The following is a 72,089-nucleotide window of genomic DNA, read 5'->3' as shown; positions in this document are numbered from 1 at the left end:
AACAAGGAGCCAACCCTTGCAATTGACTTGTAATCAAAAAATCAAAGGTTTGAACCTTTGAATGGATTTTTGACACAAAAACAGATGATTTGACATCTCAGAGAGACAAAACTTCTCCAAATTTCCACAGGATCGCACAAGAGCTGACAGGTTGGGGTTTTTGGGCCTCCGAAGCACAATGGAACAAATGGCTTCAAAAATCGTGGTCCCAATCACCGGGTCCAACACACGGGTTGAAAAACGTTTATTGTACTTCAAAGTCTGAGGCCGGCAAGCATAATATCACAACCTATGAATGTAATTACACGCCAGTAGAAAGAGGCCACGAAGGACGCTAACATTCCAATCCAACCAAGATGACTTCTTAAAAAGACTGCACAAGTGCCTCTACCTCCGATAAGTAATGCGCAACCAAGCTCATCCACATCAGCTCCCAAGCCTCAAATAAAAGAAGCTCCATACCCAAATGTAGAGGTGGAGAAGGCTCGTTTTCATGCACTTCAACAATGGGTACAAAAGGAAAAAGCTCAATTTGAGGCTGAGAAATAAACTCAAGATCCAATCCATGACTTGGCCCCGTAGAGTATTGATACTATACTCAAGCCTCTATTCCAACAACAGACTCCGCAACATAATGTACCGCCACGTCAACTTGAAGGAGCTACACTCTCTAGCATCCTAAGTTGCCCTATGTCAATTCCCATCAGAATCCTCCTACAGAATTGTCCCAATATCTAGGAGAGTTTCAAAGGCTAGGCTGAACAAATCCCCCTCCACCTATGGACAACATCGAAGATATCCCTGTGCGGATGGGTGAGAGAGATGACATACGCAACATGACAAATGGGACTATGTCAATGGGTCTACACCTAGACCATTGGATGATCCATCCAGTAGTAGCTCCACTCCCACCATTGTCGCAGCACCAATAGTAGGATCTATGCTTGTACCACTAGTGCCTGCACCTATAGTAGATCCTGCCATTGCCCGAGCATAGGCAAATGGGACAAGAAAGACAAATATGCATATCCGGGGCATTGTCGGAGTCTCATTTGAACATTGGAGCTGGGTCGAATGCCGAATCAATGGTCAGATCAGACGTGCAATCTTTTCTTTTGCCTAAAGCAGATGTCTTAGTCGGATCGGAATCGTATTGTGTTGTCAGAGCAAACTCGAAAAGACTCATCGGATCAAAGTCAAAGTCGGGTCAGACGGTAAGCTTCATGCCGCACGTGTCGAGCAGATCGGAGTCAGAGTCATTATCTTCACGCGCACCCATCAGATTGGAGTCGAAGTCGAACACATTGGTCAAACTCGGATCGTAATCGGAGTTCTCAGTCATGGGCGTCATAGGAGTTGGATTGGAGTCGGACCCTTCGTGGTCGGATTGGCATCGGATCACTATTGGGTCCAGGCTTTCCACTGTGGCCGCATCTACTAACTCCCATGTACCTTCACCACTTATGTGATTGGATTTGTATGGTTTAGAGCATGACTAAGTTTTGCTGGAGATGAGACAACTCATTTCTTTTGGGTTTGTCAAACTGGCGTCGAACTTCTGTTGGAGTCTCTTGTACACAAATCCTTCAACCTGAATAGCTGAAACACAAGCATCATCTTGATTTTTTATGTTAGTAGAGAGCTACAAAGAGATTGTATTTATCTTTGCTTGAGTGGGGTCAGGCCCAATATAAGGTTTTAGCCTGAAACCCATTCACTGGTCTGTCAAATGCATTGCCATGAAGGTTAACCAATTGGAAGGTGCCTTGATCAAAATCCTCAAGTACCTTGAATGGGCCATCATATCTCAGCTTAAACTTCCTTGGCATTTTTCCAATCTTTGTGTTGAACACCAACACTAAATCACCCTTCTTGAACAACTTGAACTTTATGTTTCTATTAATCCATGTTGCCCTCCTTTTCTAAATAATATCAGCAGTATGTGAGCTTGTGAGCCTATCCTCATCCAATTGTAGAAGTTGTTCTAATCTAGCATTGATGGAATCTTCTGGGGATAGTCTATTATTGCCACTCTCAAGCTACCTGGCAAGAAATTCCATAGGCACTACTGCCTCACAAGCCATACACCAATATGAAAGGTGTTAATCCAGTTGCAACCTTGTGTGCTATTCTAAGTGCCCATAGCACTAAATTCAACTGCTGATCCCAATCCTTGGGGTGATCAGCTACAACTGTTCTTCTATACACTTTTTTCATCGGTTTGTTGTCCATTGGCTTGTGGGTAATAGGCTGTAAAATTTTTATGCAACATCATCTTCTTAATTGTTTTGTTGATGAAATGGGTCCCTCTATCAGACACTATTTCAATAGGAACACCAAATCTAGTGACAATGTTGTGATAAAGGAAATGTGCCACAATCCTAGCCTTGCATGTTTTGAGTGCTACAACTTCAACCCATTTTGTACAATAGTCAATGGCACCCAAAATATATTGATTACCTAAAAACTTTTCTGGAGGTTTGATATGTCCAATAAAATCTAGTCCCCATTTCTCAAAAAGGTCCCAAGGGGAGAAATGGTTGATGGGGCATCCTATCACAGACAAGTGGCTTATCATCTCTCTGACATGGAAAACATTCTTTGGCCCTATTATGAGAATCTTTTAAAACTGTAGCCACCACAAACTAGCTTGCCAAATATTTTTACCTGTAATATCTCCAGAGAAGTGTCCTTCTACTGGTCCTCCATGGGCTTCAACGAGGACATCCTTTTGCTCATGATCTTGCACACATCCTCTAATCACCTGGTCAATTCCTCTTCTATACAAAACACCAACAATTACTAGGAATATCTGCTCTATAAAACAAGTTTCTTTCTTTGACCCCTAGTTAATGTTTCAGGGATCAAACCATCAGTAAGAAAGACCTCTGCATTCAATGAAGAGAAATACGCTTCCCCCTAAGCCATTCATATCCTCTTCATGGCAATTCGTGTCGAATCCCGAGCTTTAGGGAGTCAGGTGAACTTGACAGTTCAAATTTTCCTTTCTAGAAGATGAAAGTTTGAAGCCATCTTGTGGTGGTTGTTGGGAGATAGCAACAGGAGTTTATGTGATGCCACCACCCACCATGACTGGGGTTTATTGTTGCTTTGTGGATTTATCTAAAGGCTTTTGATACAATGTTGAGGCTTGTCTCATCAAACACCTATAGGATTTGGGATATGTTTAAGAGGTTACCTGGGTAGTCATGGCACTTTATGAGAGGGTCTCATGCAAGATTCAAACGATAGAATGAGAGTGGCACCAGTGCCATTCTAATAGAGAATGGCACCAGTGCCATTCTGATAGAGAGTGCCATCCTGATAGAGATGGCCAATGTCTCAAAAATGTTATGCAAAAATGTTCCATATCTGTTTCCATCTTCCCTATTAGCACATGGCACTGCTACCAATCCACTTGACACTGACATAGACATAGAATGATAGTGGCACAAGTGCCATTCTAATAGAGAGTGCTAATTCTGATAGAGAGTGCCAATGTCTCAAAAATGTTATGCATAAACATTCCCACATATGTTTCCATCTTCCCTGTTAATATGGCACTGCTGCCAATCTACTTGACACCGACATATACATAGAATGAGAGTGGCAAACTAATTGATATTGTAGAGATTAGCACCGCCATTCTCCACAAACTCTCATGGATTAGGATGGCTGCCAGGGTCCAAGGTAAAATAATTCCTATGCATCCCATTACCAAAGCTCAAGGTGTAGTAGTTATGTTATAAATCCTAAAACAAAGGACTAGACCAGTGACAAAATAAGAAGGAGGTACATGAATTGCATGAGATTGGCACAAGTGCCATTCTATACAAACCAACATGGAGAATTCTCTACAATCTAACTTCAGTTGGGCACTGATTTGATTCTCTGTGTGACTGACACAAATGAGATTGGCACCAGTGCCATTGTGATAGAGAGTGCCATTCTAATCCATGAGAGTTTGTGGATAGTGGCACTGTGCCAATTCCTCAAAAATGTTATGCATAAATGTCCCACATCTATTTTCATCTTCGCTAATAGCATGGCACTGCTGCCAATCTAGTTAACACTGACATAGACATAGAATGAGAGTCGCACCAGTGCCATTTTGATAGAGAGTGGCAATCTCTAGTTTAATATATATCATAACCAACTTGTCACATGAGAGGGAAAAGAAAATGAGAGGTGAGGAGTTCTCTCATGCGTTCATGACATGTTTCTTTAAGAATCTATTAGCTATTCTAATATGTATTTAGCTATATATTCTAATTGTTCCATATCCTAACACTAGGGAACAAATTTAAATCAACACACCTTGATAAGAAAAATGCACCATGGTAATGAGTGCTTCTATGTGCAGTCGCATAAGTAGATGAATGCAAATTTCAAAGACATCCCTATAGTTTCATTTATGTAATTATTTTTATATTTTTATATTTTTATATTTTCATATATATATATATACATATGTATATATGTATATATGTATATATATATTATATAGATGTATATATGTATATATATATATATTCTTTTGTCTATAATCATTAAATTTAAACAACATCGATTAAATTTAAAACACACACACACACACATGTATATATTTTTTTTTTCATATATATTTTTTTATTTTTTTACATATATTTTTATATTTTTAAACATACATATATTTCTATTTATTTATTTATTTATACATATATACTTTAAAATTCAGAAATTTAAATTTTTTTTATTTTGAAATTTGAAATTTGAAATTTGAAACAAAGTACAAAAAGAAATTCTAATTTCAAATTTGAAAGCCATTGAGAGAGAGAGAGAGAGAGACACCTGGTTCTCAGGTTTGTGGCACGGGCCGCACGGCGGATGGGGACCTGTGGTTCTCTATAGAGAGGGCACGCCGCATAGTCACGATCACAGGGCATGATAGCAGAGGCACACCGCACGTAGGGAGTCAAGGAGGTAGTGGCACGGCAGCAGAGGCTCAGGGAGTCAGGACTCAAAGCTCCCTCAGCTTCCTTGCACAAGGTTTGTGCAGAGGCACAACAGCAGAGGCACGGAGGCACTGTCCAGCAGAGGCATGGTCCCTCACACGGAGATTCACGCAAGGAGGCATGAGAGCAGAGCACGGTCCTTGCGTAGAGGCACGACAGTAGAGACATAGAGGTCCGACCAGACTCACGGGAGGTCTTTTGTCCCAAAGTTCCACTACTTCCACTATTTCACTGTCCCACAGTTTGCGACTCACGAGGTGGAACTGGATTGCCAGGTGGCACAGTGGACGAAGCAATCAAGGGAATTAGCTGCTAGAAGATTGCGAGGTGGAGCGTGCAAGAAGGACGAGGACTCGTCCAGGAGCATGCTGCGTGAGGGCTTCCAAGAAGAGGGCGTGCAAGAAGAGGGCTTCAGGTAGGATTTCTTTTTGGCTTTTAGTCTATTTGTTCATAGTTTAGGATTAGTCTATTAGTCTATTAGTTCCTAGTTTAGGATTAGTTGATTAGATCCTAGTTTAGGATTAATCTACTAGTTTAGGATTAGTCTACTATTAGACCCAATTAGTCTATTACTTTAGTATTACTCTATTAGATCTAATTAGTCTATTAGTTTAGGATTAGTCTATTATTTTAGGAGTAGTCTATTAGATCCTAGTTTAGGATTAATCTATTAGGATTAGTCTATTAGTTTAGGATTAGTCTATTAGATCCTAGTTTAGGATTAGTCTACTAGTTTAGGATTAGCCTATTAGTTTAGGATTAGTCTATTAGATCCTAGTTTTGGATTAGTCTATCAGTTTAGGATTAGTCTACTAGTTTAAGATTGGTCTGTTAGTTTAGGATTATCCTATTAGGTCATAGTATAGGATTAGTCTACTAGTTTAGGATTAGTCTATTAGATCCTAGTTTAGGATTAGTCTATTAAATTCTAGTTTATGACTACAATAGAACATTAGTCTATTAAGTCCTAGTTTAACATTAGTCTATTAAATCCTAATTTAACATTAGTCTTTATCAATTAAATCCTAGTCTAGGTAGGGTTAGACCTAGCCCAATATTGTCATTGTTACATGGCGCTAGTCATTCAAAATATTTGACTAACGTGTGGGATCTATAGATTAAAAAACACTAGCTAGATCTAGCCCAATATTGTCATTGACACATGGCGGTAGTCATCCAAAATATTTGACTAATGTGTGGGAGCATTCACACATGGCAGTAGTCATCCAAAATATTTGACTAATGTCTAAACCCTAGAACTGGGACTCTGAAATGAGTGCATGTAGGGCTTAGAATGAAAAAATGCCCCCAAGATAGGATTATTTGAATCTAGGCCCTTGGCCAAAGAATTTGAATCTAGTATCTAGATTAAATAAATCTAAAATAGTCCAAAAAAGCATTACTTGGACATTGATCCTTGAACTAAGGATCTCAATCTAGTATTTGGATTAAATGAATCTACAACTCTTAATAATATGATGAAGATTTGTATCGAAAACCCTAGATAAGTAAAGCTTGGAACATGATACATAATGCTTTCATGCTTTCGATCCCCATACAATTGATTGGCATATGAGATCTATAGATCTAGCACCTCGAGCATGACTGTAAAAAGAAGTGCTCTAGAGCCTAAAGTGGATACCACTCAAAACTTGGATTTAAAAAACCCTCATCAAAGGATTAATTGGACTAGAAGCACATATATCTAGGATATGTACTAGTTAGATCAGGGTCTAGCATCTAGAATAGGCCAATTGAAAACCTAGTCAATCATACATCCACAATCTAGAACCCAAAGCAAATAGCTAAAACTACTATAAACATTGATAATTCCAAATAAATACATTCTTTGGTTGTTATTTTTTCAAAATCTCATTTCTTGTAATCATAATGGTAGGGGATGGCTACCAGATGTGGGAACAAGGTCATGATGGTGGTGGGGCATGAAGTGGTTGCAATTGGTGCAGTGTGTGTAATAGATCCAGAGGGCTATTGTAGTGGTGTGAAGATTGGGGAAAAAAATGTATCGGTGATAGTGGAGAAGTCTATCAATAGTGACATGCTCTTGCCATTTCCCACTATGGATGTAGTGCTTATTGGTGAGGCACTTTGGAGCATTGTCAAGTGGCCTAAGACCTCTCTAAAACATGTTGGTGATTCTTTATATGATCCAGTAACTCAAGAAGCCACACCAAGTGAGCCTGAGCAACCTTATGTTGAGGCAATATCAGTTTCTTCATTGGAAACTGACAATTGCATTCGTGAATCTTGGAAAGAGAAAAAGGTTGTCTTGTGGGATGACAGCAAAACAAAGACCATGGGGGAAGGTGTGATCTTGTACGTTTTCCCAAGTGACTCTATAAACTTTGATTTATTGGGTAACGATTGCATTGGTGTGGGTATTGAAAAGAAAGAACAAATTATAGGAAGTGACTTAGGGTCTTCTATGCAAGATATCGAATCTCTCTGCCTAGTTAAGAAGCCCGTCAAGCAAATTACCTTACTTGTTGATGGAAGCCCATTACAACAATATGTGCCCATGAGCCAAGTTGGTGGCATAGATGAGGTGGTCAATGATCTAATGTTGAAAAAGGATGCTCCACTTTCAAAGAAAAGAAGGTACACTTTCATTAGTAGGGCCTAAACAAAGGGAGCCTCCAATGCCAATGTACAAAATGTCACTAGAGTCGGTGTAGCAAGTTTCGTCCATCGATTGTTTTGGCAGTAGGTACTGCTAGCATGCTGAGCGAGACCTCTTAATGTCTGTAAGGAAGAACTTTTGGGGAAGCTCCTTAGAATCTAGTACAAACTTTGTATACGATGTGTTGTCAATGGCTTGGCATCGTGACTGTGCTGGGAGAATACACTACAACTTCAGGGTAAATGGTTGAGATGTGTGTTGTAAAGCATGGTACGAGATGCATGGAATCCCAAGGGCATCATTTTATCGATACTAGGAACAATTTGAGAGTGGTGTGCAACAATATGTGCATGGGAATTCTGGGATTATGAGGAGGAGCAAGGTCCACACAGGTATGGGGAGGGCTCTCATTCAACACTTTGTGGTGGATAATAGCACACAGCATATGCCTCACAAGAGTAGAACCATGCAGGATGGTTCTAGAGAGACACATCAAGTGATAAGTGAAGTGCATAAGAAGATAGACGTCATGCATAAGGTCAACACTTCGCTTTATCAATGTATTTATCAGGGCTTATCCACATCCACATTTGGCAAGATTTGGAAATCAAACTTCAAAAATCTAGCCCTTGCTAAGACAAGTGAATTATCTAAATGTAGCTTGTGTAGTCGGCGGATCAAGGCTCAAGGCTCAATTGGTAGCCACAGAAAGCCAAGATGGGTGCAATTCATTGATGGAGGAGAGAAAGATGCATATGATACAGCAACAGAGTTGCTGGAGCTTGTACTATGCATGGCATAGGTACTCCGAGATGGATCCAAAAAAGTATGTATGCATAATTCATGATAAGATGGAACAAAAAAAGATGGAAATTCCAAGACTTCGGGTGAGGTCCAAGGACACAGATTCCGTATATAGGTTTCACTCATTGGAATGATTACCCATGGGCATGGACAACATCATTATGGACACTTCACCCTCAATGGTTTGTGGCCATTTGATCCCAACCTAACAATTGGATTGCTCTCAATTTGTTTGCACAACCTAGAGAGGATGGATATGCATGACCTCGGAGACCTTGCTACTTATGGGATTCCAAGAAGCCATTCTCACCTTTTGAATGCTCTATGCTCAAGAAACGCTTTGGACTCCCATCACAGTTCTGTAGGTGCACATATTTCCACCAGGGGACTTGTCTTGTCTGAAATTGTAGATGCCACAATCACAAATGCAAATCTAGAGACAGAGTGACTCAAAGTCTTCCATGGATGCCATGATAACTTCCATTGCGAGGGATGCAGACACATGTAGGAATTTGTTGCCGTCAGCTACTCGCAAAAATCCACCCTCTTCAGATGGATGTGTTGCTGTTGAGCCAACATACCAAAAGTTGCCAGATAATTTGCTACTCCAGCTAGATAATTGTGAGTCTGAGAACAAAAATAGATACTTGTTTGCATACCTTTCTCTTCTTGTAGCAAGGGGCATTTTCAAGACAATTCCATTAGGCTTCTTGATGGTAGGGCACACACATGAGGACATTGATGCAATGTTCAGTAGGTTCTCTAACCGTTTGCAAGTAGGAAAAACGTTCACTTTCCCTCATCTAATGGTGGATACATTCAGAAAATATACATCAGCTTCTCCAGCGCCATTTCTTTTTACACGGGTTCCTAACTTCAAGGATTATGTGGATGGCTACCTATGTGATGGGCAAGAAATGTTGGCTGGTCATGCAAAGCCATTACAATTTAAATTTTTCATGCAAGGTGAGAGACCTATGATGCAATACAAGGTGTATCCAAAATCACCGAACTGGATGCCCATTAAAGGGGGAATTGAGCTGTGGAAGAAAGATAGTTAGGGTGGACCATTGTTGCCTACAGGTTGCCTAGATATACTACCAATGGCTGCATTTGTGAGAGATCACTTGCAAGTAATATCAGGGATAAAGGATTACATTAAGTTCTGGGAGAGGTGTGCAAGTGGAAAGAATGCATCGTATGAGTCCTACATTAGGCCAGTGATAGACTACTAGAAAACCATGATCGGTGAGCTTGAACAAGAAACATCTCAGAGATAGGAGTGTATAAAGATTTTTGGCCAAGAACACAATCACCTAATGAGGAGGATATAGATGCTTGCATTAATGAGTTCCAAGGCTATGAGGAATGGAATGATTGCTATTACAGGCCTCTAAAAGGTAAGCCGAGGGAAGAGTTTAGACCAATGGTGGATGTTAAGGAAGGTGACTTCATCTTGGTGAGGCCATCAGACCCGGTATACCCCATATGGCTTGGGGTTGCCATATCAAGAGCTGAGATGGATTCTGCATCTCCTAACTTCAAGAAATTATTAAATCAGTATTGGGCACGATCATTTAAGAGAAAGGGGCTCAGTGATACAAATGCCTATCTTGACTACTGGAACAAGTATTGGACAGAGAATAGGTTGGATCCACAGGTGTGGGAGTATATTGATGCGGTGGTCTGGTTGTGGACATAAAAAGCCATAAATAGACCCAAGAAGATTAAGATTCCACAAAATGTATGTATCGAAGCACAAAAGAGCTTGCTTGGTATCAGAGCATAGAAAAATGGTGATCATTTTCTCCTTCTTTTCCTTGTTATACCCAATGAAACGTTTCGCAACCAATGAAGTTTTTCATAATCATTGGAATTTCCAACCAACAGTATATTTCAATCTTGGCAAAATTCCCACAATCAATGAAACTTTTCCCAAATTTAATGAAACCTTTCCAAAATTTAATGAAATCCACCCAATTTCAAAATTCCCAAAGTGCAACTTTTGTCCCATTTTATCTAATACGGTGTTAAAGAGAAAAGAGAAAAGAGGAAAGAGAAAAGATAAGAACATAAGAAGAGTAGAGAAGAAAAGAGAAAATGGAAATCGCTCATGCAATCCCTTATTTCCATCATGCATGCCCTCTTCCATATGCATATATAAAAGAGTTATGCATATGCATAAAAGAGTATTTCCATCATGCATGTGCTTATCATCATGCAATCATGTTTCTCCATCATGCATGCCCTCTTTCCCTATCAACGCCCTCATGCTTTATCCCAATTTCCCTCTTGCAATCCCGTGATTTCCATCATGCATGCCCTCTTTCCCTATCCCGCATGCAATCTCTTATTTCCATCATGCACGCAATCCCTTATTTCCTCATGAATGCTTAAGGCATTGAAAATTCAACTTAAACATGCACGCAAGAAGAAAGGATCGAGAAAGAGAAGAGAAAGACAAGGAGAAGAAGAAGGAATGAGTATGGAAAAAAGGAAAAGAGAAGGAGAAGGAAAAGAAAAGGGAACGAGAAGGAGAAGAAGAACGAAAATGGGGAAAAGGACAAGGGAAAATGGAATGGGAAGGAGAAGGAGAAGGGAGATTGGAAGGAGAAGGAGAAGGAGAAGGCAGATGGGAAGGGGAAGGAGAAGGGTTCAAGAGGGAGATAACTGTCGTAGCACGTCTATACACATGGCTAACATCATGTCTATAGGCGCGGGTGCACAACTCAAAATATAGTTTCACACACTGTTAGATGTGCTCTGATAGAGAATCTCGACAAAAACTGACAAATGACAGACCGACCAACCCCCCTATAGAACAAAAGTACCCAAAGATATCCTTTTTTGCAAGTGACAAAAGGATGAATCTGAAGAGAAAAACTTTCCACAAGTACAAGAAGCTCATAGATTGAGAGAGTGTAAAATTCTTCTGAGGGAGAATAAATTACCGACCTCAAGAGATATGGCGAGGCAGCATATGTGACATCTCTTAGAGGGTTCAAGCGCATCCATGCATGCGTCAATGATTGCATTCTATTTCGTGGAGCACATAAGGAGGCTCGAGAGCATCCTACTTGTGGCGCGGCAAGATATAGAGAAGATCTCAAAACTTTGGAGGTGCCTCAAAAGGTTCTGCGACATTTTTCCATAATCCCTCGCATCCAACATATGTTCAAGTACAAATTCATTACAGAGCTCATGTCATGGCATTCCTCCCCTGATGGCAAGTGGAGATCTCCCGCAGACACTCCTGCATGGAAGCATATTGAAGACAGATGGCCAAGCATCAAGGAAGAACCTAGGAACTTGAGACTTGGATTGGGTATGGATGGTGTGAACCCATTTGGTCTCAAAAGCACCTCTTATAGTGTATGGCCAGTGATATTGGTGGTGACATCAAGTTGAAAACATGGATGTCTTTTTGGAGCCTTTAATTGATGTGAGCTAGAGATACTTTGGAGAGGTATCAAGGTGCATGACATCTCATCAAGAGACTTCACATGAAAGGCATTGTTGATGTGGACGATGCATGACTTCCCAGGCTATGGCGAGTGTTCAAGTAAGCATTGAACTTTTAATTATGAGTAGGCAATCACTGTGGCATTGGGAACCCACCTTGCTTACACAATTGTGTCTATTGTTTAGGTCTCACTATATCGGGTTAACATGCATGTCCTATTTTTTGTCCTTCTCTAGTTGCGTCATGGCCAAAGGACTTGAATAAGGTCATCTATGAGAATCACCATCGATTTCTCCCACTTGATCATCCTAGATATGTCGCCCCTTGGAATGAAGTCCCCCCACAGTCACTCACTGCAAGAGATTGGAAGCAATTTTGAGACCTTTCCACAACTCCTCCTCCATGTGGTATGAGCCAATAAGGGTTCGTAACTATTGTGTGCTATATTGAATGGAAATAAATATTGCACGCTAACACCATAGTTTGTTTAGATGCTTCATATTTTATCGGCTACCATATTGGTCCATCAACCACCTGTTTGATCCCATGCATATCTTCAAGAATGTGGCATCTACCATTTGAGAACATTTGAATGGGACACGAGATTCCTTGAGCATAAGGGAGGATTTATGCACCACAAGGAGCGTGCGTGAATCTTGGCCACAAGAGAGGCCAAATGGGTGTGTCATTTTACCCCTTGCACCATGGACATTATTTAAAAAGAAGATGGTGGCAGTGAAGTGGCATATCACTACAATTGGTACTCCCATTGGATGTATGAGGTGTTTGAAGGGGGACTTCACAAAGAGCAAGAAAAGAGGTGCAGAGCAATTATATGGCTTGAAATCTCATGATTGGCACAAGATGCTCCAAGTAAGTATGACTTGGCATAATCTCTTTTTCCTTCCAAATTTGTGAGTGTAGAAGCCACTAATCAACCATCACTCATGTGTTCAGTTCATACTACCTACTAGCATTTCTCATAGTGCATCGAAGGACATGAAGGATTGTATTTACAAGATGGGCGAGCTTGTGAGGTACTTCACACTATACAAAATGTGAAGCGTATCAATGCTTGATGCAAGGTTCTCATATTGTTAATAGAGTGCACTTTTTTCTTTCTAGGTATGTGAGCTCAAAGGAAATAGATCCCACCACGCTTGAGGATGCTTGAGTTATGTCAGTGGAGGTGGTTTGTTTAGTGGAGGAGACCTTTCCACATTCTATTCTCACAAGCCAACTACATCTCATAGTGTATTTGGTGGATGAGATTGCTATATGTGGCACACTATACATGCACGATGGTTGTTCTTCCTTGAGTGCTTCATGAAGAGCTTGAAGGGTTTTGTGAGGCAAAATGCAAGGCCCGAAGGTAGCATGGCCGAGGTTTGGTTGGTACAAGAGTCACTTGTATATATTTCCGAGTTTCTTGTTGATGTGGATAGCTCTCTCCCACGACTATGGAGAGATGAAGAAGACCTAAGGATGACCTCTATTGTGCCTCAAGGTAAAGGACGGAGCAAAGTAATGGAAAGGGATTTGCTTAATAATCTAAACCTCTATTGCATGCTTAATAGTGATATGATGAAAAGATGGGTGACAAGATATGAGGATGCAAAGGCAAGAAGACAAGGAGAAACGGCCCTCTTTTGTACACACCATTGATCTCGTGTGTCATACCTTGAGCATCTAAGAGCACTTCCAAAGTATATTCATGTTGATTGGATACTTGACCAAATGGAGAGAGCAGAGAGAGATGAGGGGATGCATATCACAATGGAAGAATGGGAGTGTGCTAGAGGATGCATGCAAAAGGTCGATATATAGAATGTTATGCATACGTTAGGAGCTTTCAACAATTTAGATTGCTTATTCAATTGATTTTGTCTTGGTGTAGTGTACTATGCTCAATGCTATATGGTGTGAGGGCAAGCATTTTTGGACACAATGGATTGATGATAAGAGAAACACACAAGATTGCGGCGTCATTGCTAGCTTTGAGGGAGCCGATGGAGCCATGGATGATTATTGTGGCATAATCCAATATATTATTAAGCTTGACTTTCAGCACTTCTTTGTGTATGTTTTAGATGTCAAGTGGCTTAAGGACATGGTGGAAAGAGGCCCTAATGCAACAATCAAACGCCATGCAAGTGGTTTGTAACTATTCACTCCACAAAGTTTTGGCAAAGCAAGAAGGACACACTAGTACTACCACAACAATGTGAACAGGTGCTATAAACATATATAAAAATCCTCACTTATTTATATTTTATACCTTCAATGCAAGGAGAATAACATGTTTGTATTTGTTTTTGAATAGGTTTTCTATCAATCAATGGTGGATAATAATAGGTCTTGGCACATCATACCTATTACGCCACGTTCCAAAGTGATGTATAGTACATTTACTAATATGCAGCATATGGAGGATGATCATGGCCATGTAGGTGATAATGATCGTGATACAAGAGAGGAGGGTGATCATGAGATAGGAGATACTTATATTTAGGCCATTACACATGAGGACGAGTCTGCCATAGGTGATGTTGATTTCGATGAGCACAGTAGCACAAGTAGTAGTGGGCTGAATGTATTTGTAAATCTCCAAAGTGGTTTGGATATTGAAGTAGATAGTTTGGCAAGGGTTGATCTCATTGAGGATGAGATCGAACCATAGCCCATCATTGTATCATCCAAATTTCTTACATATTGAAAAAACTATTTTATATATTGTCTCATTCTCCTCACCTCACTTAATTTTTGTATATGTCTGTTTGGCAAAAAACATATTATCGTGTGTGACAAGTGCATAGCATTGATATTTTTATTAAATTATGTGCTTTGGTAATCATGGGAAAAGTTTTGGAAAGTAGTGATGCACATTTATTAGCCTGCAGTATAATTTCAAACTCTGTTGCGCATTTAAAACGTGTCTAAATGCATTGACAATGCAACGCATATCCGATCGTCACAATACTTTGCACACGTCTCAACATAGGTATTATTGACTTACATGCAAAGTGGCATGCCCATCCCATAAGTACTTAGTCGAATAACACATCTAGGACCGCGTTTTTTGACGGTTGTGCATGACACTAAGGCCAAAACGGTGTTTAATGCTTGATCGACAATGCAAAGCATATCCGATGGGCACAATACTTTGCATGAGCCTCAACAATTGTAGTATTGCATTGCATGCAAAGTGGTACACCCATCTGATAAGCAGTTGGTCGGATAATACACCTAAAAGCGTGTTTTTTTACAGCGTGATTATCCCCTTTTCTAATTTAAAACCTGTTGCAATTCTATTGGATTCATGTGCACGGATGTGCTTTTTCCCATGTAATGAGAAGCACAAAAAGCATGTCATGCTAAGACCCCCTTGTGAGGCATCAGCTTTTTGGGATTACAAAAGTTTTTGTTGTTCGCCCTTGTGAGGCGTATTCCGTATTTCAAGTTGAAGTTGCAGTTGCTGACTTGGAAAAGTGTCTAAGAATTTGTCTACTATTGTCATTGAGAAGGTGGACAAGGATAACTTCCAAGCATGGAAGTTTAGGATGACAAACGTCCCTATGGGAAAGAGATTTGGGCATACTTCAATGGCAATGAGAAAGAACAATTTTCGCATGTTGCACCTGTTGTGCCTGCTGCTATTGAGTTGAAGGCCTTTAAGGAATGGCATGAAATATCCAATAAAGTGATGTATTGGTTGTTTGTCAGTGTATCAGACTCCATGATAGTGCACATACATGATGCATAGATGCCTAAAGAGGCATGGGATACTTTGGTGAAGCTGTATAGCACCAATACATGATGCGTAGATGCCTAAAGAAGCATGGGATACTTTGGTGAAGATGTATAGCACCAATACCAATGCTAGGAAGATGCAGCTCAAGCAGGAATTGCATGTAATATGTAGATTAGAGGAAAATTGAGTATCAATAAGTATTATGTAGATTAGAGAAAAATTGAGTATCAATGAGTATTCCATGAAGGTTAAAGGCCTTAGAGATTCTCTTGGCTCAATTGGAGCACCTGTTGATGATGAAGACTTGGTGTCTGTGACCTTGAATGGTCTAGGAAAGGGGATTATGCACAGTTTGGGACATCCATTGGAGTTCATGAGACATTTCTTGATTTTCAAGAATTGATTGTTCGCTTGTTAAGTGAACAGAAAAGGAAAGGTGGTTCATCTATAGGAACTCCAGAATTTGTTCTCCACTCAAATGCAGGTAGAAGTAGAGGTAGAGGAAGAGGAGATTTTGGTGGCCACTCAAGAAATCAAAACCAACATCACCAACAAGAAAACTAGTCCTATGCAGGAGGATGTGGTAACTCTAGAGGTGGGGGAGCCAAAGAGGACGTGGTTCATGGAAAAGGAACCAACAAGTTGACAACAACACAAAATGCTATTACTATGGGAATCCTGGACATAAGAAGGAGACCTTTTATAAAAAGCAGAATGACATAAGGAGTGGGAGGCTGTAGTAGAGCAACTATGCATCATCAAGCAGGCAGGGTGATGACAAAATGAGAAATTTTGTGATGTAGCATATGGTTAACTCCATGACGGGAGATGATGCCGATTGCAGTAATGTTTGGTATGTCAACTCAAGTGCCTGTAATGACATGACCAGTCATGAAGAGTGGTTTCATGATGTCAAAAATCTCGACAGGCCAGGTTATGTTGAAACATGTGATGGTATTGCACATCCAATTGCACATGTTTGTAAAGTGCCACTAGCTATGCATGATGGCAAAACGAAGTACTTTTTGGATGTACTTCATGTTCCAAATATCACCAAGAATATGGTTTTTGTTGGCCAGATGGTTGACCAAGGTTTGCAGGTCAGATTTAACCTTGATTGATGCTTTGTTGAAGATATGAAAAACCAGTGCGGCTTGGCTACAAAAGGCAACAAAAACAACAAAATGTTTACCTCGGATGTTGACATGCTGAATTAGGTGGATTATTTTGCTATGTTTGCACATGGAAAATGTATCATTATGAACACTATGTATAGAGTGCATAAGGCCTGTCAATTTAGAAAGTAGGCTAGGTGATTTTTTCCACATAGTGAAACGAGAAGTAAGAAACACTTGGAGGTCATACATCCTTATGTGTTGTTTGCCATGACACCATCTCCTAAAAGCTATAAGTACTATGTCAGCTTTATTAGTGATTACTCAAGGAAGATGTGGGTCTACTTCATGAGAGAGAAAAGTGAAGTATTTAGCCACTTTAAGAGCTCTGAGGCTATGGTTTAAAAGGAAACATGGTTGCAAATAAATTTTTTGAGATCTCATGGAGGGGGAAAATACTTCTCCAATGAATTTAGTGCATATCTACAAGAACAGGGTATTCAGAAAAGAGTATGGTTGCACTTTTCTCTTCTACAGTTGTTTTGCGATAATGAAAAACACATCCCTTGTTGATTGTTCTTCCTTTATTTTATGTCCTCAATGATCTTGTAGTATTTGATTCCTTTCATCCCTGTGCTACCTGCCCACTCTAGTTGCTATGAGATAACATGGCCATGACTAGGAAACCAGATATTTCTCACTTAAAAGTGTTTGGTTGCATAGCTTATGTTCATGTTCCTAATGAGAAAACAACAAAGCTGGGTCCAAAAGTACAAAAGTGCATCTTCATTGGGTATTATTTGCATCAAAAAAGGTATCATTGTTATAACCCTTCCACTTGCAAAATTTAAGTGAGCAGAGATGTGGTATTTGATGAGATGAGTTGCTGGTATTCACGAGTAAAAGTGTCATGAGATGCAAATGCAAAAAATGGTAATGCTGCAACAAATGTAGAGTAGCAATCACAAAGTTTTCAGTGGACCTGGTGAGTCCTCTACCAATGGATCCAATGCATGGACATGGAGACTAAGATCTAGTGGATCGTCTCATGGCATCCCAGACAATGGTACGCATGTATCACACAAAGGAAAGGAAATGGTGGACCATGCTCCTGTTTTTTATGTTTCTATTGCTCATTCTCCTATTGATGGAGAGTCAAGCGACTTTGAAATGAGGTTGGATGAGGGACTGGGGATTCCTCAGTTGTTACACCTAGTGCAAGGAAAAGCATGAATACTTTGAAGAATCTTGGAACTGATATAGGTGTACAAAGATCCACATGTGTGAAATACCCAGTTGACAGGCTAAGGTATGATCGGTATACAGTCCATCACTATGATTACATGGTGAAAGCTACAAGAATTTGAGCCCACATGCTTTGAGGATGCAATTGGGCAGAAAAATTGGGAAGTAGCCATGGATGAGGAGATGGCAGCCTTGGATGCAAACCACTCTTGGGATTTTATGCCTTTGGAGAAGAAGATACTTCAACCTCCATCTTGTGTCTCCCCCCTTTGTGCATGTTGTGAAGAAAGCTGTAAGTGAGTCTCTCTCTCTCCCGCAATCTTTTCACTAGCTAAGAAAGGGGTTAGCATTTTCTAATACACATGCATATCCAAATGGTTTGCAAGTCAACGTAATAAGATGGACCGACTCCACCCCTTCTAGTAAGGCATGAATGCCCCATCCCTCCTCCTCAGACGAGATGAGATCAACCATATCATATGGTTGGATCTACCCCAGCTCTACATGTCATGGACTTGAAGCTAGAAAAGCTATTCTCAATAAAAGGTCAAGCTAGAAAAAAGTATTCTGAAGTTGGAAAATACTATTGCCATGTTAGAAATTGTTTGAAGCAAAGAAAGATATTCACAACTATGCTGAAAGAAAAGGATTTTAAAAGTTGAAAAACATGCTTGAACATAGTTGGAAAACCGTTGGGATTCTAAGAAAGATATTGAAAAATCCAAAAAACCATTCAGAGCTCTATAATTGTTTGAAGGTCTAAGGGCATTAATGTTATAGTGTCATAAAGTTTATTTGAAGCCATAAAGTATTGTCAAAAGCTAAACTTGAAAATTACTTTGTAGATAAAGACGATACATGACAAATTTTTGAGAGCTATAAAGATTAATTAATAACATTTATTAAATTGTTTAAGGTTGAATTTTATTAAAATTCTTGATAAGAGGAGAAGATTACCTAATCTTGGTTTTAGAGGGTCAGTATGCCCATGTGATGCGAAGCCTCCCGCTACTCGTCTTTGGTAGTTAAAAGATTCTTGTCGCTTCAACCTCTTAATTAGATGGAGATGAAGTGCCTCTCGTCTCACCTTTAGAATTGTATGGTCGAATAAGAGCCATGTCACATGAGGCCCAAGAAATTTGGGGTAGAGGAGTTCAAGAGCACTATCAAGGTCCAACAGGATTATCCATTATCAACAACTCTATTTCGCATCTACATGAACAAGCTTGACACCTTCTTTTGGGGTACGCTCCCCTTTGCCTAGCTCTTTGATCCAAATACTCCTCTATGCAAACAATGTAGTCTTACTCTCCTCTTCAACTAAGGGCCTCCATGGATGCACTTGATGCGAGACACATGATTTGAAGGACAAACTTTGTAAAACCAAGGTTATGATCTTCGACACATCCAAGACAACCATGCATATCGAGATATTTCATCTTTGACCAATTTATTGGTGGAGATCATCACGCTCTAAACATATATGGAAGTACTTCTCTACACATATTTGGGAGTACTTTTCTCTGGCTTGATCTTCACGATGAGAGCAACGATGTAGGCCCAAGTGAGTTTTGTGTGTTTGTGTGTGTGTGTGTGTGTGTGTTGTGGGGGTTAAAGGTCACTGTGCCTTAACCCCAATTATGTACAATACTCAACACATATATAAATGAATGAAAAAGAAGATTAGGGTGGTTCTGCACCCACCAAAACTTGTGTGGCTCTCTGTCTCTCTCTCTCGCTCTCTCTCCCTCTTCCGTTCTTGCTTTCGTTGAGAGCACTCTCAACTGGTATCAGAGCCCGGGTGATCTAGCTGAGCGTGCGTGAATGCTTGAAGCTCAGCAGCTCTGTGGGAGGAAGGAGAAGCTTTGTGGGAAGCTTTGTGGGTGACTTTACTTGCATCCGAGTGTGCAGAGACCTTGGAGGAACATTTGGAAAAGTCACTTTGGCATTGCGAAGTGGTTTTGAGAGCCTGTTAAGAGCTTTCAAAGAAAAAGTCGTTTTTTGAGCTTTTCCCTGTTCCGTTCGATGACAGAGACTCCATATTGACTTGTAGAGGCAACTATTGCTTGCTTTTGGTGTCCACATTACTTCAGGAGCTTGGAAACACCTTCATTCTTGAATCTGGGATCATTTCAGTGGATTTCTGACTCACTGTATCAGTTCCTGCGTTTTTTGCCCGGGTGTTGGAACTCAAGTTTGGAGCAACCATTTGCAGATCTGTCAGTTCCGGTGGACTCAGGAGGTCCTAAAACTTCTATGTTGCTCATCATTCGCACTCCGGTGGAGTTTACAGATAGCTCTGTTTCCAAAAACGTTTTTCAGTCCCTGTGTTGGACCCAGTGATTGAGACCACGGTTTCCAAAACCGTCTGTCCCATTGCGTTCCGGACGCCCAAAAACCCCTACCTATCAGTTCTTGCGTGAATCGGTGGAGGATTTTCAGAGTTATAAATCTATGTGTGTTCGATTTCGTCTCTCTGTTATGCATTTTTCATACTAAGGTTTTGAAACCTTAGATTTATGCGACATGGCAGTGGATAAGTGTTGACTCCCATTTCTCACTCATCGGTTGGGATTTTGGAGTTCTGGCAGAAGAGAGATATTTGCAGATTTTCTTGCAGAGTCCGATTATGCAATGGCGCCCATGTTTTGAAGCATCTCAAGTTCTATTTTCAGTAGCGCTCATTACCGTGGGACTATGATTTCTTGAGCATACCTTATGCAGATCACTCTGGTTGCAGTTTGAGCAGTGTGCGCTCATTCGTGGTATGCATTGGGTTGCAGTGGATGATTTATAGGCCATTTGGATGCATTGCGGTCCTTGTTGGATGCGCTGATAGGCCCAAATTGCCTTGTGGGATGCTATTTTTTATGGACGCTTTGCATATGGATGTTATTTTATGCTGAGGGACAGCTTTGAAACATTGCAGGTGATGCACTGATAGTGCTATGCTCTCTTGGATGAGACATTATTGATGCATATGCCAGTGGACAGTGTTTATGCTTGAGTCATTTGGCATTTATTGGCATTTTCTTTTGGGCCAGATTTGCTCATATGGATGCATAGTATATGCACATGAGTCAGATGCTTTGAGCTTTGAGTTTTGGTGATATTTCACACTATTGTGGCATACACATTTGGGTGCACTTGGTATTTGGTATGATTCTCTCTTGCAGGCACTAGCATTTGGGATTTTGTTTTATTTGCATCATGGCATCCTCTTCCATGTCTGAAAAGGAGTTTTTCAGCATTAAAAAGTTTGATGGGACAAACTTTTCTTTGTGGAAAGAACAAATAAGGGATGTGCTTATTCAAAAGAAGCAGATTAAACCCTTGGCAGGGATTGAAGCTAAGCCTGCAAATATGTCTGAGGATGATTGGAATGAGTTGGATGCATTAGCAAAGTCTACTATTAGACTTCATCTTGCAGAGTCAGTTTATTTCACAGTAGTAAATGAGCAGACTACGAAAGATTTGTGGAAGAAACTGTGTGCCACTTATGAGAAGGAAACTGCCTCTAATAAAGTTTACCTCATGAAGAGGTTGTTTGAGCTGCAAATGAAGGAAGGGGTCTCCATTGCTTCTCACTTGAATGAATTCAATATTATTTTCAGCCAGCTTCAGGCTCAGAAAATGAATTTTGATGCGGAGACTAAGGCAATATTTCTCTTATGTTCATTGCCATCCTCATGGGATACCTTCCGTACAACTGTCAGTAACTCTGCACCTGGTGGAGTACTGAAATTTGATGATGTTGTGGGTAGCTTGTTGGCCGAGGAGATTAGACGGAAGTCTATGGATGGCAACAAGCAGGATGCAGCCTTAAATGTGCAAAGGGGTAGATCACAGTTCAGGGGGAAGTCCCAAGAAAGAGGGAGGTCTCGTAGCAAATCCAGGGCATGGAACATTGAGTGTTACCATTGTGGCAAGAAGGGCCATATGAAAAAGGATTGCTACAAGCTGAAAAGAGAGCAAAAGGATAAGAAAAAGAATGCAAATTGGGGTGCAAATCAAAAGGAAGAGAGTCCAAGGGAGGACAAAGGAAAAGTGAAGATCGAGGAGATCAATGCAGTCACACGTGATAGTGACAATGATGTTCTCTTCATGTCTAGTTTATCTGCAGAGTTGCTTACCACTTCAGATGATGCATATTCCCAGGATTGGATTTTGGATTCTGGTGCTTCATTCCATGTTACTCCCCATAGGGAATGGTTCTCCACTTATGATAGTGGAAAGACAGGTTGTGTGCATCTTGGAAATGACTATGCATGTGACATAGTGGGAGCAGGTGACATAAAGTTTTCTTTTGCAAATGGGTCTGCATTTGTTTTGAAACATGTGAGACATGTGCCTAAGTTGACCAAGAGTCTTATTTCAGTGGGTCAGGCTGATGATGCTGGTTTTCACACCACTTTTGGCTTTCAAAGTTGGAAAATTCAAAAGGGCTCTATGCTTTTGGCCAGGGGTGCCAAGTGTGGGACTTTGTATCCCTTACATGTATCAGGGGTATTTGATCATGTTGTTGCAATAACCGAGCAGCCAAGCACTTCTTTGTGGCATTGCAGGTTGGGGCACATGAGCCAGAATGGAATGAAACTCTTATGCCGTTTGGGTTATGTACCGCATTTGAGTTTCTCTGATTTTGAATTTTGTGAGCATTGTCTCTATGGGAAGCAGACTAAATCAGCCCATAAAAGAAGGGGAAAGAAAGAGTTTGAAATGCTTGATTTGGTGCATTCAAACGTATGTGGTCCCATGCCTACACGGTCATTAGGTGGGGCTGAATACTATGTGACATTCATTGATGATGCAACTAGGAAAGTGTGGGCTTATGCTATAGCTCGGAAGAGTGATGTGTTCCAGGTATTTCAGAAATGGCTGGCCTTGGTTGAGAATCAGTCAGGTAGAACGCTTAAATGCCTACGGACTGACAATGGTGGAGAGTATCTCTCTCATGACTTTCAGCATTTCTGTGATACACGTGGGATTAAGAGGGAGCTCACATCCCCTCGTACTCCAGAGCAAAATCCAGTTGCTAAAAAGATGAACCGTACCATTCAAGAAAGGTTGCAATGCATGCTTTCCAATGCAAGTCTTTCTAGTGGTTTTTGGGCTGAGGCAATGAAGACTGCAGTGCATGTGATCAATAGATCACCTAGTAAGAGTTTGGATGGTGGTATTCCTGAAGAGGCATGGAGTGGCAAGAAGCCCTCTTACTCTCATTTGCGTATATTTGGGTGTGAGGCATATGCACATGTGCCAAAAGAGCTTCGAAAGAAGCTAGATCCTAAGTCTAGGAAATGCATCTTTCTGGGTTATGGTGAAAGTGGAGAGATGGGCTATCGTCTCTGGGATCCAGAAGCAAAGAAGATCATACGCAGCCATGATGTTGTCTTCAATGAGAAGAAGATGCATAAGGCACCCATGAGGGATGTGGAAATGAGGAGAATCACTTTCCAGGATGTGAATCCACCTGCCTATGTTGATAGACAGCAAGCTGTCCATGCACCAAATGTGCAAGAAATGGTACAACCAAGTACTCCCACAGGTATACAATCAAGGGTAGATGATGGATCATCTATTGGTGGAAATGATGAGCCAAATGTGGCTGATATGCAAGTGGGACAGCAAGCTGAAATGCCATTGAGAAGATCATCTAGAGTGTCTAGACCGCCTGATAGGTTTGTTCCAGGGGTAGACTATGTGATGCTTACTGATTGCGGGGAGCCTTCTTGCTACAAAGAGGCTATGATGCGTGAGGATCAACGCAAGTGGGAGTATGCTATGCAATCAGAGATGAGTTCACTTATGAAGAATAAGACTTGGGACTTGGTTTCTTTGCCACATGGAAAGAAAGCATTGCCATGTAAATGGGTCTACAAAATGAAGGTCACAAGTGATGAGGTGCCTAGGTACAAGGCCCGATTGGTTGCTAAAGGGTTCAAGCAAGAGAAGGGTGTGGACTTTGATGAGATATTCTCTCCGGTTGTGAAGATGACCACACTTAGATGCATGCTTGGACTAGTGGCAGTAGAGGATATGGAGCTTATGCAAATGGATGTCAAGACAGCTTTCTTGCATGGGGATTTGCGTGAGGAAATTTACATGGTGCAGCCGGAAGGCTTTGAAGAAAAAGGAAGAGCATTTAGTTTGCAAGCTGAAGAAGAGTCTCTATGGTCTTAAGCAAGCGCCTAGAGAATGGTATCAGAAGTTTGATGCTTTCATTCGGTCCCAGGGTTTTAGAAGGAGTGAAATTGATCACTGCCTCTACACTAAAAGGGCTAAGGATAATAGCCTGATAATCATGGCACTATATGTGGATGATATGCTATTGGCTAGCAAGAATACTTATGAGCTAGATGCTTTAAAGGCCAAGTTGCATGAGGCCTTTGATATGAAGGATTTGGGACTTGCAGGTCATATTCTTGGTATGCGCATCACACGTGATCGGAGTAGGAAACTCCTTTGGCTTTCACAAAAAGAGTATGTTACAAAAGTATTGCAGCGTTTCAATATGGAGGGGGGGAAGGCAGTGAGTACTCCATTGCCTCCATATGTGAAACTGAGTCATACAGATAGTCCCAAATTAGATGAGGAGAGGGCCATGATGGCCAAGGTTCCTTATGCATCAGCAGTTGGGAGTCTTATGTATGCTATGATAGCTACTAGACCAGACATTGCATTTGCAGTGGGAGTTGTTAGCCGGTATATGGCTAATCCAGGAAAGAGGCATTGGGAGGCAGTTAAGTGCATCATGAGGTACATGAAGGGTACCAAGGAGATGTGCATTTGCTTTGGTAAAGGAGACATGCGTGTACTTGGGTACACAGATTCAGACTATGCAGAGGGCATGTGGATAGTAGGAGATCCACTTCTGGTTATGTGTTCACCTTTGCAGGTGGTACAGTGTCGTGGATGTCTCGTGCACAGAAGTGCGTGGCTTTGTCTACCACAGAGGCTGAGTATGTTGCAGCCACAGAGGGTTGCAAGGAGGCTATATGGCTTGATCGGCTAGTGGGAGATTTGGGGATTCATACAGGTGTACCGACATTGCATAGTGATTCCATGAGTGCTATTCAGCTAGCACGGAATCCGGTCTTTCATGCAAAGACCAAACACATTGAGGTCAGGTACCATTTCATCAGGGAGGTACTTGAGGACAAGCGCATAGAGCTTGTCAAGGTTCATACAGATGATAACCCTGCAGATATGCTGACGAAGAGTCTACCTAGTCAGCAGTTTGAGTATTGTCGTGTATTGATGGGCATTGGATAGTATGCTCACTAGTTGTTCTCCCTTAAAGGCACATTGTCCTTTAAGTGGGAGGTTGTGGGGGTTAAAGGTCACTGTGCCTTAACCCCAATTATGTACAATACTCCACATATATAAATGAATGAAAAAGAAGATTAGGGTGGTTCTGCACCCACCAAAACTTGTGTGGCTCTCTGTCTCTCTCTCTCGCTCTCTCTCCCTCTTCCGTTCTTGCTTCCGTTGAGAGCACTCTCATGTGTGTGTGTGTGTGTGTGCATGCGTGCATGTGTGCGTGCGTGCGTGTGTGTGTGTGTGTGTGTGTGTGTGGTTGTGGGGGGGGTTTCGCTAAGCTCAAGGGATAGTGCTTTTACTCCCACCTTCAAGACCCTGGACAAAGTCTCTTCTCTTTGATTCTTTGGTCAACCCAACTCATATGTATGGCAACCTATTCTGCGGCCCTGATCTATCGTAGGTGTACTAGGCACGGTGGAGAGGCTTTAATTTTCCTTATTGGCATGGATGACCCATAGTAAGCCGTCAATCCTAGAGATGGCTTTATCGACCCATCATGCTACACACGAATCCACCTCTCCCACTCCATGAGGATCTTAATCATGCTGTTTCGTGTTTCTTCACACGTCTTGAGACTCGACGAGTTGATGCCATAACCAGAGAGGGCACATCTGCACCCTATGTGATCTACTAGAGATTGAATCAAAGGATCACTTCGCTTCTAAATGTCCTATGTAATATGAGATCCGAAGTCATTACCACTACCACTTCAAAGCTGGATTTGGTCCCCTATCCAACCTCTAGTCCATCGAGGTGTAGCAATCTTCATTCATAGGCTGCACAAGACAGTGATCCGCTGCTCATGACATAAACATGAGATCAGGAGGCTCAGTGAGCCTCTACACAAAGGGTGATCACCGGTCTTTTCCAACCAAATAGCACAGAGGCGAAGCAACCGAACCCGAAGCGACAAACCTGCTAGGATTAGGGATCTTCCCTCCATGTTTGCCAAACCAAAGAGCCAATGGGGGTGATAGTGACACTTTGCCTGATAGAGAGCTACCACCACCACAAGACCACAACGAACTACACAAGTCGATCGACGTCAATGCTCTATCAAGGTTTTCATTCCTCCACAGTACTAACCACCATCAAAGCCTTCATCGATTTAGAGCCACTTGTCCATTCTCAACCACCCAACGGGCTTATCTCCCTCAGACAACATAAAGAGGATCATCACCATGATACCATATAGTAGAACTATCTCCATGGGTTCAGTTATTTAATACTCATATTTGTATTTGTCTTGGATGCAAATATCCATTTAGCTACCCCACCCATTCGGTTCATTGTAGCTGGTTTTTTCAATCTCATAGAGGCTTCCATCTTTCGAAGACTTTTAATAAAGGTTCTTTCTTTCTTTCTATTACCCCACTTTTCTTTTTCTTCTTGCAATGCCTTCAGAATGCCTCCAAAACTTGGCATGGTCACATTCCAAAGATAGTTTTGTTTTAGACACGTGTATTTTCTTCATAATCCTTAAAATCCCACAAGCATTATCAACCTTGGGCAAATGTACCATGCCAACGTACATGTGTGATGTCAATCTACAATGTACATCAATGTTAACCTTTAAGTATAGAGAAACTTTGAAATGATTTGCCTTATGCTTTAAATATGGGTGAGTGTCGTCACGATAAGGAGGCTATATGCCCTACTCTTATAAAGAGACCCACTATGGCTACGTGCACAATTTCCTTCCTACATGTTCAAATAACAAAAATATGTTAAAATTTTGAACCATAATATTGTTAAAAACCCGGATATTTAATCTATAACTAAACAATATACTTTGGTATTTTGAAGGTCAAGAGATGTGCGAGAACTTCTCAATACTCTTATGCATTCCTTACTATATTCGCGATTAGTTACAGCTTCACCAAAATCCACAAGGCTCTCTTAAAAATACATATCTAAAATGGCATAAAAACAATACAGAATGCATGCAATTTCAAGATACAAACTGAAAAGGCAAGTGGAATGAAATACATTCACATCCCCACAAGCCCACCATCTAGTACACGAAATAAATCTTACTACAAACTCTGAAATGTTTTTCAGACATGAAAAACTACTAGTTGAAGGGGGGGAGACTCGTGAAGGAAAGAAAATGCACACCATTCTGACTTTAAAATGATAAGGATATTTTTTGATATTTCAAATTAAATAAGCTTTTTACATAGGCAATTATGATTGTATCAGTTGTACAAAGCCACTCTACACTCCTACAAGTCGCATGTATTTGTCTAAGATTGAAGTACAGGACGAGCGATAACCAGAGCCAAACATATTATAGTGGTTTAGATAGTGATATAATTTGTACAAATCTGCCCGCTCCTCAAATCCTGGTTGCTTCGGCATGACCTGAAACAACAGCAGCAGCTATAGTGTTAGGACTATCAGGTAAGTACAACCAGCTATCGTAAGTGAACTAAGCAGTGGAAACTTTTGACATCAATAGACTGATCAGAAAGAGCTTTTCTTCGCAATGTTTGAAAGTGGTAGCTTAAGGCGGCAGAGCGAAACAAGAAGATGCTTGATAGCGTTTCTGAAAGAAAGAGAGTTTATTATAGTATTCAAAAGACCAAATGGTCTATGAGACTAGAGAAAACTGGATACAATGAGAAAACTAACAGGGTGGAGCCACTAAGGAGGGCATCCACACCCAAGACTGATATCTGAGACCATAAGAAAACAAGGTATTGGGATACACCACGATGTCTCTGTGAAAGAATGCTCTTAGAAAATCATATCAGTCTACAAGAGGCCATGCAAGATTAATATTGAGGAGCCAGACAGTCATCTGTGCACTAGAGCCAGACAGTCATCTGTCCACAATGCACATGTGTCAGGTCATCATTGCTCAGGTCAAGTGTTGGCTGTAAGTTGATGCACTTTTGGATGCCTATTGAGCAAGAGTTTGCTATTGCATTGTGAGCCATTGTTTGGCTGAGATTCAAGCTGATTGTGACGTGGTCCTGTACCGTATCCCCTTCTTCCATAGTCATGTCGTACAGCTCCGTCTCAAGGCCTAGAATCCACGCGTCATTATTCACCTCAAAAAATATTCTTCAGTATGTTCCACCGTCCACGCAGCAAAGGATGTGTCCGCGCCAACTGAATATGCGGGAGCACTGAATCTGCAGTGGTGCGAATGATTATGGCCAGGGCCTTCACATCACACATCACCCAATCCTTCACTGCTATAAGGTCTGCGAGTGACGTAACTGCCGCCACAGTCACAGTGACTGCAGTTCTGGTCTCTGTGGCATTAGCTCCACTTCGATCATAATCTCCCAAGTTGATCTCACTAGGTGGCTGCATACCTTCATCTTCCATAGGGGGTAACTTGACCCATCCAGCTTGCCCATTTCCGCATAGTTTGAAGTAGTACATCGTTCGACAATGATAATGAGCTGAAAGAGGTAGAAGTTTCATACACTGCCTGAATTTGAGTCACCCTCCTTGCAAGGGCACTGGTCCTTCAAACGTAGAAGCTCATTCCCAAAGCCTGAATCAGGTCGTCCTGGCCTTCGAACTCCCACCACTTGTGACCTTCCATCAAGGATCTGATACCATGTTAGCGAACACAATAACGGTATGCACAACGGAAGACCACCCAAGAGTAGATGCTCCTGATTGTTGTAGAAAAGTCTTGACCATTGAATTGATGTCCACTTGCTTTTCTTTTTTGTGTATACTATCCAATCTAGTCTTCATCTACACATTGGGTTTGAACTTGCGAAACTTTTTGCCTTGGGAGACTGGCACTGGGTCTTCAATGAACATTTGGTATTCAAATATTGGTACCTCTGCTATGCATGCACCCTCAAGGCCCTTTGGGTCCCATTGTAATTTTGGTGGTTTCGGCTTGGGTGGGCTTGGGTAAATATAGTTCCAGAACTCTAGCTTGCATCCTTTCAAACTCATTGAAGTGCTCCAACTTATCCTTTTGGCGTTGCACACGCTTGTTTGACTTCCTTGACTATTAGCTTTTTTTTTTTAAAAGAGGGTCTACCTTGAGATACTCTACTACCATTAGTGTGTGGAGTATGGCCAAGTCGTTATCAAAGAATTGACCTTCGAATGTGGCATTATTCACTTTTGTTTCTAGATCCCAATCAAATTCTTCACTATATTCTTCAATGATGGCCTCTTCAAGATCACTATCCCATTCTATACCTGTCGTATTGTTGATACATCCACCTCTTTTGATTCATCATCCCAAATGGTGGTTCTAGCTATATCATTTGTGCATCCAAATTTGGCAACATTGGATGTGTTTTCTTGCAGTTTATTAATTGTGGCCAATGGGTGTGGTGGAAGAAGTGTCATCAATATTCTTGGGTATGGTGGGCTTGATTTTCCCAAGTCCCAAATTTAATTTTCACCGTAGTATCCCTATCCTAGATTGTGATCCTATCTATACCCCAATCACGGAGTACTCAAGCCTCTCTAAGGCATGGCATTCCTAACAATATTTGGTAGGCTGTCCATCCTTGGTGAAGATCTAGTATAGTGAATTGTCTGAGTGAACTTAACTTCTGCAATTTTTGTTGGCACACTGACTTCATCTTAGTGTGTTCAGCTAGGCGTATGCTGAATGTAGCATTACTCATTGGTGGTAGTCTCCATTCTTCATAGAGATATTTTGCAAGAATGTTGACACCTGCACCACCATCCACTATTGTAGGGTATTGGCCGAAGGCTTTATGTTCAAGCGGGATGGTTACATTCTTTATGTCATCCTTAGCACCAAATTTCACTAATATAGCCTTATCTTCCTCTTTGGTTAGTGGGAGACATTGTGCCAATTCTATCCAACCCTTGAAATTTTCCCACTTTGTAGGACAATTTCTCAATAAGGTTCCAATTGGAGGATGGTGACGGAGATGGAGGATGGTGATGGAGATGGAGATGGAGACCTACAAGCTAGATTCCCCTGCCCACCACTCAGGCCAGACTATGGTGCAATAAGCCATGGAAAAGACCTGGATGAAGAGATGGAGGAGGAGAATGGAAATCATGAACCTAAGAACTCACACAACAGTATATTCAAGTCTCAAACTTATTTTCTTAATGTGTACTATGCATAGATGTACACACAGTAATTAGACAATGCTCATAAGAGAAATGTAGAACCTGTTAGAATTATAGATATAATTCAGCAGTGACCAATGTAATTTAATAAGCTAGTTAGGGGCACTTTTCCCTCTTTAAGAGGTTTTTCCCCCTAACCGCAGTTAGTTCACTAACTATGGTTAGTGACTACTAAGGTTTTGTCACTAGGACAAAACCTTATCTCTCACTCTTTGAGTTGTACTCTTTACACTCTTCTATTTCAACTCAGCTATCAGGCTTTCAGCTTCCAAGCTCACTCTTTTGCTCTCTCTCTCAATCTCCGATCTCACAGAACCCGCCGGAGGGGGAAAACTCGGCGGCAACTGAAATTTTGCTACTCCCGCAAATTTCAAAGTTTCACACCTCCCACCCATCAAATCTTGGAAGATTAAGTACCTGCAACTTGTCCTCGCCCAACAAGCTATGTTCAGTGTGCCCTCCCTCTATCAACAAAGTGCTGCTTAGATGTGGGACCCTGAACACACACAAGGCTATTCTCCTACCTCCATGGCACTTCCAAAACACTTGGCTTGCGTGCTCTCCTAGAGCCTGAGTTGGCCTCGTTAGGGTGCCCCACACTCACACCTTCCGACGAATCCTCATAGACCTTCGTAAGGCAGTGCTTGGCATGGAAGCTTGACCTCCTTGCTGCTCCAATATGCAGCCAATGGTGGGGCACAAGTTCAATCTTCCTTGCTGCTCTGATAAAAGCCAATGGTGAAGCTCTTGAGTTCCTTGATCCCTGCAGTCAACCACCTCAATTGCTACACCAAGACGCCCCTAGATTGGACCTTGAGGCAGGCTGGACTGCTCCACAAGTTGCTCTTCAAATCAATGGTCAATGGGCCCACAAGGGCAGGTTTTGCTTTGCCCCAGCTGTTTTCCAAGTCATTCCGATCAGTCGTCACAAAACTGTCCCTAACATCCCACCCACCTGGTTGTCGTGATCCAGCCCTGAAAACTCTGTTCTAGATCTGTTGTCACCAAGTTGTAAATACTCCAAAGTCAAAGTTCCAATTGACCATTTATTGATCATAATTAATGAGTTCTTCATTTATTTAATTATGTTCAAAAAGTTATATATTTATTTGGTCAAAGATACTTAACTCCAATTAGGTAAGCCTAACCCTGATTAGGAAGATTTGGCTTAGGCCAAGATGGTTAACTACGGTTAACCAAAGAACCAAAGCGCTAACTTCGTTCAGAGAGTGTTGACTTCAGTCAACGAGACTTGGCTTACGCCAAGAGGGTTAACTTCAGTTAACCAAGATGTGCCAACCTCGGTTGGAGAGACTTGGTCATAATTAAGGCACTTTGATTGATGGTCAAGCCCCTTAATTACAATCAAGAGGATTGACCTCGGTTGACCAAAGAATTTGTTCTAGGTTATGTGCGCATCTTTGCTTAGTGGGACGCCCACAGAGTCTAGAATTGATTTGCATGCAAAAGCGCTAACAATTAATGGGTGCCATGGCTATGTGCGCTTTGATTAATTGTTACAGGTGTTAAGCGGGGTTGAACGCCCAAGCAACAGGAGCCTTAGCAAGCATTCGGGAGATCACTCGCGTGAGCAAGTGCTAAGAAGACTCTAAAGTTTTGCCCTCTTGAGGCATGTAACTAGGACTTGGTTAGGAACTAGTTAGAAAATTGACAAGTGGCTATTGCCAAAAGAATGAGCTTGAGAGCTCTTGTAATCATTTCATGTTTTTTGAAATTTTGTAACAGCATCTCTACGCTGAACTCATGCACTCAGAAATTTCTCCAATAAAGACCTTCGGGGGGGTCCAACCTGACTATTGTAGCCCTAATTTGTTTGCAGAGAGAGAGAATGAGAGAGATTGTTTGCTGGAAATGAGTGCTGAGATCAGAGATAGTGCTGGTTTGCTGAGCATAGCATGAAAGCGCAGAAATTTATTAAAGAAGGTAGATTATATTGGTATCAGAGCGCAGCTATACTGTCTTTTTAAACAGTGACGATCCAAGGAATTAGTAATCCAAAGGGATGCACGATGATGGCACACAACACTTGAGCCTACGCATGAGATTGACATAGGGAATGAACGTTGAGGGAGCATCCACGCTTGCAAGCTACTTCCAGAGCAACCCGTGATAGTATATCACACCTGCAAGATGCGTACGAATCCGTTGATGGCGTGGGTGGATGTTTGAGTTTCGCAAACAATGGCATAAGCGGTTCCAAATGAAACATAACAAGATGAAGCAGACAACGTGTCACCAGTCACTTGCATCTATTCCGTCACAAACCAACCAGATAACAGGGATTGACGGAAAGCTCTGAAGACCACGCTGGGGCGACCGACTTGGAGAAGCTTGCAAAACGATGCGTGTGGATTGTATGGCCATAATCGCACACGTATAGATTTTTGGTGACACAAAGCTACGTTTGAATTTCCGTTAAGCCTTTGTTGTTTGAGACGGACCCAACACGCAAATTCTTGCACACAACCAAGGTCTCGCAACAAATGTTGATGTGTCAAGTCGAGATGCTGATTCCATGAAGGAAATCGTAGTGGTTGCGGTTGTACTTGCACGACGTGGTGCTCTAAACCAGCGGGATGGGATCCGGTGACAGCCAAGCGTGAGATACGTAAGGTGAAACCTTCACGCAGGCGCAGGCCGTGAGTTCTGCAGGTGATGACGTGGCACTTACATGTGGCGCCTAAGTGATGTGGCAGTCTGAAAGCCCACGTGGCACATACATGTGGCAGTGTTGATGTGTCAATTTGACACGTGTCAACTGACATGGCACTCAGAATAGCTTGCTGACGTGGCAGACACATGGCATAGGCGGACAGATGATGTGGCAACCAGCACACGTGCTGATGTGGCAAACCCATGTTGGGTTAGATAACTTGACCACAGTTAGTGACCTGGTTAGAGATCCAGTTAGGTTGGCTCAACCCGACCAGTCTGGTTAGTGTAATCACACTGCAACCAGCTCAGTTACTCAGGTTAGAGGCTCAGTCACAGACTAACCAGTCTGTTCATCTAACCAAACCAGAGCCAATTGGTTGTGTTAGTGTAACCAGACAGTTATCCATCCAGTTACTGGAAAAAAAAGGGTAGAATTTTTGTCAGTTTTTGACTATCAGAAACAGTTTTATTTGTCAGAAAATCAGCAAAAAAACACAGGACATTCAGAGATTTGTCAAAAGGGAAATGCATGCCTTTGAATAGACAAAAATGGGAAAACAGATGAATTCTTAGTGCTTTTCGCAGCAGCCAGAAAAGGGGTTCATACTTTTGGTTTATGCTTTGAGTTGACAGCCTATTACTGGCACAAGTCGTGAATGCAATACACCTCTTGTTGAGGTATTTTCTCCTAGGCTGAGTGCATCAGCTACATACACAGTGTGTGTGAGAGTTTGCAAGTCTCAGATAGTTGCAGTGATGGCTTCGCAGCAGAATGCCATGCCCTCCCATGAGGAGAGTGCCAGGAATGATCAAGCTATGCAAGAGCAGAGTCAAAAGACTGAGGCAAGTAACAAACATTTACTGGCACAGCTCAAGGAAGCCAAAAGGGATCCATCGTTTCGCAGGCTCATAAATCCTCATGCAGAGAGTTTCTTTTGGGGCAACCCAGAAGGTGACAGCCAAAAAGAGATCCCTAGACACAGTTCATGTTCAACCTATAGATGATGTTTCCAGGAAGAGCAAGAAACCTTGAAAGGAGGAAAGCAAAAAGAGGAAAGCAAGTAGCCAGAAAGGGAATACGCCTTCCAAGAAGAAAAAGGCTAATCATCATCATAGTTCGTCTTCTTCTTCTAGCTCTACCTCTTCATCCTCATCATCGTCTTCTTCTTCTGGATCATCAAAGCCAAGAAGAAGAAGAAGTCTAGCAAGAGAGCAAAGACCAAAGAGTTCAAAGAAAGCAGGAAGTCTGTTAGGTTTGCAACTTTTAATGGCCAGTATGGCCAAGCAGAAAAAGGTGTGCACTTCATTAGACAGTTTGATGCATCTTTTGGCACAGAGAGATTTTCAGAGTCTCGCTGCCTGCATGATATCATGTATGCCCTTAAGTTGCTTGGTACTAACCACAGCCTGAATCTTTGGCGTGTGACCAGAGCTGTACTTCTTACCTGGGTCTTCTTTGAGACCTTCTTGAAGGGGGTGATTTGCAAAAATGCATCCCAAAATTTCTAGTTGTAGGCCTCTACTGTATCTTATGCATCCACATGTAAGCTCTCGCAGGCAACAAGGACATGGTCTTTGAACTGCTTTGACATAAACTGTTTGTAGAAGGCTTTCTTGAAGCCCTTCCAGTTTCTTGGAGTAGTGCCAGCTGTAGTCTGTGCGCTCCACCATGCACTTACACCTAACCATGCATATGCAGGATCCCACCACAGTGCCTTCTCTTTATGCCGGGACAGTAGACAAGAAAAGCCAGCCACAGCTCAAGCAGAGAAAAAGGAGTTTCCCAAGGCTCCGAAGAGGGAATTTCAACCTCAGAAGCCGAGGGGAAACCAAGCGCCAAAAGCCTTCAAGGGAAACCCCAGTTTTCCCCTGAGCAGATAGCCATTTTTCACAAAGAGGGGAAATGTTTTAGGTGTGGGAAGGAAGGGCATGTGGCTGCCTAGTGCCCCGAGAAGCCTTCGGATTCAAGGGAGCATAGAAAGCCACCAGGACAGCAAAAGCCGATGGCAAGAGGAATTCCGGACATTTTGGGCCAAGTGACAAACCCCGAGGAAAGAGAGTTGCTGCCATCTTGGGGCAAGATCAGGGACCAGCAGGCGCTTATATTGTTTGATCCCGGGGCTACAAATAACTTCATATCAGAGGATTTAGCCCTGAGGCTGGGGATAAAAACGAAGGAGTTGGGCAGGGCTCTAGATGCTGACCAGATTTTATGTGGGAACCCTCTGCCAGTGACTCCCCTAATAGGGAAGCTCCGTCTTCATGTACAAAACTATGTTGGCTGTAACTCACGCCATCCATACATGGAAGCACTATCTTTTGGGTGCAGACTTTACAATTAAGACAGATCACCGAAGTCTGAGATATTTCTTGACTCAAACAAAGCTCTCCGAGAAGCACATGAAATGGGCAAACATGCTGTCAATGTATCATTTTTAGATTGTCCATACTCCAGGAGCTCAAAACAGAGTGGCAGATGCCTTGTCTCGAAGACCCCACGTGAACAATGTGACTTTTGCTTATCATAGGGATCTGGAAGACATGAGGGAGCAATATGCTAATGATGCAGATTTTGGTGAGATTGTACAGCAAGTGCAAGAGGGGCAGTCCACCAGTCACTATTCCCTAAAAGATGGGTATCTAATGAAAGATGACTGCCTATGCATCACCCAAGAGATGAGGAAAAAGATTTTGGAGGAATGCCATGCACCTCCCTATGCTGGGCATAGAGGAATTACAGCTACAACTCAAGCATTAGAGATGTATTTCTTTTGGCCAACGATGTGGAAAGATATACATCAATTTGTTACAAAATGTCTAACCTGTCAGAAGGTCAAAAATGACAGACAGAAGGCACCTGGCCCACTCATGCCTCAGGCACCGTGGGAAAGTATTGGGGGGGGGGGGCGGGGGGGGGCAGCGCAACTGTTGTCCTGGGCCCTAGTGTGTTTGGAGAGAGAGAGAACGATTGAGATTGTTTGCCGGAAATGAGTGCTGAGATCAGAGATAGTGCAGGTTTGCTGAGCATAGCGTGAAAGCGCAGAAATTTATTAAAGAAGGTAGATTATATCTGTACAGCCTCCTGCAGCCCTCCATACAGATCCGTACATAGGCACATGCAGGCCCGGCTTGCTCTTTGTCATCCCTATGCAGTTCTCTCAAGCTCTACTTGCTTCAAAGCTCCATGTAGGCTTCCAGATGTACCCAGCCGCTGCCGACTTGTTCCTGGCCACCAGACATGCACCAAACTGCGTCGTACTGTTCCTGATTGCCACGTGGCTGTTCCGTACAAGTTATGTCCTCCAGGGAGACTCGAAACTGCCAGGTAAGCTTCTATATGTGCTGCCTACATGGCAGCCCATGTGCTGCACATGTGTGGAGAAGAGATTGAAAGGGCTTTCTGTGCAAAAGTAAAGCTTGAATACCAAAGTAAGTCCAACATAGAGCTTTGGCAAAATTATGCGCTATTCTATCTGGGAGAAGTGCGCCTTCTTTGACTGGTCTTTGTGTGAATTCTCCTCGTTCCAGCAAGCATTGGTCATCAGACTTGGACACAAGAGAGCTGTAGTGTGGCCTACCCATGGCTAGAAGGAATTAGAGGATAGTCGCGGCTATGGGCAGAATTGCGGGGAAGTTGCTGAGCAAAGGAAGTGTCGGCACGGGCAATAGAGGCGCAATTTCGCGACAAGCTTCGAGCTGGAGGTGCGCCCTACAGAGGTTGTTCTACAACAGAAAGGGCTTGGCAAATGATTGCGTGAAGGCAGAGAATAGAGCTAAGAAAATTCTGATGAGAAAGAGGGCAGAAATGAAGGAGGAGGAGGAGAGTGGAGAAGAAGATGATGAGGTGGCATATTGAAGCCAGAATGGGCTAGGGGCTCAAGGAGGCTCTGATACCACATGTTGGGGAGTGGGAGAGAAGATGGACATCATGGAGAACAGTGTGGGAACCAGAGGGAAAAATGTTACATTGATTTGAGAGAAAGTCCTCTCTTTTATAGAATGGGAGAGAGGGTGGCCTAGATCATAGGCACCTCTCCTACATCAAAGGAAATCAATCCCTACATCATAGGGACTCCAAAATATAAGGCACCTCCCCATGTGGGGGCCTTTGCATTACACCATCACTTATGTCATAGTCTAGACACATCATAGCACTTACTGTGCTACACACACACACATGATCATAGGACAAGCCCTTGATCACACAATTCCCAACAAACCGCACATTTAGTTCTCAAGGGGATTGTAAAGGAGGGGAGATCGCAACCTCAAAGACCAAAAGCCCTCAGGTGGTCATAGAGGAGGTGGAGATCACAATCTCACAAAGTATTTTGTTGCTTCATGGACATCAAGAAACAAAGTACAGCAAAGTATTTTGTTGCGTCATGGACATCAAGAAAGCACTTGACAAAGTATCAAGTGTTCAATTGTTTAGAAGACTAGTAGTCCAAGAAACCACAGTAGAGGCACTCTATGAGAGCAGGGTAAAGGCTGGACAAAAAATTGTCAATACCGGGTCAATCAAGGCTGTCCTCTGTCCCTAGCATTACTTGACAACTATTCTTACGAGATTTCTAGCTCTATAAATATGCTTGGACAACAGAGCTCGCTCTTGGCCCACACCCTGCTCTGCCGATCTTATTGCACATTGATGATGAAGTTTTCGTGTCTTCCTCTCTTGACCTACTCACACATTTGAAGGTCAACCTTGGCTCCCCCCAAACAGATCCGATACATGCACCATTTTATCAATCATACAAATAGCCTAGATCTCTTTTGTGATGACTAACTCACATCTAACTAGAGGTTTTTGCATAAATGCCTCCACAAGACTAGCAACAAGCTTAAGGCCCATTTCCCAAAAGGACAGTATATTGTCAACAACAGAATACATGTATGCTCTCAAGTCATAGAAAGCCCATGCCCCTCTCTCAATCTTCACGCCTTCAAGTAAATCCAATTTTCTCCTCCTCCTCAAGGTAGAGGCCTCTAATTGGATAGACAAAATAAAGAAAGCTTACAAAGAGTTCACCCATGACTACCCTCGGGTGGACATAACAAAGTTGCTTTCACTCCAAGAATAGTTGAGTGGAATAGGCATCAATACCCCTCTCCTCTTAAGGCAGAGTACTTTGAAGTTTGGGCTTAACAAATATTCAAGGTTAGTTGGCTTGCATGGTGGAAGGTGCTTCTTAAGGCCAAACCCTGTGAGAGGAATAGTTGAGTGCTCAGTTAAGCAGATTCATGCACAAGCCTAGTAAATAGCATTGGCAGGCAATGAAGCGTGTCTTCCGATACTTGAAAGGAATGCAACATTTGGGACTATATATGATGATAAGTCTTCAGTGGTTATAACTTATGCATGCTTTCATGGACAGTGACTGGGCTGGTTGTTACAAAACTCGTGTGTCTCACATTGGCTCTTCATGCACTTCTTGGTTCAGCACGAAGCAACCTACAGTTCCTACTTCGAGTTGTGAAGCTGAGTAAAGGGCAGCCCTCACAGCCACTGTAAAGTGTGTTTAGCTTTGCACGTTACCTGCTCCATCCTCTCCAGTCTACAAGATTCAGGGCCAACAAGTTCTCAAGATGGAGGCAAAGGATGTGACTCCTACCTCCCGCATGTGCCCTTTGCCTTCACCAGAGGATAGCATCTGGGAGAAAAAGTCCAGCATCACTACTTGGAACGTTTGGGTGTAGTTTTGTGATGGGAGACCATCAAGTTCCCCCAGCAGCCACCATTTGGCAAGATATTATCTACACCATGAGCGCCATTTAAGAGCATGGGACTCCATGTTCAAGAGTGTTGCCGAAAGGTGGAAGCTTTTCTGCAAGGCTTGACATGCAGATATCTTCTATGTCATTACCGCAGATTTATGCACGTAAGGTGCTGAGGGTTTCTGTGTCCGTTGATGCATTGAAGGCCAGCGCATTGGAAGAAGCCACAAACACTGCAGTTCTAACCTTATGATCTCAACCAAAAGATTGAAAACTATAAAACACCATCACCCATAGTAGAGCTAGCTACTAATATCCCCACCAACACATCAATGTCCAACAAGGCTGTACACAAGTGTATAAACATGCCCATGCGCACATCTACACACCCAAACACACAAGAACATCATATATGCAAGCTCTTCATATTATGTCTCTCAAAACTATTGAGATGAAGGGAGGACTGAGGTGTGACGCCGGCTGGCGCTTAAGGGAAGAAAAATTGAATATTAGTCTGCATCTCTATTTATCCAAGCTACTGCTGCCACCAGGGGAACGAGCATTTCATTTTAGTCTCTCCCTGACGAACACATCTCCAGTAAAGACCTACTAAATCATGAGAAATGTCATCCAACTGGCATTGCTGATGGTACCATACCTTCTAATATCACCAGCGACATGGCTGCTGGTATAACACTTAACATAGATGCTGGCATACCTTGCGCAACCGTACAGAATAACCATACTTCAAACACAAGAAATAAGTCCACTTCAACATTCAAAAATGCATCCAGACCACTGCATACTTCAGTCAGTACTGGGGCATGTATTGATTGAAAATATTTTTGTCATCCACTTTGGGGTCAGGTTTTTCAAGGGCAGATCAACTGAAAGTTAAAATATAGCAGAAATCACACAAAAATCATTAGCTCGGGAATCATGTTTGAAAGAGCACACAGCATTTAAATAACCTAGACTTACTTCAAAGTACGCATTGTAGAAAGAAGATCCAAAACCAGCACACCATGACATCCCAAACTCCGCTTCATTGTGTCCATCTGCTCAATTCAAAACAGATCCATCAAAGACTACATCAGGCTTAAGAGTAAGAAACAAAACCATTCAATAAACATATATTGGAACACCCTATCCCATCTAATGAACTTCCTCTCCAACAGTACTACAACTCACAGTTAGAGGCACAACAACCAGATTATTATTGTCCTTGTCTACACCAGCAAAGTTTCAAATACTTAGTGTCATTTCAAAGCAAGTAACCCTTAGCTTAATTTAAGACAGCTTTACATTGATTACAATGAAGCTTGTAATAAGGAATCCCATAATTGTATTGAATTCAACTTCATAGATACCACAGTTAGACTTGCTTATTGTACTGGGATCTTGGCTGAAACCTACGATCCTTTAAGAATGTTTGACCTGTTTTTCTACACATTGCAGGCACACTTCATACCTGCCTTTGGTGTCCTTGCAGATGCAGTTCAGCCTCAGTTACCAGTCGATCAAATGTGCAGTTCAGCCCTGGGGTTGTGACCTTGTGCCTGGGGTCTTCCCAGCAGTTTATTGCGAGATCCCTGATCTCCTGGTGTCAATTGTTACTTCCTCCACCGCCACTATTCGAGTTTGCTTGGTGTGCTCTCAGTTTGCTGTTCGCATTCCACTGCACTTTCACAGATCATGCACTTACTTTCTTCGGTTGCATGCATTGGAACGTGACTTTAGCAGAAGTGACTACTAGAAGCCTCTACTTCTCTACTTTAGTTATGTGTAGGGGATGGCCACATGAGCTCTAAAGTTGCCAAGTGGCATGTATGGTATACTTTCTAAAAGTATCCCACTACAACTAAATTTCTTTCCTTAACTTTTTGCAAAGCAAACTTTGGGGTACCTTCTAAAAGTATTTTTCTAGGACACCAATCCTTTTAGAAAAGTTATAAAAGAAGGGAAAGTTTGTGGCTTGCATGCCACGCCTTTTCCATGCATCCTAGCCCCTCATGCAGCCCATGCATGTTTCGCATGCAGCCCATGCATGTTTCGCACACTTTGCATAGCCCATCCAACCCCTACCTCAGCCACCTTCCCACCCACGTAAGTTCACCAATACTTCACCAAATCGACCCCTCCTGGCTGCAAATGATTGCTCCGTCAGCCCTCTTTCATCCTAGCTAACCTACTACAACTCTACCTTGCTCTCGCCTCACCAATCTCGAGCAATACCTGCTCTCTTTTCAAGGGAGAAAACTCTTCCGTATCTTTTTTCTCATCAATGAGCCAAATCCTGGCAATGGAACTCAGCCCAATCAAGCTGCTAGACCCTCTACTCCAACACAAGTGCAGGTGGTCCAGATTCAGGCAAATGTTCTTCAGAATTTGTTCAATCAAATGCAAACTACATAGCAGCAGCTATTAGTTTTGCAACAAACTCAGGAAGCCCACAAGAAACACTATGGTATGCCCTCCCTTTCTCCTGAGATTTATTCAGTCAAGAAGAATGAGAGGACTCCAGAATATGTGTGTTCCTGGTTAAACAAGTGGAGAGCTCATTTCGCCATCATAGATTATTCTGAAAATTTCCGTCCTATACTCGTTGAAATGTATCTAAGAGGGAAGGCCTTCACTTGGTGGCAAGAGTTGAAGGCAAATCCTTCCACTCCCAAGACTTGGGCAAAAGAGTGCCTGCAACAAGACTCTGATGAGCCAGAACTTGTCAAAGGGTACCAGATATCTCCAGACTTCAGGGATATTACTACGAAGTTTCCTAACTTCAATCGACAAACATTACGCTTGTTCTTTGTGAATAGTTTACCTAAGGATTATTAAAATGAAATCCGAAGGCACAAGCTGCAAACACTAACAAGGCTATCAGTTTTGCAGAGATATTTGACAATACCTATGGACACAAGGATATAGGATTTCACCAGCGCCACGAAATGGAAAGCCCAGACAAAAAAACAATCGTACGAACCGTTGAGCCGGTAACTCCAAGCATAAAAAGGCTAACTTCAACAAGTAGATGCCGAGGACTCTTGCGAAGAAGCCTCGCATCAATTCTCCAACACAAGAGGAAGCCTGAGCCCCTTCTACTTCAAGTGTGGTAAGCCAAGCCACATGTCTAATGCTTGTCCTTTGAACCGTGCCAAAGGTAAATAAAAAGCTGCTATCTACTTCATGGAATCATGTATGCCAGGTAATCCTTGTCACATTGCTTGAATTAATTTCATTTTCTTTTTTCTAAATTGTAAGAAATGTCATTTTACTCTCAATGCGTTTGGACCCCATGAATCCGTACGGTGGGTTACCTCAATGAGCATCCAGTTCACATCTTCTTGACTCATAATTTTATTGACACTTCTCTTTTACAAAAGTTGAGCATCCCAACGATTCCCAATAGTCATCGCTACATCATTAATTTTTGCGCTTGAAGCCACAGAATCTTGGGAAGAGATGGTTCCAAATCTTCGATTGGTGGTTCAGGATTACTCAAATGATTGTCTTTCCATGTTATGAGATTCGATAGAGTAGAACTTTTCATTGGAATGAAGTAGTTCCTTACTAAGAACTGTTGGGTGCAGGAAGCAATGGAACGGGAGTGGAGTGCGGGAAGCAAACAACAAGCTGGAGCAAAACATAGTACTGCTCAAATGGATAAGAGGAAAATACAAAGGGTGGCCTATATGGCCCCCAAGTCAACCATATGGTTGACCAAAGAAGTCAACTCATAGAGTTGACCTGACCTACAAGGCTCATACTAGGGCTAAGTGCTAACAAACCCCCTCCGTGGTATGGCTGAAGTATCCTGGAAATATCTCAGGAATACCTGGAAACTACATCATGGGTGCACATATTCGTCCCAAAGGGATATAGCAACCTATGATATGTACAGAGTGATCCCTCACGTAACAAACGGAGCCAAGTGTAAAGCATGTTGAAATGCCTCAAACTTGGGATGCGGTAAAGCTTTCGTAAAAAGATCTACTAAGTTGTCCTCGGTGGAACATAGGACAATTGGATGTCTCCACCAGACAGTCGCTCTCGAACATAATGATAGTGGACTTCAATATGCTTTGTGCCCGCATAAAACACTGGGTTTCTAGCAGCCGCCAAAGCACTCTGGTTGTCGGTGTAGATCGTACTAGAGTCGGATTGAATGATATCAAGATCTACAAGTAACTTGCGAAGCCAAACGCACTCCACTGTAGCTGTGAAAGCTGCTCTGTACTCAACCTCACAACTGGATGTGGCAACAAGAGGCTGCTTCTTGCTGAACCAAGAGATGCATGAAGCTCCAAGCATAACACAGTTGCCGCGTGTGACACCCTAGTGTCGTAACATCCTGCCCAGTCGCTGTTCGTGAATACATGCAAAACAAGTGGGACCTCTGAACCATAGAGTAAACCCAAATGCTGCCTGGCCTTCAAGTATCCAAAGACCCGTTGCACTGCTTGCCAATGCTGCATACTAGGCTTGTGCATGTACCTGCTGAGCTGGGAAATGGCATACTAAAGATCAAGCCGGGTATGACAAAGGTATATGAGGCAACCAACAGCCTGCTAATAAAGAGATGCATCAAATGGCAGACTTCCATCCTCGGAGGAGAAATGAAAGCCAGGCTCCAATGGAGTAGAAATTGGCTTGCAATCCTCAAACTGGAAGCAATCAAGGAGCTGTCCAATATACTTGGACTAACTCATCATTATTGTAGAGAAGGGGAAAGGGACAGATCTGATACCAATGTAGAGAAGGGGGAAGGGGCAGATTTGGAGATGGGGAGAGAATAGCAGAAGGAAGGGAGAAGAAGAGAGGAGAAGGGGTAGGAGAGAGGAAGAGTGAAGGATGAGGGGATAGAGAGATAGAGAGAGGGAGGAGAGAGAGTGTGTGTGAGCGTAGGCAGCACATAGCAAGGAGGAGGAGGGAGAGTAGATAGGATTAGATGTCACATCAAAAAGCTACATAGTAGGGGGTGGATGGGGACTTATATAGTCCCTCCACATTTGCCACCTAAAGGACCTCTAACTTGGCCCTTTTTTTCCCCTTCATTACAGCCATCCCTTCCCATAGAATTTTGCCCTCAAAATTTCACAATATGCCTGTCCAAAAGTGCAGCAAACAGCAAATAATAATCAGCCCAGTAGGAGATAGGGGTTGTCCTGGACAATGCTCTCTGGCTGCCATGAGTTCTCATCCTCAGGAAGTCCCTACCACTTGATAAGATACTCGGTGTAGACTTTGTTTCGGAGTACGTGATCCCTGAAACCCATGATGCGCTCCGAAACATAGAGTATGTGGCCCTCCTCATCCATAGGTGGTAGCTCAGGAAGGACTTGGATATGCTGTCTGACATGTGGCTTCAGCAAGGACACATGGAAAACATTATGAATCCTGGAGGTCCTAGGTAGCTCCAACTCATACGCCACCTCGCCAACTTTGCGGATGATCCTGTAGGGACCGTAATACCTGTGAGCAAGCTTCGTGTTGGTGTTACCTTTCAGCGAGGCATAACGATTCTTATGGAGGCGTAAGTGCACAAAATCCCCTTCTTCAAAAGACAGATACCTCCTATGTTCATCCGCATACTTCTTCTGCTTGGCTTGGGCATCCTGCATATTCTTTTTAGCCAATTGCAGAAGGGAATCCATACTCTCCAAGTCATTTCTTGCTTGCTGATTTTTCACAGCCATGTTTGCAACTAAAGATGGCATACCCACTGTGCATCCATACATAGCCTCGAACGGGCTCATGCCAATAGAGATGTGCTTGGTACTGTTGTAACAAAATTCAGCAAGTGCCAACCACTTATCCCAAGACTTCTGTGTGTCATAACAGAAATGCCTCAAATACTCCTCCAGCCATTTGTTCACCCTTTCTGACTGTCCATCCGTCTCAGGGTGGTAAGCAATGCTAGGTGTAAGAGAAGTACCCACTGCTGTAAATAATTCCCACCAAAAGTGACCCATAGATTTTGCATCTCTGTCGCTAACAATCTCCCGAGGGAAACCATGATGCTTAAAAACATGCTCGATGAACTGCCAAGCAACCTGTGATGCTGAATAACGGGTCTTAGTGGGTATGAAATGGGCCTGCTTTGTCATTCTGTCAACCACCACAAAAATGCTATCCCATCCCTGCTCTATGGAAGGCAACCCTGTGATGAAATCCATAGCAATGTGAGTCCATTTGCCTTCTGGAATAGGTAATGGCTGCAAGAGACCCGCTGGTAACCGGCTGTCTAACTTTATTATGCTGGCAAGGCAAACATTCACTGACAATTTAACTACATCCTGCCACAAGCCATCCCAGATAAAGCTCTGTTTGACCTTTTCATATGTCTTAGTAATACCCGCATGTCCTGCCACAGGAGATGAGTGCATTTCCTATAAGACCAGCAGTTGGTACTTTGAATCTGGCACCAAATAAATTATGTCCTTGCACCACAACAGCCCATTATGCAGCTTAAATTCAGCATGCCCCTGGCTCAATGGCCTCTGTAACTCCACAAATATGGAAGCTTCCTTAGAATCCTGCATGTATTCTTCCTGAATACCATGAATCCAATCCTAGTTGATGGTAGAAATGGCAGACAAACTGCAAGCCCACATACGGGATAAGCCATCTGCAACCATGTTTTCTTTCCCTTTCCTGTACTCAATGTCGAAATCATAAGACTGAACCTTAGCCAGCCACCTCTTCTGCTTCATTGACAAGTTGGGCTGCGTAAGGAAATATCTAAGTGTCCTATGATCTGTCTTAATCTTGATTTTGCTACCGTACAGGTAGTGGTGCCATTTTTCGAAAGCATGGAGGATAGCCAACATCTCTTGATCATACACATGATAATCCAGTTCCTTAGCATCCAATTTCCTACTTTCAAAAGCAATTACCCCGTGTTCCTGCCTTAGCACAGCCCCTAATCCTTTGCCACTGACATTTGCCTCCACAATGAAAGTACGTGAAAAATCAGGGCATGCCAACACAGGAGCATGAGCGAGGGAAAATTTCGGGTCTTCAAAGCTGCGCTGTGCATCTGTAGACCACATAAAAGCATCCTTCTTTAAAAGTTCTGTCAGAGGGGCTGCCCTCTTGGCAAACTTGCGAATAAAGTGCCTGTAGAAGGAAGCAAGACCTAGAAATCCCCTCAACTGAGTAGGGTTGCGTGGCTGCGGCCAATCCTCAATGCATTTCACCTTTGCAGGATCCACTCGAATGCCATCCTTGCTCACAATGTGACCAAGATACTCAACCTCTTGTACCATAAAAGTGCCTTTGCTGGCTTTAGCATAAAGCTGATGCAACCTCAAAATTTCCAGCACTTGCTTGACATGTTTGATGTGCTCCTACTTATCCTTGCTGTAAATGAGAATGTCATCAAAAAATACCAGCACATATTTGAAAAGGAGAGGCTGCAAAATCTTGTTCATGAGTGCCTGGAAGGTAGCTGGTGCATTGGTCAATCCAAAAGGCATCACCTTGAACTCATACAGTCCCCTCTCTGTGCGAAAGGCTCTCTTGTGCTCATCCCCAGCTTTCATTCTATTCTGATGATAGCCGGACCTTAAATCAATCTCAGTGAAAAATTGAGCACCCTTGAGTTCATCCAACAGGTCATCTATCCTGGGGATTGGAAACCTGTTATTGATGGTGACCTTATTCAAGTCTCTGTAGTCAATGCACATACGGTAAGAACCGTCCTTCACCAGGAGCACAAGGGATGCAAAAGGAGAAGTGCTATGAGTGATGAAACTCTTCTGAAGTAAGTCCCTCACATGAGTTGCCACTTCCTCCCCTTCTACCTTAGAAAGTCGGTATGGGGCCTTATTGATTGGCTTACTGCCCGGTTCCACGACTATGGCATGATCTACATCTCTTCTCGGAGGCAACTGTGATGGCAAATCAGCAAACACATCTGCAAATTCTAAGGGCAATCTCTGCATATCACAATCATCAACACGGGGAGTGCCACCCTCCTTCAACTGCCTTGCTGAAATGACCTACAATTTAGGAGCTGCAATACCATGCAATGTAATTGATCCATCCCTGTGGACAAAGCTGAGTGTTAAGGCATTGAAATCCATGCTGATTTTGCCCAGTGATTGCAACCAATCACAACCCAAGACAACATCTATTGGGCCCATGTCAAGTGCCAAGAGAACACCTGCAAATGTATAGTCATCAGAGAACTTAATCCTTGCATCTTGGCAACAAGATCTACTGATCATGTGCCGTCCATTGGCCACTTCTACTCTCAGCCCATGGTCAGCAATCAATCCCACCCTCTGTAAGGTCTTGCAATTAACAAAACTGTGGGTGCTACCTGTTGGGGTAAGTATGATCAAGGGCTTGCTCTATGGTGCATATGTGCATCTAGGGGAGTCACATGTGTGTTTGTGTGTGTTGTAAAGTCACATCAAGTGCTATGATGTGTCTAGTGTGTGACCTACGTGATGATGTAAGACAAAGGGAATCCCACTGATGTAGGGATTGATTCCCACTGATGTAGGGACTGATTGCCACTATGTAGGGAAGGTATTACCTTCTCCCCCTTTCTATAAAAGAGAGTCTTCTCTCTCACAATCATAATAGAGATCTACCATATTGCTTACATTGTGCTCTCACACCTCTTGCAAGATGCATCTATTCTATCCTACAGGATCCTACAATTGGTATCAGAGCTTTAGGTTCTAGATCTAGCCTAGCCTAGCATTAGATGCTATCTCAAGCATAAACTACAAGTTTCTTCATCTTCTCCATTTTCCTCCTTCTTCCCCAAATCTTTGAGAGCTCTGTTCTCTGCCTACAAACGACCATTGCCCAGACCCTTTGAGCTGCAAACTCCTCTTGTATGGGCGAACTTCCAGCTGCAAGCATTTGCTGAAATTTCGACTGTATGTGAAATGCCAACACTCACACTCCTCGAGGAACATTCGCGCAATTCTGCCTCTGTACCTACCTATCTGCAAATTCCTCTGAGCCCGTGTTGGACGACACTGAGGGCAAGCTGCTGCTGAAATCTGAGCTCATTTGGACAACAGATGGAGGAGAAAATGACGAAAAACCAGTCGACTTTCAAGCTACTGGGATGCAACATTGCGCCTCTCCTTGCTGGTAGCCCTTCTCTGGTATAAGCCCTTCTTCCTGCATAAAAATCCCCTTGAATAGAGCTATGAGCTGTGAGAATTGCACCCTCCAAGTTCAGGCCTCTATTTTGAATAGTTTTGACAATGTTATGAGTTTGATGCTACATTAGATGCTACTTTAGCATTTCTGATGTTTTAAAGTGATGAATAGCTTCAGTACAACTATGGCTACAGCTTTGCTTTTAGTTGCTACACCTGGATTTTCTTGGAATGCTTTCATTTAGGTTTGTATTTTGGTTGCAAGCCTTTGCTATTCTAAACATGCAAGTGAAAACATCATTTCCATTATGTTTTGTATTTTGGTTGCAAGCCTTTGCTATTCTAAATGCTTGTATTTTGAAGCTCTTCAACTCTTTCTAGCCTTGTAAGAGAGTAGACACTGCCCATTCTGAGTTAGACCCTCTCATGGCTACCATCTTGAATATGGATAAGTTCAATGGTAAAGGCTTTCACACATGGCAGATGAAGGTTTTGATGAGGGAAAACCTCTGGGGGCTTGTCAAACCGGCTTCAACTTCTTCTTCAACAGCCTCTAATGCTGGAGAATCCTCAGCTCCGACACACCCGGCAAGAGATCCTGCTAGAGAGGAGAAAGCTTACGGCATCATTGCTCTTGCCTTAGGAGATGACTATATTCATCACATCTCTGACTTGAGTCTCCTTCAGAAGCTTGGCAGAAGCTTGACATTATTTTTGGTGCTAGCTCTCACATCTCAAAATTGTCACTTAAGATTGCTTTCTTTGAATTGAAGATGGCTAGTGGCACTCCTTTGGCTGCCCATGTCAATTATATGCAGAGTCTCATGACTCAACTTGCTTCTATCAACTCTCCAATCACTACAGATGATGCAATGGCAGTATTGCTCAAAAGTATGCCTGAAGATCATGATCATGTTGTTACCACTTTGAAAAATCTTCCTAATCCTAATCTTGAAGGTCTTATTTCTGCTCTTCAAGAAGAAGAAAGGCACATGGAATTCCGAAGAGGCAATGACACAGCCTATGCCATAAAAATTCAAAAGGGCAAGTTTTCACCTTGCAAACATTGTGGGAAGACTAATCACCTCTCAAAAGATTGCTTCAAGATCAATCCATGCAAACATTGTGGCAAAAACAATCACCATGAAAAGTTTTGTAGAGCCAAAAAGGAAGAAGCTACAAAGTCGGAAACTGCCAATCTACTTTCATTTGATGAGTCTCCACATGATGAAGACTATGCTTTTTAGGCACTTTGTCTTTTTTGTTTATCATCACTTGGTCAAAATTTTGAGGTTCTCTGCCTAGAGTAGTACTCCAAAAAGAATATGTAAATCACCTCTCGTCACCATATGATGTAGACCATGTGATATGCGTTTTGACTATCCCATTTCTGTGAAACTCACACCCTTGGGAACCCTTGCTAGCATAAGATCCTAGCCATAGATTAATCCTTGACCACCATGAGATGGCATGAGAAACTATGAGACTAGATGAATCCTTGACACTGCAAGAGGCAATCCCTTGAGGGGGGTTTGTTGGGGTAAGTATGATCAAGGGCTTGCTCTATGGTGCATATGTGCATCTAGGGGAGTCACATGTGTGTTTATGTGTGTTGTAAAGGCACATCAAGTGCTATGATGTGTCTAGTGTGTGACTTAAGTGATGATGTAAGACAAAGGGAATCCCACTGATGTAGGGATTGATTCCCACTAATGTAGGGACTGATTGCCACTATGTAGGGAAGGTATTACCTTCTCCCCCTTTCTATAAAAGAGAGTCTTCTCTCTCACAATCATAATAGAGATCTACCATATTGCTTTCATTGTGCTCTCACACCTCTTGCAAGATGCATCTATTCTATCCTACGGGATCCTACACTACCGCTGTCCACCAACACATGCACAATCCTGCCAGTAATCATCCCTGTTAATATGATAGTATCAGCACTTTTGGCACCCATCAAGGCATGCATGGAAATAGTATAAAGTGTTCGCTGGGCATCCCAATAAACCTCCTCCTTGTTCACAGGAGTATTACCACCTACAGCTTCACATGCATAAAAAGGTATCGCATCGTGATGCTCCACAGAAAAGAGTGTGGACCTACGGCCTCTCATGCCACCAGTGGGCAGAATCTCATATGAATGCGAAGCATGAGTGTAATGCGCAGTAGCACCACTAGGATTAAAAGGAAAGTCAGTGCCCTTCGTGGCTCCAGTGTCAGGAGCCTCATCTGCATCATCATGTGTATTTGCCATCTCATCCTGAGACGTATCCAAAGAACATGGGGCATCAAACAATTCCTCGTCATATGAGAGATCAATGATCATGCTAAGCTTGGCAATACCACTGTTGCGCATCTTGCACACATTCCTGTGCTCAGGAGTTCATTTCTCACCACATTTAAAACATAAGTTGGCCTTCTTTCTGCTGTCCATTATTGCCCCTGTATGCTATTTTATCTCAGACTGCTCATTTCCAGCAGTAGGCTTGCCTCCAAGCTTGGCATCAGGATACCTGTAAGGCCTGGCATACGGCATCTTACTACCCGAGACAATAGGAAAGCAAGGAAATGGTGCTGCTGCAGATTTCTTGTCAGTTCACTCAGCAAACTTAGGCTTCGACTCAGCGTCATACCCCGTAGCATGCGAGCTGCCCATGGCATTTCTGTGCTTGCCAGCATATTTAGGCTTGAATACTTCCGCAAGCTGAGCTGCCCTCTCAATTGTTTGAGGGTTATGTGCCTTCACATCTGCAGCAAGAGAAGAAGTTAACCCATGGTTGAAACGTAGCAGCTTTCCCTTTTCAAATTCGTCCTGCACAAACAGGGAAAGCCTCCAAAAGCGCTGCAAGTACCAGTCTATGACAAGGCATAAATTCAGCCAAGTATTGATCCAATACAAGTGGAGATACAAATGTAGTGACCATCAATTCTTTGAAACCCCTCCAAGTGGTTGGTCTCTGAGGCAAATCCCTCGTGTCTCACCACCATGTGTCAGCATAGTCCTACATATGCATACCTGCAAAAATAATGTGCTCCTCCTCAGACTTGGGGTAGAAGCAAAAATAGTCTTCTCGCTTCATGAGCCACTCCTCCAACTCATTGGGAGTGCGACTTATGCACTGTGAGTTCGTCCTTGATATCCTTGGCTGCATAATTCTTGTGTGTGTAACCTTCAGAAGTGCAAGCATCATCATGCTTGAGGTTCACATAATCGGAGAAGGGCATCTCAAGTTTGATGGCCTTAGGTAGGGCCCTGTATGAACGCAAAGAATCTGCCAACATGTCATCAAAAGTGGCTTGCTGCCCACCACCAACTCCTTGTTGCGTAGAAGCTGCTGCCATCTGATGCACTGGCTGCATCTGGCTATATGTGCTCGCTGGCAAAGGATAGGTGCATGAACCCCCGGGCTGGGTCTCTCTACCAAATGCATCTCTCCGAAATGATGGCATACCAAAGGGCTGAGAAGAGGACTGGCCTCTCTCCCAGGGGTGTGGGCTGCCATATAAACCCAAGCCATCTCCAGGCATACTTGCTGGTGCGGTGAAAGGAGCACTAGCCGGATGCACACCAACGGGTCGGCCCAAAAAAGACAGCTCAACTTGCATAGATGCAGAAAGCTGAGAGCCAAAAGATGGCCTGACATCCTACAAGAAGGTGCTCTGTGGCACAGAAAATGCATCATCTATGTCCAGATAATCCCCAAGTTGGGGAACATGCAATGGTCCAAAAGACTGATGCTCATAGGCACGACGGGCATCTGCCATAAAACCCTTGCGTGGAGCAGACAAAACATCCTGACTGTTTGAATGGTCTCCTTGCTGGGGTGCGAGCTGCTTACCCTTATCCTGCATAGCAATGGCAGATGTGATCTGCTGTCCCATCTGGACGAGCCGTATCCTGCATAGCCATGGCTGTGGTAAGCTGCTGGCTAAACTCCTGTCCTATCTGACAGAAATCACCCTGGAGCATAGAGGAAAGGGCATCCAAAAACTGCGTCTGCGCTGCCTACACTTCCCGGGATGCACGAGAGAGGCTGAGTGGAAGGAACCTCTACACCACTAGTGGGATGCAACCACTGTGGCATGCACTTGCTCATACTGAGCAGCCTCATCAGTGTCATGCAATATATCACGAGGAACATAATTCGGTGCCATGGTGGCTGGCCCTGGAGAGAGGAGTTCGAATGTAGGCAAGGAGAAATGGATAACAAGTTACAAAACCCTGCGTAATGAGCACCTAAGATTTGTGTAGAAAACACGAAAATGTCGATGGAGAGGCTCGAAAGAAGGGTCGTCGAAGAAGCTTCGAAACGGAGCCAAAATGGCTCCTGACGGAGCTATGAAAGGCCCCTAAAAAGAGGCTAAAAAGTGAACTTTTTACCCCCTTTTTTTTTTTTTGGTGTGTGGGGGAGGGTCCCTAAGTCACCTCAGACAGTTAGGACTCCTAACCTAAGGACTGGTAGGACAGTTAGGACACTGACTTAGTCTAACCAAACCCTCCTTGTAACCCTAGTTAGTACTAACCTAACCTAGGTCAAAACTAACCAAACCTAAACCTAACCCTTAACTAAACTAACCCTAGTTAAAGTCTAACCTAAGGCTAGGACTTTGTAGACTAAGGTTTTGCAAGGCGGCAGAGGCGGCACGCGGCTGGCGAAGCAGAAGGCGATCGAGCAGAGATGGGATCCAAAGGCGGTGCGGCGTTGGCATCAATGTGGGCGTGGGCGTGGGAGGCACGCTATGAGGTGTTGACGCACAGAACAGGCTGAGCTTTTGGTTCCGTCGACGGATGAAGTGGACGGGCAAGCCGTGGGCGTGGCGATGGACGGGCAGCTCGAGGGCGTGGCGACGGGCAACTCGAGGGCAAGACTGCCGTCGATGGCAGCCGCGTGGAGCGTTGGTAATGTTTGCTTCGTCGATGGCAGCCGTGTGAAGCAAGTGTGCCATCGATGGTAGCTGTGTGAAGCAAGTTGCTATTTGCTTGCTCGTGGGCTGTTGCTGTTTGCTTGCTCGTGGGCTGTTGTGGATAGGTTGCAGGGATAAATCGATGGGATTTGCAAGTGGCATTGCTTAAGCGCTTGATTTGGACACTCACTAGCAAGATGCCTTGTCAAATCGTTTGTAGCAGCCACACTTTTTTTTTTTTCAACAATATGGTGAAGCAATGGTGCTAGGGTCGGAGCTCTGATACCAATTAGAGAAGGGGGAAGGGGCAGATTTGGAGATGGGGAGAGAATAGCAGAAGGAAGGGAGAAGAAGAGAGGAGAAGGGGTAGGAGAGAGGAAGAGAGAGAAGTATGAGGGGATAGAGAGATAGAGAGAGGGAGGAGAGAGAGAGTGTGAGCGTAGGCAGCAGGTAGCAGGAAGGAGGAGGGAGAGTAGATAGGATTAGATGTCACATCAAAAAGCTACATAGTAGGGGGTGGATGGGGACTTATATAGTCCCTCCACATTTGCCACCTAAAGGACCTCTAACTTGGCCCTTTTTTTCCCCTTCATTACAATTATACCCCCCCCAACATATGCAAACTGTATGCCTAAATAATAGTGCAACCGGCCCATATCTGTCATGGCAAAAGACTGCTGTAAATCAGCCTTGAAATCTGCAATTTGTTCCATATTTGGCCCAATGATAAGCATGTCATCCACATAAAATCAGAATTAAAAATTATGATGCACTCTTTCGGACATAAAGAGTGGCCTCGGTTGGTTGGGCTACACTGAAAGCCACGGGCTGTCAAAAATGCATGTATCTTCGCATACCATGCCCGGGGTGCCTGCTTCAAGCCATAGAGGACTTTTCTGAGCCGGCAAACCATATTTTCAGAACCTAATTGTTCAAAACCAGGTGGCTGAGTGACAAAGACCTCTTCCTGAAGATCACCATGAAGGAAGGCAGTCTTGATGTCCAGCTGATGAACCTCCCAATGCCGATGAGATGCCATAGCAATAACACACCTGATAGTAGTAATGTGTAAGGTGGGAGCAAAAGTCTCCTCAAAGTCAATGCCGTGCTGATGTGCATATCCCTTTGCAACCAAGCGGGCTTTGAGGCGGTCAACACTACCATCACCTTTCCTTTTCACCTTGTAGACCAACGTTGTGCCAATGGCACACTTGCCTGCTGGCTCAACCTTCATGGCATCCATCCATTCCTTGCTGTCAAAGGCATCCTTGTGACATAAAGGTTCCTCATTGCAAGCAGTAGCAACCAAAGCTACAGCCAAATAGTTGCCATGCATCTGTTTATGTGCACCTCTAGTGCGGGCTGGCGAAGGCTCAGCTTGTTTGCCATCCCTGAGTGTGTCCAAAAGCCATCTCGGGACTGATTTTTGTTGTTTAATGACAGCACTCTCCTATGCAGCTGCCTACTCAATAGCATGATCATCAACTAAAGGCATATCAGGCTGAGCAGGAGCTATTGGAGGAGGATGTGCACTAGTAGAAGTGTATGGCACAACACTCTGCACTGGCTGCTCTGGATCTGTGGGCGACTGAAAGAGAGGCAACAATGTATCAAAGACATCTGAGGAATCAACAATAGGCTGTTTTTTGCATTCCAGCCAAGGTAAAGGCACATTTTCAGCGAATACAACATCCCTACTCACAATGACCTTGCCCGTGCTGGGCTGATACAACCTGTATCCCTTGCTCTCTACGCTATAACCAATGAATATGCATTTTACAGCTTTGTCTTCAAGCTTGTGCCGCAGCTGAGATGGCACCTGAGCATAAGCCAACGACCCGAACTGACACGTCTCAGCACTCCTGAAACCCCTGATCTGCAAAACAACCACACACAACATCAGAACTGAGCAGGCTGCTCACCACCCAACCGTGACATCTACGGGATGTGATCCCGAATCAGAAGATGTCCCCTCCGAGCCACGAGCTGAGCTACTGGCACGAACTCCCAATCAGATCCAAACCAGCCTGGTGTCCCATACCACCAGGTGGCGCTGTGAAGCCCTGGATCTGCCACTGGGCCTTGGGCTACGCTAAGATGCAGGCGCGCGTCCGCGACTCAATCCAGGATCAGACCTGGCACCTGGGAACGAGACTTGCTCCCAACTGCACACTGAGAACTGAACCCCCTGGGCCTCTTTTATAGACTTGGGCCCCGGCGCCAAAAATAGCGAAGACCTATAAATAGTTCGTACCCTTGCCACTCAACCCGAGAATCAAGCCTGCCTAGCTCTAAGCCTCCCCAGGCTAACCTGAGCTAGTTCTGTGTACCTAGTACACGTCAGATACCAATCCGTGCACATGACATACTCCCCCTCCTCTAAGAACTCACTCCTGAGTTCGCTAAGAAATCTGGAAATGTTCTTTGGAGGTTTTGTAATGTCTCCCATGTTGCATCCTCCTCAACACGTTCCTTCCACTTGATCTTGTATTCCGTGATAGTACGATTACGAATCTGTCTTTCACGAAATTCAAGAATAGATTCAGGTTCGTGAGGAATAAAAGTTAAATCTGTAACTTCTATAATCTCATGAGGAGAAACAAGTTGATCATCTGCACCCAAGACTTCTTTCAATCTACTGACATGAAAGACTGGATGTATTTTAACATCAGGAGGCAATTCTAGTCGATATGCAACTGGTCCAATTCTTTTAATGACCTTGAATGGGCCACAGTATCTGGGGGATAATTTCGGAACCAAACCAGTAGTTAGGCTCTTGGATTCCTTAGGAATTCTCAAATATACCATCGTTCCTTCAGAGAACTCTCTGGGTGAACGATGTCTATTAGCATAAAATCTGTCCCGATCTTGGGCACTTCTAATAGACTCCTTGGCAAACTGCAACATTTCCTGCATATCTAGCAAGAAGTTCTTAGCAGCATCATTTTCAATCCCTTTTAATCCAACCATAACTGGTGACTTAGGTTGAAACCCGTACATAAGCATAAAAGGACTGTAACCTGTACTAGAATGCTTTGCACTGTTGTAAGCAAATTGAATCATAGGTAGATAATCTTCCCATGAAGACTGTCTCTTAGATACATATGCCCGAAGCATGTCTTCAACCAACTGGTTGACCTTCTCTGTACTGCCATCGGATTGTGCATGATCCGAGGAACTCATACTTAGAGTAGTTTCCAACTTCTCAAATACAAGTGTCCAAAAGTTACTTGTAAACTTTGAGTCCCTGTCACTGACTATGTCAGATGGCAAACCATACAGCTTAAACAAGTGGTCCACAAACTCGTGAGCCAGCTGAACAGCTGAAATAGTTGTTCTAGTAGGTAGGAATCTAGCCATTTTTGTCAAACGGTCGACTATGACCCAAATGGAGTCATGACCCTTGCGCGTTCGAGGCAAACCAGTAATAAAATCCATGGAAATACTTTCCCATTTATTAGCTGGAATCTGTAAAGGCTGTAATAAGCCCGCGCTTCTAAGGCGTTCAGCCTTAGTAACCTGACAAACTCGGCAACCTACTACATAGTTCTCAATAAAAGCACGCATCTTAGGCCAATAAAAGGTATGCTTCACAAGAGACAGAGTCCTATGTATACCTGGATGTCCCGCACTAGGAGCATCATGACACTCCCAGAGAATCTTGGATTTAAGGTCCAGAACATCAGGCACACAAATCTTTTCATTCCGGAACAGCAAGCCGTTCCTAATCATCCACTGACCTCCCGCCGCCTGTATCCTAGGTGGCACAATCCCTGAGTCCTGGTCAACTATGGAGCTCCCATCCTGGACTCTCTGCCAATAAGAACTGAAATGACTATCAGTTGCGTATAGCCCTCTCAAGGATTGAAATAGGTCTGAGGATATTTCCGTGAATGACAAAGCATTTACAAACTTAACTCGACTTAAGGCATCCGCCACACTATTCAACGAACCCTTACGATAACGTATTTCGAAATCAAAATCTTGCATTAATTCTGCCCATCTAGCTTTCCTTTCCCTCAATTCTGATCCATCACACACATACTTAATTGACTGGTGATCATTCAATACAAGGAACTTTGAACCATACAAGTAGTGTCTCCAAACCTTAAGAGCATACACTACAGCATAAAGTTCCTTCTCGAGTGTGGGCCAACGATACTGAGTGTCGTCTAGCTTCTTACTCTCGAAAGCTACAGGTCTGCCCTCTTGGAATAGAGCTGCCCCAATCGCATAATCACTCGCATCGGCCTCTAAAACATAAGGCCGGGTAGGATCAGGTAATGCAAGAACGGGTGCTTCCTTGATAGAGAACTTCAAGGTTTCAAAAGCCTTGTTCATTGCATCATTCCAAGAGATCGGCTGGGTAGACCTGCGTCCACGACCTTTCAATATGTTGGTCAAGGGTGCCGTGATATGTGAATAATCACGCACTGACTTGCAAGAACGGGTGCTTCCTTGATAGAGAACTTCAAGGTTTCAAAAGCCTTGTTCATTGCATCATTCCAAGAGATCGGCTGGGTAGACCTGCGTCCACGACCTTTCAATATGTTGGTCAAGGGTGCCGTGATATGTGAATAATCACGCACTGACTTCCGAAGAAATACCGTAAATCCTAGGAAAGAACGAAGTTGTTTCACAGTCTGAGGAATAGGCCATTCTAATACCTTCTGGATACGGTCCAGATCAATGCTAATACCTTCGGAAGAAATCTTGTGTCCTAAGTAAATGATCTCCTTCATAAAGAAGTCACATTTACTCATCTTGGCATAGAGCTTATGCTGTCTTAGAAGTAGTAAGACAACCCGGAGGTGTCCTATGTGATCCTCAAGCGTTCGACTATATACCAAGATGTCATCCAAGAACACTACAACAAATTTGCCCAGAAAATCCCTGAACAAATCGTTCATCATCTGCTGGAAAGTAGCAGGAGCATTGGTCAAACCAAAAGGTAATACGAGGAACTCGTAATGACCATACCTAGTGCGGAATGCGGTCCTATCTATGTGTTTAGCATAGATACGGATTTGGTGATAACCCGTACGCAAATCAATCTTAGTGAAATACTTCGCTCCGGCCAGACGGTCTATCAAATCATCGGAACGAGGTAAAGGATAGCGGTTCTTAATTGTGACTTTATTTAATCGTTTATAATCTATACACATTCTCCAGGAAGAATCTTTCTTCTTTCTTAAGAGGACAGGTGCACCCCATGGTGATTTACTTGAGCGGATATAGCCCATATTCAGGTAATCCTGAAGCTGTAAAGCTAACTCATCCTCCTCTACCTGGCTCATCCTATAAGGTGGTACACTGATAGGTTGAGCCCCTGGGACTAAGTCTATGCGATGATCTACTGCCCGTTCTGGAGGTAAACCTTCCGGCAGTTGAGCTGGGAATACGTCCTTAAAATTATCTAACAACATTCTCAATTCACGGTGTTCAAACACACTGTTCAAACACACTTAATTCATTCTTGTTAATTACCGAAACAACAAATGAAGAAAGTGGAATCAAAACACACTGATAGACATCATAATGAGAATTGTTTAATATATTCCGAAGCTGCATCGCAGATACAATAGGCCCCTGAGAAGAGGGAATTTTATCACACTGAATACAAAATTGGGTGTCCTTATCTACAAAAGAAAGCGTATGATCCGTCCATCCGATCTGAATATTGTGGGTTTTAAACCACTCTATCCCGATCAACAAGTCTACATGCTCCAGATGCATAACATAACATGTAAGAGCTCCCGTGTAGGCTTGAATCCGGATAGGAAGCGCTTCAACCTTGCGATCCCAAAACTGCTTCCCAGTTGGAAGCTGCACCTCGTAGGTGTGGTCGCTAGGTACTGTGAACAGCCCCATCTTCTGCACAAATTTGTAATTAACAAAATTGTGAGAGCTGCCCGGATCAAAGAGAATGTGAACCTGTTGGTCCCTAACTTCTCCATAAACTCGGAAAAGGTCATGGGAACCAAACAACGAAGTATAGAAAGTACAATTACAAGAGAGTGGGCAGGTAATGACATTTACTGAAATACCTGTCATCGCGACTTGGTTTGCTCCCTTGGCTGCGGTACGTGGACCCGCCTGGAGCTTCGGTCCTAGCACCAACTTTTGGTTCTTCCGCTTAGGACACTCATTCTTTGTGTGGCCCCGCTCCTCGCAATAGAAGCATCGCCCTTCTTTCTTGAGCCTCAGAGTGCGAAGGAAACGGGCTTTACCATTCTTTGCTGGAGTTAAGCTTTTCTTGGAGGCGTTGTCCGTAGACTTCGTCCCCGCAATACCAGTCGTATGCTGAAAGAACTTGCGTTTGTTCTTTCCACTCGTATCGGTAACTGTGGTTGCCTTGGTACCGGCAATGGTATCATCATATATGCGGGCATATGTCATGGCCTCCTGCAACGTTGTGCACTTGTTGTTCTTTATCTGCAACTTGTAGGAGTCTGGCAAACCATCCACGAAGAAACCTAACAAGGTCACTGGATCCATTTTAGTGGCCCTGGTTTGCAGATCCCTAAATCTTTGAAGATAAACTTCAAAGGTCAAGTTTAATTTTGACATATCGAGGGCCTTGAGCTTGCCAACGATATCGTAGTCATCCTCCTTCTTCAGGAACTCCTTCCTGAAGATGCCCTCAAAATCTGTCCAAGTATCAGGCTTAGGCTGGAGTTCTTTCCACCATAGCAAGGCTTTACCTGACATAAACCCTGCTGCAAGCTGGATCTTTTTCTCATCTGGATAGGGGTGGAATTGGAAGTGTACCTGCCACTTGTGTAACCAAGTGTCAACTACCTCCTTTGTTCTTGACTTTTGGTCACCCGGAAAAGGATCTGGAGTTATATTCGGGCCTAGCACTGAAGCCATGGCATCCACATGCGTGAGTGCCTGTACAGTGCTAGCCAGAAGGGTGAGAGTTGCTTGTATCCCCTGGAGTTGCTGTGTCAACCCCGATTGATTAGTATTGACCTGCTCGAATTTGCCATCAAGAGCAGTCGTAAATTCACTGAAGGCCTTTTTGGTTATCAGGTCGTCATAGAGACCCTGATCCTCCTCTCCCACAGGAGTGTAATCCAAGTCTTGCTCTCCCATGGTGAACTCGGGATTTGGAGCATCAGACATGGCTGAAATCTGATTTCAATACGAACTGAGAGAAATAACTGACTGAAACAAAGCACAGAGGAGAATGGAGCAGAAGAAAACCGTCCCGAAAGATGCTGACGGAAGGAGATGCTGGAACCTGGCGAATCGGAAGCCCACGAATCCCGAGACCTCACCGAACCCGCAACCGGATGCACGCGCTGCTGAAGTGGCTGTACGGTCTGCTGACGCAGGCCGTACGGTCTGCTGACGTGGCTGTACGACTGCTGACGCAGGCCGTACAGATGCTGACGGAGGCCGTACAGTTGCTGACGTGGCTGTACGGCGTCCGTACAGTCTGCAGGTATAGGTGCACAGACAAGGTTCGCAGCAGCAGATGCAGGGCTGACGCAGGTATTCCGTACAATTCCGTACGGTGCTGATGCAGAGCCTACGATGGCTGTCGCAGGCTGACGCTGGCAGGGTACGGATGCTGCAGATTGCACAATGCAGGGCAGCGCTGGCGCAGGCAGGGTCGGCTGACGCAGGCTGGCGCTGAAATCGAGGTGCTGCCTCGAAGCTGTAGGCTGGCTTGTGGGTAGGCTGGTACCCTGCCCCCACCTATATAGGGTGCAGGGCAGCCTTATTTGGAAGCTGTGCTTCCAAAAAAGGCCAATCCCCCCTAGCTTTGGAGGGGTGCTTTTTCGAAAAAAGCACCCCCTGCGCAGGCTGCACACAGCCCTATGCGCAGGCTGTACACAGCCTGTTGCGCAGGCTCACGATCCTCTCTTTGCCCCCAGCCTGGTCCGTACCATCCGAGGCGCCTCTTCCACGCCTCCCTTGCTGCTCTTTTCCGCCCCTCTCTCCTACTTTTCTGCTCTCTCTCCCCTTCCTCTAGCCTTCTCTCACAGGCCTTCAGAGATCTCGATTTCTCTTTCTCTCTTTTTCTTCTTCCTTTTCCCAGATATCTCTCCACCCCTCCTATCCCAGGCATCCAGCAAAAAACGCAGCAACAGATTTCGAAATTTAGGGCATACCTGGAAGGAAAACTTGTCAAAAGTTCTCGCATCAGAAGTTCCTACCTCAGGAGCTGGCTCTGATACCAACTGACACGTCTCAGCACTCCTGAAACCCCTGATCTGCAAAACAACCACACACAACATCAGAACTGAGCAGGCTGCTCACCACCCAACCGTGACATCTACGGGATGTGATCCCGAATCAGAAGATGTCCCCTCCGAGCCACGAGCTGAGCTACTGGCACGAACTCCCAATCAGATCCAAACCAGCCTGGTGTCCCATACCACCAGGTGGCGCTGTGAAGCCCTGGATCTACCACTGGGCCTTGGGCTACGCTAAGATGCAGGCGCGCGTCCGCGACTCAATCCAGGATCAGACCTGGCACCTGGGAACGAGACTTGCTCCCAACTGCACACTGAGAACTGAACCCCCTGGGCCTCTTTTATAGACTTGGACCCCGGCGCCAAAAATAGCGAAGACCTATAAATAGTTCGTACCCTTGCCACTCAACCCGAGAATCAAGCCTGCCTAGCTCTAAGCCTCCCCAGGCTAACCTGAGCTAGTTCTGTGTACCTAGTACACGTCAGATACCAATCCGTGCACATGACACGAACACCCGTAGATGAGAAATTTCAGGTTTGCAACCGTGCCATGCCTCATAAGGTGTGACAGTCTTCAATGCCTTTGTGGGTGCCCGATTGAGCACATAGTTGGAGCACATGACAGCATCCAACCAAAACTTATTTGGCAAAGAGTTTCCTTTGAGCATGCACTTGCCCATTTCCATCTTTGACCGATTTTTCCTCTCTGCCAGACCGTTCTGCTGCAAAGTATAAGGCATTGTACATTGATGAATAATACCCCGAGCTGCCAAAATCAGAGAATTCACGGGACATGTACTCTCCCCCCCTCTCAGTGCGTAGAGTAAGGAGCTTGTTCCCTGATTCATTTTCAGCCATGGCAAGCCAATGTCTGAAGCATGGGAACACATCAAATTTGGCCTTCATGCCATATATCCAAGCAAATCTCGTGGTCATCCACAAAGGTAGAAAAGTAAAGGTAGCCCCCAAGAGATGCTGTCCGCATCGGCCCGCACACATCACTATGCACAAGGTGAAGCTTCCTGGATGCAACAACTGTCCCATCCTTTGGAAATGAGAAACGGTGCATTTCGCCCAACAAGCATCCCTCACAAACATGTGTAACCGGTGCATGCATGGCTGGAGAGCAACCACCATGTTCTGTGAATGCATTTTGACCAAGCTTCTATAGTTGAGGTGACCCAACCTCACATGCCAAAAGTGGGAATCTGAAATTACAGATTCAGCCACCAAATTTGCCTCTATAGCAAGCTGTTTGTCATAAACATCAAGATGATATAGCCCAAAAGAAAGTGACCAATAAGTGCTATGATGTCATCATACCATTTGTCATACACGGCACATCGATAACGATCAAAAAGAACCCGAAAGCCATTCAAGGATATGGCTGCAATGGAGATGAGGTTCTTCTTGATACCTGGGACAAACAAAACGTCCATGAGCATGATCGTATTACCTGAAACTGAAGTGACCTCGACCTGGCCAATCCCTTTCACGAGATATGATGCACTGTTGGCACATGTCACTATGCCACCATGTGGAGCAGCCCCCAATGTCTTAAAGAGTGATCTGCAAGAAGTGATGTGCTTGGAAGCACCAATCTGACTTAGAATCTAAGACAGACAAGGCTGTAGCATGCTTCTCTGGATGGTATTGGCATGTCACCATGAAAGCCCACTCATGGTGAGCAATGTTTGTTGCCTCATGACCATGATCTAGGGCAGCGCAGTAGTAGTGACAGCATGTCCCTTTTGCTGCTTTTTCTTTACAGAAGCGATGCACTTGCGACATTAAAAAATGTCATGTCCTGGCTTCCGGCAATAATTACAACATTTACTGTTTTTCTTCTTTGCATCAGACGGGGCAGAATTAGATGAGTGTCCAGCAGTAGATGAGCCTCCAGAAGGGTTGGGTTTGCTGTAATTTTGCCCATTCTTTCCCTTATTTTGTGATTAGCGACAAAAGCCTAATTGGCAATTTGAGAAGCAGCACAATTTGTGCGACTCTTCTCTTCCTGCAAGAGAAGGGAAACAAGCTGGTTGGTCGAAAGTATAAGTGTTGGGATTGCCCATGGCAACCAACCTCAATGTAGTAGCAAACCCTTGGTAGGACTCAGGAAGTCCATTGAGTGTCGTGGACACTACGTAAGCATCTGAAATAATTTCATCCACATTAATGAGCTGCTCTTGAAAATCCTTGATTTTTGTGATGCATCCATGCTGTCCCCCTCTTCCATTTTGACATCCTCCAATTGCTTGTGTAACACGTGCCTCATTGCAAACCTGATAAAGGTGAGCCAAGATGTCCCACGCAGCAAGACTGAATGTGGGATATGATATGTCTCTTGACTTAAAAAGCAATGATAGAATGTGCTTGGGCATCTCTACCATCCCATCTGGCATGTTCCGGTGTAGGAGGTGTGGCTGGAGTAGTAGTAGATCCAGAGGTTTCTGTAACAGCTGCACCAACGGTGGCAATAGATCCAGAAGTGGCTATAGCAGCTACACCAGCTGTAGCAGTAGCAGAAGTGGATGCCACACAGAAAGGTTGAAGATCCAATCCTGAGACAATACCCCAAAAAAATTTGGCAACCAGCAAATGTTTCACCATGTATGACCACATGGGATAATTGGGTCCATCGAGCTTGTCCTCAGCTGAGAACATACCCATCCAATCGTTGCTTCCCATGGCAAAAATAAATCCCACATGGAGGCTGCGTGCCTCAAATCTGACAAGGCAACAAGGCCAAATCAAGGGGCAAATGCATAATGTACCCAAATTGAGGTGAATAAAGCAAATGTCACTGCAATGGACAGCAAATCTGGCAAAAGCCCCAAAATCTGAGAGGACAAATATGCCAAAAAGAGGGCAAATTGAAAAATGCCCCAAATTGTGCTGCAAGTTGCAAACGTAATTCAATGTGTTGCAATTCCAAGACAATGTCAATGTCCCTGCATGTCAATGTCTACCAAATGCCCAAAATTGGCTGTACCAAGCCGATGTCACTGCAAATTTCAACAAAATTGACAAAACCCCCAATTTCTGAAAGGGCAAAACTGTCAAATTTGGGGCAAATGACCAAAAGCCCCAAATTTTGCTGGAATAAAGCAAATGTGACAAAATAACCTGCAAATCTAAAAATATCCCGCAATCTATCAGCAATAGCTCCAAAAGAGGGCAAATACTGCAAAAGCCCCAAAATGTGACCAAAAGTAGCAAATGTCACTGCAAAATCTACATATGTGACAAAAAAGCCCCAATCTCTAGAGCAAAATCACCTCAATGTAACTGCAATGTGTGCAAACGTGACATAAAAGAGGGTGAAAAGCTTCAAATCCAACTATACCAGGCAGATCTGACTCAAGAGGGAGAGAATCCCAACCAAATGGTATCAGAGCAGGTTCTCTTGCTCCTACATGTCTTCCCTTGTGCGCTCCCATTGCTCCTACTTGCCATTTTGCTCCATCTCAGTCTGTTACCTCATTTCATTGCCAGAAACCTGTTTCTTGAGCAAAAAAACAGTCCAACAACTGTTTTTGACTTTTTGAGGTTCGATTTCAACGTTTTTTGAAATTTTTGAGCTGCCCGCATACAAACGACCCTGTCTCACACCATTTCGACTGGGAAAAAAATTGCCCGTACACTTGTACGGCCGTACAGAGCTATACAAACAGGTGCGAGATGATGCCAGGAATCCATACGTTTTGTCAAAAGTTGATTTTGAGCATTTTTTAATAGTTTTTGGAGGTACCACTGTTGGGTGCAAGAAGCAATGGAACGGGAGTGGGGTGCGGGAAGCAAACAACAAGCTGGAGCAAAACATAGTACTGCTCAAATGGATAAGAGGAAAACACAAAGGGTGGCCTATATGGCCCCCAAGTCAACCATATGGTTGACCAAATAAGTCAACTCATAGAGTTGACTTGACCTACAAGGCTCATACCAGAGCTAAGTGCTAACAAGAACCCTTCTGTAAATATTGACTACAAGAATCATGTAATACAATTTAAGTTAATGAAAGGTTGTTTTCTCTTCAAGAGAATCTTTGTGGACCTACATTGAAGATGACATCTCAACTTGATTTCAATTCAAGTGTGTCAATTATCAATATTTTTGTTTAAATTTGGAAACTTATCATTTGTTCCAATCTTGGAGACACTGATGCTTTCTGTTGTGTAGAAAAACCTGAATTGTATTTTGATAATAATTTAAGTTCATTTTCTACGAAACACATCTACTACGTCTCCTTTTTTATCCTTTAAAAGATCAATGACGCGGCTTACAAGCTGCAGTTACCTAAAGGAGTTTGGGTACACCCAATTTTTCATATTAGTAGACTTACAGAGGCTCCAGGTGCTTGAGATAACTTGGTCTTTGACGATGAACTCGTAAGATTGGAAGATCTATCCACTTATGTACCCCATGGACCAAAATGCCTTCTGGATTATAGGGAACGACCGCTTAGGAACCAGATTGTTCCTAATCTCAAGCTAGGTGGAAACATCATTCAGATGAGGATTAAAACTTGGGAATGTGTTCATTCTCTTCAACGCCAATTCCCAAAATTTATGTCTCAAACCTTCTTTGACTAAGGGATGGAGAATGGTATGTCCACGCATGGACATGACGTGGCCAGTGTTATGGAGGCCAGGTTAGCCTATGGTCATGTGTCCTAACCAAGGGACACTTAGGACACGTGGAACCTTTGGTACATTAGGGGGAGTTAGGCTACCCTAAGACACCCTATATCTATATAAATGAGAGCCATTGCTCACTTGGGTCATTCTCAGGAGTGGGGCCTCTCGAGCATACCCAACTAGGTTGAGAGCCCGTCCAGGCCCGTGTCGCCCTAACAACATTTGTGCAAAGATGGGGCTGCGTGGCATAGGACACATAGCCTTACCTGGGATGGACTAGCTCGGGGGTGATCCTAAGGAATCTACGGTTGGGTGGTGATACACTAGCCGTGCAATGAAAGAGGGAAGGGCAGATTAGAGAAAGGAGTAGAATTGGTAGGAGGGAGAGGGAGAAAGGGGGAGAAGTAGAGGAAGGGGTTGAGGGAGAGGGAGAGGGAGAGGGAGAGGGAGAGGAAGAGAGAGAGGAAGAGTGAGGGCAAGAGAGAGATGGAGACAGATTGGGAGAGAGAATACGCAGCATGTAGGAGAAAGGAGGAGGGAGTAGATAGGATTAGATGTCACATCAAAAGGTGCTACAATGAGTGGTGGATGGAGACTTATATAGTCCCTCCACATGCCCCACCTAAAATCCTCTAAATTAGCCCATTTCCCCCCTTCATTACAGCCATCCCTTCCCACAGATTTTGCCCACATAATTTTACATCCTGGCTGTCCAAACGGTGCAGCAAACAGCAACTACTAATCAGCCTAGAAGGAGATAGGGGTAGTCCTAGACAATGCTTTCTGGCTGCCATGAATTTTCATCCTCAGGGAGACCTTGCCATTTGATAAGATACTCTACATAGATCTTGTTTCTGAGCACATGGCCTCTGAAACCCACGATGCGCTCCGGGGCATAGAGGATGTGACCCTCCTCATCCATAGGTGGTAGCTCAAGAAGAACTTGGACATGCTGTCCTACATGCGGCTTCAGCAAGGACACATGGAAAACATTGTGAATCTTGGAGGTACTGGGTAGCTCCAACTCATATGCCACCTCTCCAACTTTGCGGATGATCTTGTAGGAACCGTAATACCTGTGAGCAAGCTTCGTATTGGTGTTACCTTTCAGCGAGGCATAACGGTTCTTATGGAGGCGTAAATGCACAAAACTCCCTTCTTCAAAAGACAAATACCTCCTGCATTCATCCGCATACTTCTTCTGCTTGGCTTGGGTATCCTGCATATTCTTCTTAGCCAATTGCAGAAGGGCATCCATTCTTTCCAAGTCACTCCTTGCTTGCTGATTTCTCACAGCTATGTCTGCCATTAAAGGTGGCACCCCAACCTTAAGTCACCTAGGACTGTTAGTACACTAACCTATGGCAGCTACAACAGTTAGGACACTGACTTGGTTTTAACCTAACCTAACCTAACTTAATCCAACCCTAGTTAGATTGACCTAACCTAACTCCCACTAACTCAACCTAATTAACAAGACCACACCCTAACCCACGGCTAAGCTAACCTACCTTGAACCTTAGTGCATGAAGGGATGGGCGGCGGCGCGACAGACTCTGACGCCACATTGTTTTGGACTGGGTATTCTGTGCTTATCCATAAATACAATGCATTGGGAACATGTTAAAGCTCCTTCTGCTTATGCAATCTTCACATCTCACTAATCATTTCAGCAGGCTGAATGTGCAGTACACATAAAAAACCAAACACTGGCATAAACATATGTTCAAAAAATAACATTCAAGGAATCTTTCAGCAAGTCTTACAATAGCAAGCAGGGTCAAGAATGACTGGGTTTCCTTCCTTGTCAGCAGCTATGTTGCCACTCCAAAGATCACCATGGAGAAGACAAGGTTGTATCTCTATATCCTTGAAAAGAACCCCCATATGTTGCAGCAACCTCTGCCCTGACATATAAGAGCAAACATTGCCGTACGTTCACAGGAACTCACAGAAGGATGACCTCAAAATTCAGTACAGGATAATAAATCAACCATTGTACATGTGCCTCACCTTTTGCATACATATCATTATCCCGGTATTGTTGCTGAGCTAGTTTAAGCTGATAGCCTAGCCTATATTCGCTGTAAAATGTAACCCAATCATCGGTCCAAGGATTCTGTTGAGGTGTACTGCCAACAGGACTTAGTCTCTAGTTAATGGCTATGCATAACAGACTAAGATATCTAAAATGCTAAAAGATTATAGGATATCCAATCTCCCATACAGTTGAAAGACAGTATACATGCTGAAGTTAACCGATATACACGATCGTGGGAAACGATCTGGTGAAACATACCTGCCAATTGTGTTATCCATCGCAAAGCCAAAACCCTTCTCAGATGATCCAACCTTGTGCATTTCTGCAAGTTTTCTTCCAAGGACTGCCTGCGGCAAGGTGGCCATGCAGTAGGAGTGTAAAATGTTATGGCCTTTCAAGGAGGAATGGGAAGAACAGCTCCGTCACTTTTAATTGCCTTTTTGTAAGGACGACCGTTGTCATATTTTGGATTTTAGTGTGATTGCTCCCATAAAATCATTTGGATAGAATAAAGGATGTATATACCTGGCCTCTGGATGAGCCAAAATCAATATACTCCATAATGATGTAAGAGCCTCTCCTAGGAAGTGGCCCTGCCTGCAGGCCAGAATAAGGCAAAGAAGGTGAACTTTAAAAAACCAGGTTTTATTTTTCAATCAAGCTTGGAACACAATTCACGTGACAAACATCGTGAAATTCCTTATTAATTGCCAAAAGAGTTATATTCTACCTTGAATGGTCTGGGTACTCGTACAGTTTGCGTCGAATGCATAGCATCGAGTCCAACGGCCTCTGCTTCAAACATAGCTGGTCCAATGTCCCTGCAATATCTATGTCACAAGTGTTAAAACTTGGAATGGATTGCATTAGTTTCTGCATGATAAAACTGATAAATGTGAACTACTTCCTTCTTGTTATTTGGCCATGTTTGCTCCATTTCAAAGAGGTTTTTGAATGTTTTTAAATCGACTGGAATTAAAAATGCAATTGGACCCATTAGAAAAGCCGAGAGAACTAAAATCAAGCCTGCTATCTTGATAGCTGACGGCAGGTGAACGTGCAAAGTGCATCTTCTTATTCCAACTTGCCTGTTGGTCTTTACGAAAAAAGAACCAACATCGGTTTGATATTGAGATGCGTTGTTAATGCAGCCACCTCCCACGGAAGTGATCCGCGTGATTTTGGAAGCTCCTCCTTCACCCAAGATCCACTCTCGAATGGGATCACCGTCCGAAGATGCCACTGGAACGAAACATAATGTTAAAAAAGTGGGTCTTTGTCAATCAAGAGGCAGCACATGTCACAGCCCAACATACACAATCACAGGAGAAGCGTGCGGAAGGATACATTTACAATCTCAATAAATTGAGCAGAAGCAAACACAAGCAGCTCAATCCAGATAGTCGATGAGGGGAGTAGAATCGGATTGGAAGGTGAAGGAAGACGCACTGATGCGAGGACGTGAAGGAAGGGAGTGAATTCTTGAGGTGGAAGGAGGGAAGGGGGGGCGGTAGTGGGGAGTAAAGGAGACTGAGCTGGAGAGGAAAGCTTGGGTAGCCATAGCTCCTCATCAAGGGAGGATTCAGGCCACACAGCTTGCAAGCTATACAAATATTTCATCATCTTCATCTTCGTTTGATTTTACCTCTCTAATCTATAGTCTATCTATCGTCTATAGTTCATATAATTCTTGTTGTTCTCTCTCTAGAGGGGGAGGTGTGCTAGACCAAGGATCTCCATAGAAAAAGTTATGGGGACCGCACAGAAATAGCCAACCAAAAAGCTCTTGAAAGAAGTTTTGGAGCACCCCAACAAGGTACTCCAGCACATAGCAATTTTTTAAGATGTGTATTTTGCCACATGTAAAAGACCACTATTAATTTAATAGCAGTCAGGGTCTCACGCGGATGTTAATACAATCATATCATATCATAAAGCTCCCAAAAATGAGATTTTAGAAAGAAAGACGAGCTGTTCTCTCTAGACACATATTACCTTCATATAGCTCCCAAAAACGAAGCTTTTAAATAGAAAGAAGTTTTAAAAACAAAGAAACAGAGGAAGAAGTAATAGCACAATCGGCCATAACTTTGTATTTTTGAAAACACATGTATACATGGAAACATGGATATGTACAATAGTCTATTCATACATATTATCCTCAAAAAAGAAAGGGAGGTTTTTTAACACATGGCAACTTGGACTACCACGACCTTCTGGACTATGCCACATGCGATTGTTGGACTATTGGACTATCACTACCTCTTGGATTACCGCCCTTGGACTCTTGGACTTTACAAACTCATGAACTACCACAAGCTCTTAGACTACCACAAACACACATATGCATAGTGTACACACACATTTATACATGTACATAAAAGCACACATGCATGTCGTAGTAAGATTTTGCAAGACCCGTCGAAGGCTAGTCAAACTTGTTGGCCCTTAAGCGAGAAGATTGGGGTGTGAGGAGAGAAGGTTGAGGCTTTAGCTCCCCAAACTAGATTTGTGATAGGCAACCTTTCCATCGTGGAGCACGTAACTACTCACTCAAAATTGAAGCTGAATCCTACTATTTTAACAATGTTTAAGGAAAAAAGAGAATGAGTAAAATAGTGGACATGAGACGCGACATAGGGTCCGTTAGGACCTGTTTTTCCTTGCAAATGTCAAGGGTGGTGATTTATTATTGATTTTGTGGTGTCCATATTTTGGAAGTTGAAGTCCAACAAATACATGAATAAGGCGATACAATAACTAATCCGTGTTCCAGTTTATACAATATTGTCACATGAACTATAATCATATGAATAAAGGTGTAGTCATTCCTCAATCTTGCATCCATCTTGGATTTCCTTGCTCCCTCGCATCGATAACATGCATTAAATTAGAGGAATGTTCAGATTGAGAACAAGAAAATTTGAATGGACGAGTAATTAAAAATATTTATATTATAATATATATATATATATATATAATTATATATATAATTATTATAACCACAGATATTGTGGGTGGGGAGGCAGCACGCTTCCTTCCCCGTGCTTCCTTCCCCAAAGAGTTAGAATCCGTGGGAACGGGCCCTTCCCTGGGTGCCGAGATAATGCTGAGAATATAAACGTCGAGAGTATTAGTGTCGAGGATAAGTCTCACAAATGGATAAGAAATTAGCATATTACCTGAATGTCAATAGTCGTAATCGTAGTCAAGTGCCAAGACACAATATCCCTAAAACTTGCCAATGTGAGCCTGAGAGGATCTACGTGTGTCCTTGAGCGAGATGATTCCAACATTGTCGAATCGTTCATCAGTAGTCTCTGGACGGCACAAAAAGACAACAATCATTAGAGAAAGTCCGAAGTAGAGCACGTAACATTCTCACTCTCCACTTAGCCAGCATTATGTGCCCCTCCAAATGGAAGTTTGAACACTATAGTAAGTCGAGCTTTTAGGGTTGTGAGATTAAAGCATAAGGGTATCGTGAGGCTCTCCAAAGCTTCACATGCCAAAGCTATGCCATGCTAGGCTTCATTTGTTTAAGGCCCTCACTACTCTTATGTGCTAGCGCCTGCTTAAACACAAATCCATCTTGGCTGCTTAACACCAAATCCTAGAGGCAAGCGCCTAAACCTCTGTACTATTGAAGATGCTACAAGCAACTAGACCTCTCCATTGTTGCTTGAAGACACAGACAATGCTAACAATCATCTACTTGTTACGAATTATATAGATTTATGACAAAAGCAACTCTATGCTTTTTCCCCATGCTTTTGATGAAAAGCTTAACTATGCTTTTGCACTTTGCCTTTCACACCGTTAGATTTGCTTGACATCAATGCCCATGATTGTGACAAGTGACTCAAGGAGAGCTCAAAAAACACACAAACTCCCCCCTAAGCTACCTGCCGACGTAAAAACAAGTGTGAGCCTTGCCAAATAGGTCCTTCTATTTGAAAATAATTCTAAAATCTATTAATTAGTGGCAAAGGGCGGGGAGGTTCTTTGCAAAAGCTATCCTTTTGATGTTACTTTAATTAGGGTACTCCATCTTTAGAGGTTGTTTTGAAAGAAAATAGGTAATGGGAGACCTACTAGACTGCAATGCACTCCACACACAGATAGGAATAGATGCACATACTTGAATTGCTATGCAGACTGAAATGCCAACACTGGCTTTAATGAAAAGCATACAATTGAAAATGCAGCAACTAAACTTCAAATGCACAATAAATCCCAAATAAAGCACACCAACTGAGGAGGTGTGGAGGTGAGGAGGGAGAAGCTTGCCAATGGCTTCTCACAGAAGCCAAAGCTTTAGCCCCATCCTATGTGGCA

General features: G+C 43.4%; 1 protein-coding gene and 1 pseudogene across 1 annotated transcript; one reads left to right on the top strand and one right to left on the bottom strand.

Annotated features, from left to right (window-relative positions):
- The first annotated feature begins 12,448 nt into the window (after positions 1 to 12,448).
- Positions 12,449 to 18,944, top strand: LOC147884854 (uncharacterized; annotated as a pseudogene).
- Positions 18,945 to 27,496: 8,552 nt separating this feature from the next.
- On the bottom strand, positions 27,497 to 69,512 carry LOC147884853 (Protein kinase superfamily protein). The gene is made up of 9 exons (XM_087397719.1): positions 69,201 to 69,512; positions 68,840 to 68,993; positions 68,482 to 68,572; positions 68,277 to 68,348; positions 68,010 to 68,098; positions 67,724 to 67,842; positions 67,477 to 67,617; positions 39,812 to 39,888; positions 27,497 to 27,700 (listed from the first exon to the last, which is right to left on the bottom strand). The coding sequence occupies exons 1-9, from the start codon at positions 69,310 to 69,312 to the stop codon at positions 27,554 to 27,556; spliced, it is 1,002 nt and encodes a 333-aa protein (XP_087253845.1). The 5' UTR covers positions 69,313 to 69,512; the 3' UTR covers positions 27,497 to 27,553.
- Positions 69,513 to 72,089: the final 2,577 nt, after the last annotated feature.

Source organism: Dipteris shenzhenensis, chromosome 26 (assembly GCF_047967505.1).
Source record: "Dipteris shenzhenensis isolate YYH24624 ecotype China chromosome 26, Dip_SZ_1.0, whole genome shotgun sequence".
Lineage (NCBI taxonomy): Eukaryota > Viridiplantae > Streptophyta > Polypodiopsida > Gleicheniales > Dipteridaceae > Dipteris > Dipteris shenzhenensis.
The sequence above is the reverse complement of the archived record's forward strand: the minus strand, read 5'-3'. Positions and strand labels throughout refer to the sequence as shown.

Excerpts from the sequence above, each read along its gene's own strand:
- LOC147884853 (XM_087397719.1), bottom strand. The coding sequence starts at position 69,312 with ATGGCTACCCAAGCTTTCCTCTCCAGCTCAGTCTCCTTTACTCCCCAC. Across the intron at positions 68,099-68,276 it reads TTGGCTCATCCAGAGGCCAG|GCAGTCCTTGGAAGAAAACT; the intron begins GTATATACATCC and ends ACCTTGCCGCAG. Across the intron at positions 67,618-67,723 it reads TAATGATATGTATGCAAAAG|GGCAGAGGTTGCTGCAACAT; the intron begins GTGAGGCACATG and ends CTTATATGTCAG.